The sequence below is a fragment of the Larus michahellis genome, chromosome Z, assembly GCF_964199755.1.
Source record: "Larus michahellis chromosome Z, bLarMic1.1, whole genome shotgun sequence".
Taxonomy (NCBI): Eukaryota; Metazoa; Chordata; class Aves; order Charadriiformes; family Laridae; genus Larus; species Larus michahellis.
In genome coordinates, this window is record NC_133930.1 from 65,541,232 (window position 1) to 65,613,320 (window position 72,089).

Here is a 72,089-nt window from a genome sequence, read left to right on the forward strand (position 1 = left end):
GCTCCTCCTCCAAGCTGGAAACCCCCCTCAGCACAGAGTGGTGTGCATCTCAGGCAAAGCAGAGAACATGTGCCTCGGCTGGTGCTTCGTATCTGCGTTTAATAAAAACTGGGATAAGCCTAGGGCGGCCGAGGGGAAGGGGACAGGATTTGCATGTGTCCAGGGAAGCTCACCTCATTAACACAGCTTACACCTTTTCTTCAGGTGCCCACCATCCCAGCCCTCGCCCTTACAAGCAGCTCCTCCGTCTGCAGAAGGAAGTTGCTTGAGGCTGGAGTCTATTTACGCTGAAGACAAACGTCAAGGCGGGGAGCCTTCAGACAAGTTTGATGGCAGTAGCAGTTTGCGTGGTCCATGTAGGAAGCTATCTATAGCAACTGGGAAGCCACAGAGAGCACATGCTATCACCACTCTGCAGGACGCACTCTGTCTGGCCTTATACAGGGAGTTATATATAGACCCATATACAAAAATATAGAAGAGCCCTGTGGTTGTGTTGGAAAGCCTCACCCAGACACAGCTCCAGCAGAATCCTGTCCTTGGCCCCAGCCAGGGAGCTGCATATTTCAGAAGGATGCTGGGCAGCCAGCACCGCCTGGGGACAGCTGATCTGTACGGCACAAGTGTACAGGCTGGAGTCCTTCTAAAACTTACGATGTCCTCTAAAGTATCTTTGTGCTATTTATAGAAACATCCCCCCTGCCCCCCATTCCCACCTATACACCTTGCAGATCAGCACTACGTTAAACGGTCCCACCAGAAAAATTCTAATCCTTAATTTCAGAGTTTGCAGTCTGGAGGGGGGAGAGGGTGGATTAAAAAAATTACAGTGTGGAAGTATAACGAAAGAACTGCAAAAAACAGTCCAGGAGGGTCTTTTGGGGTTGCTTTTGGGCTACCAAACTGCCCCAAGGCAGGGTCAGCTGTCCCTATGTTTTTTCCTGACAATTGTTAGTGTAACCTGGTGTGAAAGAGCACCCCTGGCGAAAGCTCCTGGGGGAGCGGGGGCAGCAGGTTCGCTCAGCGTGATGCTCCTCCACAACAGGTCTGAAGTTAAAGGAGGCTTTAATGGTACATACAATAAGCAGTACAAAGGCTGGGTTCGAGATTTAAATGTAATTTTGTGAAGTGAGCCTATTTTTGTAAGGCGTAGTCATAATTTAAAGAAGGTTGCTAAATGAAGACTCCTGGACAGCATACCAGCAAATAAATATAGCTCAGTGCTTAGGGAAACCTTTAAAATACCCTAAGGCAGCTTGTAATTTCAACAGCAGTCCTGCCTATTTAGCTTTCTAGGCAGGATAAGCACCACTCCTTTCCCAAAGCACTCAGGGTGGGTGATGAACAACAGAAAGCTGGGCCTTGGCTTCTATTCTGTCATTTTCACGTCAAATTGCCCTTTTGCGGATTCCCCATAAAAGGATAAGGCGGGATCCTCCCTCCCAGGGTGAGGAAGAGCCTCTGATAGACGTGCTGTAGGAGAAGGGACACGGGGAGAGGTCTGGATGGAAACCCCGGGGTGGCTCTTGCAGAAATAGCTTCATGAAGGCTTCCGTGCTCGCTCTGATGAGTGTTTCAACTCAGACTGCAAGCATACGAGGTGGTTGGTTTAACTGGTGTACAGAGGAGCTCCCGGTCCTCATACCAGAGCCTGGTTATCATCACTGTTGCACGTCAGCACAGAAGCCACCTTTACGCATCTACATGACTAAGTGCAAGTCTGTCAAAACACAGACTTCCACATGCCTATCTCCCTCCTTTCATTTGTGAGTTTAACATAAACAACCTAATCTGGCAAGCTGGAAGCTCTTTCCTTACCACAAACATTTCCCCTCCTGTGCACATTTTGAAATTCTCGAAGCAAGAGGTTGCAGATTGTTCTCACACGGAGTTTCTATTCCCTGATGAACCTCCCTTTTATTGAGAGGCAGGACTGCTTCCTTCCTTGGGATCCTGCTCATTCTCTAGTGATAATGGCCACTTCTGTCCAGTCCCAAACCCAAGTACAGACCTTGTACCTACAGATGGACATTTTAAAGGATATCCTCGCACTGCAAGTTACCAAACAAGGCACTGCTTCAGTGCCTCTAAACCAAACCAGTAGTGCGGGGTTTGCTGCCTTTAGTGGGTTCATCTCGAAAACCTTTGGAGGTTGTCATTTTCTGTGCCTTTGAGAAGATGCTGTGTGGGCAGTTCTTCACCCAGGAGATCTGACTGGCTTGCAAAAAAACCCACCCCACAACAGCTACAGCTCACAAAGAATAATAGAGTTTTCCTGCTTCCAAAAGCAACAGTTCATTGATTTTTATTAAATTCAGAAACTAATAAGGCAAATACAGACCAGGAAGACAAAAGCTTTAAGATGGTGGGCTGAAAGTAAATCTCTGACATACTGTAACCACTCAGTGGAGTAATTTATTAGTCATTTAGTGTAGAGATAATGAGACTTTCTTCTCTCTCACCCAGTGCTTGTCTAAAGCGAGGAAAACTTGCTTAATGTTCTCTACTTGCAACAGCAAAACAAGAGTTTGTTAGAATACGGATTCTGACACCAACCTAAACTCATTCAGCTGATGAACTTCAGACACAGTTCACATCTTAGTTGCAGCAATAGGATCTCCTTACGTGGGGGGTCTCTCTCCTTCTCATGTCCCGACAGCCAGTCTTCTACATCCACAGGGTCACCAATAGCAGGGTTCTTCCAAAATGCAGGGAGATGGGCTGTCCACAAAAGCTCTGACTTTGGAAATCACTGTTCCTTCCCTTCTTCACAAGGTGACCCCAAACTAAATGGCTGAGGACTCACTACAAAGGTGAAATGTGTTTTTCTGGGAACACTACTGTTTCTGAGGGATATTTAATTTTTCAGACTGGCTTCCGTGGTGAATGGCATAGTTGATGTAGCTTCTTCAGCTCTTCTTAGGTTGTCTTTTACTTTGTTACAGGGTATTAGAGCACGGAGCAATGTAGGCTTAGTATGTGCTTCAACATGTTTTTCTTCAATGCCCAATATACTTGTTAGTTTTTTGCACAGCTGATGATTGTTCCACCTAGAACAAAACTTCCCAAGATGAAAAAAAAGTTCATAAATACAAACATACTCAGCAACAGTCTTCCAAAATGGTGTTATCGAATCTGCCAGCAGCTATGTACAAATCAAGTTGCTGCGAAAGCCCGAGTGATGATGTTTTAAACCTCAGTCCTCTGATCCTATTGAAAGGATACATTTAACTTCCTTCGCTCAGCACAGCTGTTTTCCTGGAAGAGGAGGTAGAGCAACAGACATAGTTTGTGAGCCTTTCAGATAAGACAGGGGCACCCAGCTGGCGTACGTCTGTCAGACTAAGCCAAAATCCGCAAGTCTTGGGTGCTGCTGAGGATTATATAAAGCATCAATTTTATAAATACAGCTTTGATAAACAGGAAGAATTAGGGAGCTGGTCTGTTGTACAACACCATTGCCAGAACATCAAAAGGTTGTGGCAGGGTAGCTGTTCTGCACAGTGCAAGCCCCAGTAGCCAAGATGTTTTTTACACCTTCAAGCGTATGGTAGAACCATTAAATTTATTAATTTATTGTTTAGGTTCAGCCTCAGCTATGTAAAGCTGTGCTTAATACGGCATTATTACAGGTGGATAGCAATCGTGTGGTTTGCTTTTTCTATCTACATTTAAGCTTTGCAGTTCACCTTTAAGTTTTAGCTGCATTTGGACGCCTCCTTTTTAAATGAGATTTTAGGTTATGGATTGTTATTCTTATCTGTGAAATTGTTGCTCATCAATTTATCATTTGACATTTTTCTAGTCAGAACACATGATAACCACAAAAAGAGGAGAGGCAATGCAATCTAGCATTAACTGCACAAGTCAGTCAGAATCACAGGAACATTCGATGTTCACCATTTGCTTGCCCAACATCAATTAGGGACTTAAGAATGGCAAATCATGCATGCACAGTTGGTTATTATCACAGAATTTTGTCAACTTAAAATAGATTAAATATTTCAAACCAATTAAAGGAATTAGAGCCTCAGTGTGGGGTGACAGCATACACAGTTTGTTGGCTGCAGAACAAGCTATGGGAGTTAATGAGAAGCAAATATGCCTTCTGCAACCTTTGGAAAAGGAGAACTGCTGCCAACATTCAGCCTTTAAGATGCTGTTATTGAGCTGGGGCAGGGACTAGGGGGGGAAGTTGTAGAGTAACTGGGGCCTAAGATGTGAAATGTAAAATCCATATAAACAACTCAAGGTAGCTTACAGACACAGAGACCAACGCAAGAAACATGAGCTGCTTTTTGAAGCAGAATACTGCCATGATAAATTATCTAGTTGTTCACAGAATATGATTTTTCATTTTTGTCCGTATACCTGATGCCCCTCACAGATGAGAACCTGGTCGCAGATAGGGAAGCTCAGGATTTTGCAAGTCCAGATTTGTCTCAAGATAATCAAATACATCATTCCTCATGAAGCAAAGTAAGAAAGTATCAATATTTGTGCTGTTTCCCAGCAGAGACTTAGGGCACCTTATTCAACTCTTAAAATTCACAGCTACTTCCTCTAACAGGGGTGTACTAAATGCTAATAAACTGTTAGACAGTTCTCCAGCAAGGCAGAGGTGCACAGGTAGTGATGGGTAGCTACAATCGCATCTCATCTTCATTGTAACTTCACCACATTCCAAAAAAAACCCACCCCAATCTACCATGGGTCCATTTGTGGCCACCATTTGATGTCAAGGACAAGCAAATACTATTTTGAATGACTTTTAGCCCAAGGGTGGTTTTTTGTTTGTTTGTTTTCTAATGGATTCTCTTGCCCTCAAAACCTCAGTCTTCTGTTCAGGGAAGCTACCTCAGCTGGCTTGAGATCTTCAGCTACCTGTGTTTGAAAGTCCTTTAGAAAAAAGAATGTGCCTTAATGACTGGCAAGTAGAAAGACATCCTGGTGTCTACTGAATGCCTGAAATGCACAAACTGTCCTGCCAACAGCTGCAAAGTTACTACTTTGATTCTGAGCAGCACTTCAAGCAGAGGAAGTAAGGCACTACGACGACTAAATAAGCTGAGAATGCTCATCATATCCCCAACAGCCAGCCCCTGACACTTAAAGTCCAATGTTTCATTCTTTACACAGAGTGGTTAAGAAACTAGGAATTTTTTCAAACTAAAAGGGAAATACGTCTAAAAAAAATAACTAGAGCGGAGTTGTAAAATTTTAATGTATTGCAAAGACTTGGCTTCAGAAACAAGGTTCTAACACTACTGTCGAACACACCTACTCTTCCAAAAGACTGTGCTAAATATCTCTTACTGACATACATCAATACGCTACACTCTCATTGATTTCCACATGGAGAGCATTTCAGATAAAAACTCTTTGTCTGACTAACGATTCACTTCATCTATGTAGAAGCTACTCAGAAGAACTGTGATGTTCATTTATTAAGACCACACAACTTTAGAAGTCCAGTATATTGCACAAAATAATTTTATTTTTTTATTTATTTTTTTAACAAAGTTTATGGAATCTGAAAGTAGACCATAAAAGATAGTTTTTAACAGAGACTTAATATGGGAGATTCTCTACCCAAAAATATGTCAAACTTTATGATCATAAAGAACTCCAAGGTTCTGTGCTATACTGTATGATATGTAAACAGATTTTGAAAATACTTCCCCATTATATATTTTGACACAGTATGCACAAATTCAAAGAAATGAAGTTTAAACGCCTCAAGGGATTTCTTAGAAGTAAAGCCATTTGAAGAGCCATTTACAGTCTGTGGAGACAAAATTCTATATAATCAAAATATTTCCTTTTTTCACAATGCAGAATAACCTGCTGAAGGCAACTCCCTATCGAAGTGATGCCAGCAACACAGATCTGATTGTATGACTCCAGCACTTAAAAGAGCACATTGGTTATACATGGCTTTTAACCTTGGGCTACAATTATGCTACCGGAACTAATTCAAGTCTAAATCAGTCATGTAGAGAGGTGTGTGTCGTCTTTAGATTTCTTGTTTTCCAGATTTGATGAAGGTGATGAAGGCGCTCTGAGGTTCTTATGCTTACATTCAGGGCGGGATGAACTTCGCAAATACCAGATTCTCCAATTAATGACAAACCACAGATCCCAAAGTATGTATGTAAAGCATCTGAAAGAAGGACAGAAAATAAAAAGAAACTTATATCAGGCTGTCACAGCCAAGTGTTCCAACACCCCATAATTATCACAGCCAAGGGAAACAAACTGGTGCTACATTTTAAATTTGAGTTCTGACAGAAGAAATCAATTTCTGCCCAGAGCCATCAGCATGAACTGATCGTCTGCAATGTCTAAAACTAGAGTCTAGTTTTGTTTTATAACAATTGTTGCCCACTACTTTATTTCTTCTGAGTGCTCAGGCCAAACAGCAATGGAAATCTGAGGAGCTGAAATAACTTCTGTTCACAAAGCAATTATTTTTTTTCCCGAACATGAAAAATTTTTTGACTGATTACCTGGTCAACAGCTGACTACCGAAACACCAAAGTTAGTGCCAATAGCTGCCAAACAGCAAGATTTAGAAGTATGAAAGAAGCTATTACTTTACCTAAACTTCTCCCCTTCCTGAGAGAACACCCTAAGGATAGGAATTCATGAGGTGGCTTGATCAGCCATAACAGATGACTGCGAGAAGAAAGGGATGCTCTTACTCCTCTATCCCATGCTGCTCCTGCTGCCTACCTTATACCAGCACTACAGCTTGCTGAGCACCCTCCATGACCTAAAGCAATTGAAAAAAGATGGAAGAAAATTAACCCAAGCAGGAAAAAATGGACAGTTTGCTGACATTTTAGTGAATTAAAGTGGTTTGCAGAAGGTTTTGATATACACCAAAGCTAGTGCAAAAAAAAAGGGGAAAGGATACGCAGCTGTACTTGGGGAAGCTGGGAGGGAGAGAAGTGAGCATGCCTCCTCCAGGCAGCAGCAAGCCGTTAGATTGGATTATCTGCCCATGAAATCACAAGCTAAAGATGGAAAGAGGATGCGAACTTAATATGCCTTTACAATTGCCTAACTGCCCTTACAAATTCTCAACACTTAGTAATCTTTTCAGTAAATTCATATTGACTAAAATGGTATTACAAGAACGTATCTGGATAGACAGATTCTGGAAGAAGACTTCTGCTTCTCAGCATTAACAGACAAAACAGCAGACAAAAGCATGCTCAGCACATACAGTCTCTACTGACCTTGCAGAAAGTATGTCAGGCAAGGAGACCTCAACTTCAGAAAATACCACATATTAACCCTGGCGGACAGATGCGTTGATATGCACTAAAAACCATATACAAACCTAATTACCTGTATACGGCTATTTGTGGGTTTAACCACAAGGTTCAACAGTTGTACAAATCCATTCTAACTTAATACTCAAGTTAGTTCTAGCCAGAACACATATGCAGCCTGTGTACTCCTCTGTTTCAAGCCATGAAATACACTAAGCTTTTCAAGGTCTAAAAACATAGGTCCAAACATTTTGTTTCATAAGTAACTCAAAGGCAGAATGCAGCATGCAACCTCCCAACCTCTTGGCTGCTGTCTTAAAAACATAACAAAGCACACTGTATTTATAATTCTACCAGAGCACATCTCACTTCAGTGTTTTACACATAGTAACTGTGCACACTTATATTCATCCTCTCACTCTTACATTAACCTCTTGATTTCTCTCTTGCACAAGCTGTAATTTACACGCGCTCCCAATTCTTTTATACTGCGTATCATTTAAAGATAACAAGCAAGATCTATCAGAGTTGCAGTGCAACCTCCTGGGGCATGCAGCAGTACATCTAGTAATTTAAAATAAAAGTTTATTTAAATCTCGTCATGACCTATGCACTAGTCTGGAAAAAAAAAAAAACAAATCGCTTAGGTATGTGTTTGAGCAAAATGTTGTGGATTAATCCTGGCAGGCAGCTAAGCACTGCACAGCTGCTCGCTCACTTCCCCCACTTCGCCCCCACCGGGAGAAGAAGAAAGGAAGAGTAAATGTGAGAAAACTCATGGGTGGAGAGAACAACAGTTTATGGGGAAAGAAAAAGTCACGGGTGCAAGCGAAGCAAAATAAGAAACTCTTTCACTACCTCCCATTGGCAGGGAGGTGTCTGGCCACTTCCCAGAAAAAACACTGCAACTCCAAAAATCCCTCCCTTCCTCCTTCTTCCCCCAGCTTTTATTGCTAAGCCAATGCCATGTGCTACGAGGTACTCCTGTGCTCACTGGTGTCAGCAGTCCCGTCTGTGTCCCATCCCGACTTCTTGTGCACCCCCAGTCTGTTCGCTAGTAGGGCAGTGTAGGGAACAGACAAGGCCTTGACACTGTGTAAGCAGTGCTCCACGGCAGCTAAAACATCAGTGCCTTATCAACACTGCTTTGGTCATGAATCCAAAAGACAGGACCATATGGCTGCTAGGGAGAAAATTAACTCCATTAAATCCCATTAATGTGGTTTAATGTTTGTAACAAGTAGTATTAACACATGGTAGTGGATCTAAACGCTTAACATGAAATACGTATCAGTCACTTGTAAACAAAGAACACAACAAATACAGTACGTGTTCAGCTCTGGTTTGAGGTTTGAGTCTCCCTACTACCTTCAGTGCCTGCTTTATAAAACAGTAATACTACCACTACTACAGTGATATCCAGAAGCTCAAGTTTTCATGAGAATTACTAGCATTTAAGAGTCTTCTGACTTTTTAGATTCATTTTGAAAGGCAATAAAGTTTTCTGAGCTGAGTGCTCAGTAAGCACACTGGTCCAAACAGTATTTTAAAATCAAGACAAAGTGTTAAATAATGCTACTGGCCTCCAGAACCAACAATGTTGGATGTGTGTTAGCATGGGAACATCAGGACTACAAAATAATATTTCCCTGAAACATGAGTTGTGAAAAATTATTTGCAACTTTGGAAGACCATGTAATACATAGATTATCACAAGCCCTTAACAGTTTTCTGCAATTTCTTCTAGTCTTCTTACTAAGAACATTATTGCACAGCAAAGGCAGGTTGACTATCCAAATTTAAACAGAGCTTTTTATTAAGTAGGAGCTGCAGAAGTTAAAATTCTGAACCTACCTTAGAAAACACCTTTGGAAAAACCAGCACACTCCTATTTTGCCAACTTCACCTGGAATATTCTGTCACATCTGAGTTTTGCAAGAAAACCAAGTTGAGGCTACTGCTATCAGCTTTACAAATGCTAAATGCTTCAAGGAGAATTAATAATTTCTGTCCATATTGAGTCTCAACAGAACTATTAACTCCTTTGCAAGATGACCCATACCACTCTCGTTACCTTCACATTTTGCATTTATACTGAAGTCGACTCTGTACGCTTAATCAACAGTAGGCTTTTGAGAGCACTCGAGCTGGGCTGACACCTGATGAGATCTTTATTGTGGAGACATACAATGATCAAAAGGCAGTTTGCCCTTCAGATACTAGCTTGTAGGAAATTCAGCTTTGTATGTGTGACAAAGAAATCACAGTGCCATAGAAAACAATCTCTGCAATGCTGCATTTATAGTCATTCTTCACATTAGAACTGCATAAACTTTTTTACTCTCCTTCAAAACATGAACAGACTTATGTCACCGTCTGCCTGAGGAAAGAATGCGGCAATAAGCCCACCTACACAACAAACAAAAGAGACAGCAAAAGCTTGCTTTATAGGCAACAGCAGTGTTCAGGCTGAAGCACCACAAATCAAAGGAAAACAGCTTTATTAGTAGACTTGCCTTTCTCAAATCTTATCTCAAACAGTCACACCTATGTCAAAAGACAGGTTAAGGAACTTTGCACATTAATGGGCTTTTAAGCAGTTTTTTTTTTTAATTACTAGCTCACTAAGTAAATGGTTCATCAAAATAAACAGAAATATTTTCTCCAAGTGATACTGACTGAGCTATATAATGCAGAGTAAATTCAGTTAAGTCCTCAGCAATCCTAAACTGGCTTTCAGGGGAGTTGGTGCAGCACATTTATCACAAGCACTGTGTTTTCACTGTGGGTCCACCTTGAAAAATTCTCAACTGTTGTTCAAAATAAAATGATGAAAGGATGAAATATCAGAGCACAGATTCATCCTTTATTATGACTGCATTTTTATCTTCTTTGGTCAGTTTACAGACTGTTTATCTTCCCTGTACAAAATGCCACTGAGCAACACTAGAGGCAGAAGTTTTGTTTTCACAAGCTTGCAATGCCTTCATTGGTTTCTAGCATCTTTTAAAATTATTTCAAACTAAAAGCTTTTAGCATCTTCTCAAGTTCTTCACTACTTCAAATTATCCAATTCCAAAAGGATAATAATTAACTTTCAGATATACTCTCTATAATTGCTACGTGTAACTACTATCTGTAAATCATTAAGATCTAACTATGTAAACTTTGCCTGTTTCTACATACATCAATGACTTCCAAATAAGTGTTAAAGATTCCTTTATTAAGGAAACAAAATTTTTGAAATATTTTACTCAGGTGATTTACAGAGATACCCACTGCACAATATTGCCTTTAACTGCGACAGTTATACACATATGGAAAGGCTTGTTCAGCTCTAAACAGAAAGTGATACCCCTTTAGCAATAGTCTAAACAACAGCTCACTTGCTCTGTGGCTGCAAAGGGAAAAACTGTACCACTGTGTTCCTTCCACTTAAATCACAACAATCTCGTTACATTTTACTTTTTTTTTTGTTTTAATTTTTTTCGATTTTTGGAAGGAGACTGAGGTGAAAACTTCCTTTACACCTCTCGGATGTTTGACTGCTGGAATGTATTTCTAGCTTAGAACACACTCACCGTAACTGTGAAAGTTAACTTTACCTGGATGGCTATCTGGCCACTTGGCAAATCCACCAACAAGGCGATCTTGAGTTGACAGGATGTAATTTCGGTTTTTCTCAAAATTCGTGTATTGGAATATGTTCAAGAGCTGAAAAGAAATTAGACCATTACAGTAATACGCTAAATATTAATATATTTTTAATACTAAAATATAGGCCCTATTTATGAGATAAGTAGTGACAGCAGATATAACGCTAATCTGGTAAACCTCCATATCCTGCCTTTTTGCAGGATGAGAGACCTTTATAGTGGTCTGTGGATGTACATGCACTTGTGTCAAACATGTAACTCTTTCAAGCAAAGAAACGGTAAGACACTTAGAGAAATCAAAATAAGTCAGTAACTATCCTGTAGCTGTTCTGTACTCTACCTTCAATGTTGCTCCCACCCAAAAGGAATAGCAAGTGTCTACAGGTTTGTTGGGTCGTCCCTGGTAGCCACTCTGTTGTCTCATTATACACCACCTTCTTATCCTGTTCAGTTCTTTTTCTGAAAAAACTTCCTCCAGTTTACCCATCAAACACAGCGATGCAATACCACAAAACGTAGAGCCACCTGTGAAGAGAGAGTTGTTTTTGCAAGGGTTTGACACCCAGATTTTCACTGAAGCCTGTATGATCTCAGTCAGAACTTTAACCACGGTAGTAACAATTAAATCACTGGATTTTTAAAAGTATGAAAGTGTTAATTTTAAGTCTAAAATCCAAATAAATAAAAACACTTTAGTTCAGCACGTGTGTCAAAGAGGGGGAAAAAGCCTCAATCCAACTCTTGCACAAATAAACCTGAATTAATTTTCTTAAAGTTGGATTGCCTCTCAGTGCTGTGCAATTTACATTACACAGCAGTCTCGAAATAGGCAAACTGCAATGCAACAGAAAACATTTCTTCATATGTAACTTAAAAAAGAAAGCTGTTGGTATGCCAGCAATCAGACTGAAGCAGAGATGCCAAAGGCAGTCTCAGACGCTATCCCCCAGAGGATATAAACAGACAGGAGTGTCTGATGAGCAGAAAGCCAAAATAAAATTAAAAGCATGGTTAATACTGTGAAAAGAGTGCTAGACTGTCATGGTTGTAGTAAACAAAAATTATGCTTCTAAGGATTTTTTTGTTGTCAAGGAAACTGCACGGTAAAATTTGGAATTAGAAGAGAAACTCATGTTCTGTGTCTGTCTAATGTGGCCATCGGTTTTTAAAGCCCATCAAAACTCATCCTGAGTCTATTACCCAATATGATAAAATTACAGCCTAGGAAACATCATAAGGCTGTTGGTACATGACTTGGGCCCAAAGTTTCTTACACTATCCTGGTGCTAGAAGACCCCACGACCTCTAAAGTTATTTTCATTTTGAAGCTGACATGTAGCAGGAGAAGGATGCCGAAGTAATGCTATCTGTTACTACTAGTGTTCTGCAGTAACTTAGTTAACTATTTTTTTTAAATACATAGGGGTATAATTTAAGTTTCTCAACTTTACCCATCCTGCAGGAAGAAAAAAGATGAAATCCTATCAAAACTCAATACTAAGGATAAAGATAGCAAACATATGATAGATGTAGGATCAGTCACATAAAAGTCAATAGTTTCTGTCACAAGCAGACCACTACTTCATGTCATAGAAACACTTTGCTTAAAAATACCAGTCTCTTGGGAATTCCTGTCTTCACAACTATCAACTGTTTACCAAAATTAACTGCTGCTTCAAGATTTGAGCCCCCAATGGATGCTGTAATCTATCACAGGAAATATTTCTAGGTTTTACTAATAGCTGCTGAAACTGGAGATTATCAGGTGCATTGCACAAAGTCTCTTGTAGATAAATCCACAGCCAACACCTTTCAACAAAACATTAATGAGGTAAGATTAATGGAGTTGATATAAAAAGAGCCATCTGGTCTGATATTAAGTTGGAACTAAGGGAAGAAGACAGATGATACCCCGAGGCATGTTTTGGATTTGGTCTTCCTCATCCCACTTCCTTAAAATCAGAAAAGAAGGAAAGGCATGACATACCCTGCACCTCTCACAGCGTTTTCAATCCCAGTCTTAAAAATAGGTATAGAACATTTTATCATTCTTACCATGAGATTCCAGTCCAGCTCCCTGTGCCAGGCCATTATCGTAAGACTGAAGAAAAAAACCACAATCCAGTTACTTCAGAACAAAATCACTGTCACAGGCATTGCAATTTCTCAGTTTACTAGCAAAATTATCATCAGACCATTTAACCGAACTGCGTCTCAAAAAAGCTCTTGGCACAAAGCAGTTAACAAATCAGCCTTGTTTCAATGCAGGCAGCTCTTACAACTTCATGTCATGGAGTTCATTTTAGTTGTGACGTGTCTTAGAAGTCTGAAAATGGGTAAATAGGTCTATGCCAAGAAGGAAAAGCATGTTATGCAGGTAACCATTACAGAAAAAACCCAACTTTTTTTATAAAAAGAAAAAAATGGATATGTAATTTCAAACAAAATTAAATGGATAAATTAAATCTGTCTCTAACCCACAAGCTGGTTAACATACAAAATGGCAAAATACAAGGTACTACTGTGTGTACAATACTCAAGTATAAGAAATGCTTTAGTAAGGAACATCAGGCATTAACAAAATGAAGACTGGGGAGGGCAGGGAGTAGGAAACCAGAAGCAACAACATAATAAAGCATACTATTAGACTAAAATTAACTTGCCCTATAAAATATTACTGTTAAAAAACACCTTAACAATGCTGAAAAATCACTTTAAGTGAAAGAAAAAGGAGAAACTCGAGTCTGACGAACAAAGCACCAAGAATATAGTACAGGTATGTTACAAGCAGTCTAGGAGCAGATGATACTGTGTATGTAGGAATAACGATCTTTCTTCCCTAAAAATTAATTGAATGATTTTGCATGATAAGAAACAAGACATCAGAGTTATTCATAAAATGGAAAATGTTTATTTTACAAGAGTTCATAGAATAATTAATAAATTATCACTGGACAACTAACAAACTGTTTAGCAGGAACAGAAATGAAGTTTAACTTTTGAAACCGAATCACACAGGTCCTACATCTTCTATATTAACTGCTCAATTAATGATTGTTTCAATATCTGATCAGACAGTTAGAAAACAATTTTAACTCACACCCCACTCCCCACACCCAGTCATAGTGCTGACTATGAATTTCTCATGTTTTCTCTGAAACATTTAACAGTAGCTATTAGATACAGGACACCTTGATAGACCCCTAATGACTCCCATAGTCCTAACCAAAGAATGGCTACAGGACCTAGCATGTCTTTAGGAATAACCTAAGGATTATTTTGTAGATCTGTTTTTAAAGTTGACATTGGAAAGAAAAAAAGGAAACAGTAGCAGACAAAGAAGCTGCATTAAAACTATATTCCTCATTTTTTAAGTTGCTGCTGAAAGCTGAAGCAACTAAAAAGACTAACATCTGATGCATACGCTTCAAGCTGCAGCTTGACCTTCTAAAGTTTGAACCAGTCAATTTTAAGTAATCCCTATGAACATCTGAATGTTGAAACGCACAGTGTAAAGTTACTTTAAAGTCTTTGTACTGCCTTTTGAGAATGCAATCCAACTGTGCTGCCACACTCCGCAGGCCCAGTAATTGCTAAGCAAAGGCAAGCTGATTAGTAAAGCTATGCTGGCAAAGCTAATTAACTCTACAAACATTAATTGTAAGAGGAGGTGGTTTGCTTTATGTATGATGAAGTAATTAGCTCTGGAGAAAAGCTGTTAAGTGTGCATCCCAGACAGTGTACTATGTTGGGCTGTACAATTAGCTTGAAATTTTAATAGACAATAGTTGACCTTTGGCTGACTGGTGACTATTTACAGACAGCAGCTGCTCTTTGGGGACTTGCGTGCATTAAGGAACCTGGGAAATATTTTTGTTTCTTTGTCTTTTTGAAAAGACCCAGGAAATTATATGCAAAAGAGGCTCTAGATTACTGCAACATGGAAACTGCATAAATAAATACTATCCTGAGGAAATGCGTAAATCCAGTTGGGTACATTTGCTTCACAGTCTGAAAGTTTCACAACAGCTTAATTATATCAACAGACTCACATACCTGCGTTTCAAGAGGACTCTACTATACTAGAAGCAGATGCTATACTTAAAGCTTCTTGAAATATCTCTACTTAAAAAACAAACTTGTGATAAACCAAACAATGTTGCAAAAAGCAGTATTTTAGAACCTATGGAATTCATTTGAAATTTCAGCGTTGTATGTGTCTGTTGTTTTTTGATTAGTGATCTACCTGACTTGAATGTGAAAGCCAAAAATCAACCTATGCTCACAGAAATTGTGTGACTGGAACTTGACTATTTCACTGACAATAAAACTCATCCAGAATTATTTTTGTCATCAATATTGTACAAACACTTTTTAGTCAAGTGATAACAAGAGGGCTATCCATTCTGTATGAAGATTCAGGTCTTTTTAACAGAGTTACTTTTCTGAATAAAGCAACACCATTGTTTCATATTCCAATCTTGCGCTGTTCTTGACATGCCTTACTACACAAACCTGCTTCCTCCTTCAGCTGTATTGAACTCTGTCGTAATTCTTATGCTACTTCAGTAAAGAAAATAAATTCCAACGAATAGCTAAAGTATCCAGAAGCTTATTACGAAGATTAGTGTTTAACCAGTCACGTTACTCTCCCATCCAGATTAGTTCCACTTCACATGTATGCCAATTTAAGTAAGTGAGAAAAAGTTTGTGAACTATCACTTGCTTCATCTATGTGCAAATGATGGCATATGACAGTAAAACAAAACCACACCTTTCTGTCACAGCAGTTAACTACTGAGCAATGCGATCTATTTTGGTTTATAATTAATGGAAGTACCGGAACGAGGTAACATCATAGCAAAACAGGAATAAGCATTTGCCAGAGAGTCTATAGCGATATTCACTGTATAATTAGTTAAACAAGGAATAAAAATGAAAGAATCTCCAATAGAATTTACTTTGAATTGTAATATATATAGGTTATTTTTAGCACCATCTATGAAATCTTAACAGGAGAAATCAAGCTAACATTCTTGGGTACCACATTTCACATTCATTGTACTTAAGAAATACACCTTAAGAAATACTTGGTTCATGTGATAGGTACATGAATTGGAATACATCTCAAGAAAGGCTGTGGAAAGAGATGAATGAGAGGAAGGAACAGCCACCACTGTGAAATGATTTTTCAAAGGGCCACTCCCTGATCATTTAAGACTTCTTCAAACACATCTTCAACTCTACAACATGACCAAGCAGGATGCAAAGATTTTGTCTATTTGCCTAGAAGTGCCAGACACTTTGCAACTGAGTTAGTGCATTGAAATACTGGTCTGACCAAACAGTGCACACCCAGAAAACCCAGACAAAACTACTGTACGTGTGCATAACAGCTCTGCAGTGAATTAACTGTACATCAACGCTTTTAAAGAAGTCCTACTGAACACAGTGTATAGTCAATATACCAACTCACTGTAAACCTGGACAAAAATATAGCATCTCTTGTTACACATTAGCACATGCTAAGAAGGCTGCTGCCTACAGAACACTGCTTACAGGATCTCTTCAAGATACTTCCGAGCTAGACAGGAAAAGACCCAGTCTTTGTGATAAGCCACAGCATCTTCTGGACTTCAACCATGCCCAGATCCCAGTTTTACTTCACTGGTCAACTGAACTATTATTAAGAGCCCTTTCAAGAGGTCTTCTTCTGTGGCGACATCAATTATTTATTTTTTTTTTAAAGTGGTGTCAGTTTTCCCAGCAGGAACATAGCAATTTGAATTTGCAAATACAAGGATGAATGCTAAGGCTTAGAAGCAAACTATAAGTTTGGTTCAAGATCACTGTAGACAGTAAATCTCCAGTGCCATTTCAAAGGTCTAAACTTTCAGAAGATCTCTACTTGCCTGCTCTACTAATGGCCTCATATGATGCCCTCTAATTCTTTTCTTAGAAAGAAATAATTGTTCCCTGCTCACTTCATCTTTTCAGTTGCTACTTATTACTTTACATACCTCTGTCACACTCCACTTAATCATCCCATTTACAGAATGAAGAGTCCTAGTATACTAAATGGTCCTTTTACACAAGCTGGTTCATACCTCTGACAATTCAACTCAACTTTCTTTGTACCCTTCCTAGTTCTACCATCTCCTTTGGGACCAAAACTGCACTCACGTGTACAAAATGCTAATAGTTCATGTGATGTATAGAACACAATGAGGATTTTGCTCTTTGATTTTCTTCTCTATTCTTTCTTAGTATTTGATTTTCCTTTTGCATCTCTGCTAAACTATCTGATTAAAGGCCAATCTCAGTACTAACACAAAGGCCCATCAAGGATCAGAGAAGGAAGAACTTTCCTGACCTAATCAGTGAAAAGCGAACGCGCTGACTTGGCTGCTCCCTCAGACTGTGAAAGGAGGACAGATAAATCATCATCCCTGGATGAAACCCACAGAGAGGAGCCAGCATGGATCTCCTCACCGCGGAAACTCATACTAACTAAAGTGGGCTACTAACTACTGGGGTACAGAGGCTCTTATAGGATGCAGGGGAAGAAAATTCTGGGTTGTATAAAACCTGTTATGTGGTGTTTTCTGAGGAATGCAGGGGTGTGCATAGCTTATTATGGGATGGCTAGGGAAAGGACCAATGGTGAGAAAGGCAAAGATCAAAGCAGACTGGGGAGGAACAAGCAAGGGAAAACAGAGGGGAAAATGGGATAACGGGTGCTAGTAGAGCATGACCAGGCTGCTGGTCTGTGTGCTGTATCACTGAGTCCTGCCCTTGATCACCTCAGTCAGTACAAGACTTATTAAATCTTATTTTTAATAATCTTCAGTGGACGCGTGCTATCCATTCAGTGTCTGTGTATGTGAACACTAGCAAACTTCAGGCCCAAATAGCTGGTGGGTAAGACAGGTGGTCTGAATACCAGCAACTGTAGTGGGACCACAAATCTCAGGGGCTTGCAGTCTGACCTGCCAGAAGTGAGGGAGACATAGGTTGCAGGGGACAGCTGTTGGATGGACTATCAGCACCAAGCACAGCATCAAGGCTTTCTCTTTTTTCCCACTTAACCACTCCCCAGCGGGCAGGCTGGGACTGGAGAAGTTGGGAGGGGACACAGCCAGGACAGCTGAATCCAGCTGGCCAAGGGGATATTCCATATCTTGTAACCTCGTGCTCAGTAATAAAAGTGGGGTAGCAGAAGAATGGGTGAGCAGGAGGGAGGCGTCTTTCCAAGGCAGCTGATGCTTGGAGACTGGCTGGGTATTGGTCTGCTTGTGGGAGGTGATGAGTGACTGATTGCCTTTGCATCACTTATTTTCTTCCCCTTTTCTTCACTTAGATTAAACTGTCTTTACCTCGATCCACGAGTTTTCTTGCTTTTGCTCTTCCTATTCTCTCCCCTGTCCTGCTGAGGGGCATTGAGGGGAGTAAGCAGAGTAGAAACGTATTAAAAGGCATTGAAAGCAAGTAGGTGTGACAGTAAAAAGTTTTGCTTATACTCTCCATTCTAGTATGCAGGCTAATGTCCTGAATGCACAATGTATGAATTAGACTGATTTTACATTTTTAAAAAAAAATAACTTATAAAGAAAATTATGTTCCCAACTAGTCTATGGCAGTGTGCCAGAAAGCTTCTTGTGATGTACAGTAAGAAATGCTTATGCATCTACCCACCTCCTTTAAAAATAAACATAGAATAAAAACCAGTTTGGTCTGAGGTAGAATATTAAGTCTTTTTTAGACTTGTTTCTCACTTAAATTTTACAAATCTCACTGCTGACAGCAACTACTAAAACATACTCATTTACAACAGAAGTTGTATGTCATCATAAATTTGCCTCTTTTTTTTCCAGACTGGAAGAGTTTACTGTATGTGTTTACTCACATTCAGGGAACTGTAGTTTTCGAGCTTACTCAGCTTCTTTGAAAATAATTTGTTTTAATCTCGGAAAATGAAACTCAATTAAACTAATGAAAACATGAAAAAACAACATGAAAACACTTTTGCTCCAACCAAATATGAAGACAGTTTGCAAAGACACAGAAAAAAATGTATATACCAATATTTTCCTTCATTCCAAACACTTAATGAATAAATAATGAAGTGCATATCTGGAAACATTTATTAAGCTTGAACTGATGTCAGTTATTAGTTTTTCCTTTGATTCTGTATATCATTTAAAAAGCAGGACTACAGCTAATTGAAATATAAGGATTTTATTGATGCAGTGCTTTAGTTATGCACTTCAAGTTACAGGAACAGCAAGCAACAGTTTTCAAAACCTTGCTTTCAATTTTAGAGTTTGGAAGAAAAAAATATCAGATTTAATTTGCAGCGAACATACCAAATAAATGCATTGTGGTGTTACACACATTACAACGAAAATAAAAATGCAAAAACAATGTTCTTTTGCATTTTCAACTCAGTGAAGTAGGAACAGAAGAGAAAGAAATTACTAAAACATTTTGGTTTGGATGGAGAGATTTTTAATCATAGTAAAGAAATACGGCTAGTAACTTTAAAATGTAGTAAGAAATAACACTTTGTGAATACTCACCATACTTCTTCTAATGTAGTTCATCGCTTTTTTCATATCCATGCCTGACCAGTTATCGAGTATGTAGCAGATGCAGGAAGCACAGTACACAAACCTCATATCATTCTCACTTCCTTCCAGCACTGCACAGAAACTGAAAGAAACTTTTCTGTCATTATACACCTTACAGCCTGTTACATCAGAAAATACAAAAAGCAGTTCAAGGAATTGCGTAATTTTTTCCTTTCAAAATTAGTTATTTCTATTTACAGTATTCCTATAAATATAACCCTAAACTATGCTAGTTTTCTTTTTAGAAGGTATGATTCTAATTAAGCCAAGCAAGATGAATACAATTGCTAACATTTAGGGTCCTGGATGACTTTATTTTCACCAATACAATGACAGTGTCTTTATTCAAAGACATTAATGCTTACATTCTTTCACATATCACAGTACAGACCGATGTATAGCAGAATTCTTTGCCTTCCTAGAAAACTTCATAGCTTCTTTCCTGAATGCAACTTCAGGATCAGTTTTCCATGTATGTATAAGTGTAATTGTTATTACTAAAGTTTCTAATATAAATGGTGAAAATTACCTTCAATCCAGTTTTTGATTTCTTACGGCTACAATCTTTTCAAACTCTATGAACGTTTTAAAGTTGTTTTATCTGGGTTATCTAGGTACAATTCTGTGCTCTCTCACAGACCCTTAAAATGAATGCTGTGATTTGCTGTCTGACAAGCCTCCTTTTTGTTCAAAGAGCTAGTTAGAATATTCTTATGAATTAACCATTTGCAAGAAGCCAGCACAACAGAGTATCTTAATAAGTCCCCCTGTCAGATCTCTAAAAAATAAAGAAAAAAAAAAAAGGTACTTCTGACTTTGAAGACAGCCTTTTAAGCATGACCATCACCACTATGACACTCCCTCTTTGACCCTGCAATTCAAGTATGTACCCCTTTATCCTCTTGCATAGAAAAGCCTTTAGTGGGAGATACTTTCATCTCCCTTTAGTGGGAGATACTTTCATCTTTCCTAACTGCAACAGTGCCATGCCTTGCTCTTTGCAGCTGAGATGGGGATGACCTCTGTGGCTTTCTGGATATGGCACAGGACATTCTGGAAAACCAGGACACTTAAGATTTACCAGTACTGTGGTTTACAATCTCACTCCATCCTCAAGTGATAACTGCATTGTATGTTATCCAGATACTTCAAATCACATTCAGCTAAGGTAGGACAGAAATCAAAATACACACATTTATTCGTAATGTAAAAAGAGGCAATATAGCTACAATTTTTAATTTTTTGTTTGGTTGGTTTTGTTACTTCACACATGTCTTTCATTCAGACTAGCATACTTATGCTAGGGTAACAACAGAAAAATGTCTCTTTCCCTCATTCAGCTCACTTGCTGTTCCTATCCGGACAAGATGTTAGCTCAAGTTCTAGCCTTCACACATCCTTCCCCTTTGGGGCAGTAAAAGCAGTTTTCGTAAGTGGAAAATGTCTGTTACAGTGGAAATTGACTCCTGCCAAAGTAACAATTCTATGCCAGAGACCTGCAAAGTACTCTCCTTTCTCTCTAGGGTCTAGCTGGCACTCTTCAGCAGGGACTACAAAACACAGAACCATGTATAAGAGTTATCAGACTGCACATTACATGATACAAACACGTAGAAGAGGTTAACTGCATGTAGCTTATTACTGTAACCAGGCAAGATGACAAGTAATTACTCTAAGATGCCAGGGAGCAACTCCTTCCTTTCAGATATATTTTAACAACAAAAATGGTCCGACTTATAATAGGAATGCTTAAGAGCAATGGAACAGGCACCTCCACGTGCTTGAAGAAACTACAGCAGATCAACAAATACATGTATATACATCTGTATGTGTGCATTAGGACTTGGCCTATTAAGGTCAATCTGCTGTTATAAATAACAGAAAATTGTACACCATCTAGTTCATATTCACTGCTTACGTTCTGAACATTCTGGTGGCTTGTGTTTGTTTTTTCTTTTTAAAAAACACATGCAAAGACTGCAATTTAATACCTGTGTTTAAAAAAAGTTTTAATTATATAAAGTGTCTAGATGATACAAAGCCATTTGACCAAAACAAAAGCTTTCTTAACTCATAAATTGTGACAGCAATTTCACTGTGAGGTCAAACATAACTCCTTCAGGAAGAACATTGGTATAATTCTGCATTTTTAAAGTTCTCTTTCAAAAATAACATTCAGTAAAATTTAACACCACTGACAAATCATGTGTCCTAGCAGAAGTTTTCATTAGCTACCAGTCTCAACCTGCATTAAAAAAACCAAACAAAATAATCCACCAACTAAAGTAGATCAGGGGGTATATACCATCTATTAAAAGATGCATACAAAAAGAATGTCTCTCACGATGAAGTTTAATAATACTATATTCCTGTTAGAAATAATATATAGGCTAATTCATCTTGTATATTGATATCTTGAATCTCTCAGAATTAAACAAAGCTCAGCCTCCCGCAAAGCACAGCAAACATCATCATAATGCTGTTCCAGGGCCTTGCAAAAAACAGAGAATAACACAGAAAACCTCACTTATGTGAAGGACAGATCAGAAAAACTACTATCCCCAAGACATAAACCAATCCATTAACCTTCCAATTATAGGTATCTACAGTTGCAAGCAAACATTGTCATTCTAGAATACGAAAGCAAATCCATACACAAAATGCTGTTTGGTCCTGTAAACTCGCTTGTGTTCTATTAATGATAACCCATCAAAGTATTTTCTACTAGTAAGAAAATATTATACAGTTACTTTCATAAAAGACATGTTTCTTATGTTTCATTCCGCGCCTCAGTTTTCTATTAACCTTCTGGAGAGTTGCAGAATATAAAAATATCTTTTACCTTCCATCCTCCAGCTGGAGAGCTCTCAGTCCTGCCAGTATGGCATCTTTATTTACTCGACTTAAATCATCTCCAAGAATGACCAGAGATGACAGACCTGTATAAGTCATTGCTATGTGCCCACTATCATACGGATGAGGTATACCTGGACCCTAGAAAAAGGGGGGGGGAGGAAATAAATATTGAAACATCGTAAAACCTTATATTACAGTCAAGCATTCATTTTTAAAAAATAAGAGGTAAACAAAGTTATTTTCCCTGCAATCATTACGGTATAAAGGCATCCCACTCAACTTTTCTGAAACTTTTCTGCACAGCTCTGCTACCCTTGTAAACAGTTGGTCAGTAGGAAGCTTTGGAAAAAAGTTTTGCCAAGACTGGTATTTATGCAAGTTAAGCAAAAAGATGGGATGTGCTTAATTGTGCCTAAGTTTACCCTGACAAACCACTGGGCAGTAGCTTCCTGGCAGCTGGGTAAGCCCTGTTAATCAGCCAGACCTCTGGAGGTGCTTTCCACAAAGGCTTTACAATCTAATGATCTACAAGCAGAAAGCAGCGTGAGGGATTACTAGTAATCTCTCTGTCAATTGAAGCAATACCGAATTAGCCTCACATCTACTTTCATGTCTATTCCAAAACAATAATCAGAGCTTAAACAAAGTATTTATATAGCAAATAATGTCAACTGAGAAGCTAAAATGAGAGTTAAATGCTGACTAGTTACACAATACAAGTCACAATAATGGGTGGGTGGGGATTAATACAACTGTGCTAAAATTATTATTTTTTCCTTCTGATATTTTATAGGCACATCCCGGACTGTACTGCTTCATGACAACAGAAACCACATGTAACAAGAGGACTTTGGATACTTGGGATGGTTCAATTTGGAGCAGCTGGAAGACAAATTTTTAAAGAAGATAAAGTTATTTGTCTCTACTGAACAGTAGAAAAAAGCAAGTTTTTAAACCACATTTTACTAGGATTCTTACCAAGTTAGCTGCCATTTTTATTTTGCAATTCACCATAAAAACACAGGCAAAAAGCAGTATAAACCAAATTAAATAAGATTATATTATATGTACATGGTCTTTTTCAGGCAAGCCATGCTTATTTCCAAAGCCAAGAAGCTTTGTTTCTAATAAGAAGCTGGGAGAAAAATATTTATTACCCACTAGGCAGCAAGGGACTGTTCTCACACTAGGCAATCAAACACAATTGGGAAAGGGAGGCAGAAAACAAGGTGAAAGTGGCTGCAGCAGCACTGACAAAGCTCTAGCTACGCAACAGAGAAGGGGAACAAGGGAGTGAGTACTGAGAGCTCCACCTCCTCTCCCTCATTTCCAGCCCTGGACTTTTTGTTGAGAAGCGGGCACAAATCTCAACAGCTCTCACTCCTAGCCCTGAGCTGCCAGTGTCCCCATGACTGTCTCCTGCCCTGCACACCCCCCAGTCACACACACAGAGTCACAGAATGTCTGAGGTTGCAAGAGACTCTGGAGGTCATCTGGTCCAACCCCACCTGCTCAATCAAATTGGGTTACCCAGAGACAAGTGCCCAGGACCATGTCCAGACAGCTTTTGAGTATCTCCAACGATGGAGACTCCACCACCTCTCTGGACAACCTGTGCCAGTGCTCAGTCACTCACAGTGAAAAAGTGTTTCTTAATGTTCAGAGAGAACCTCCTGTGTTTCCGTCTGTGTCCATTGCCTGTCACTGGGCACCACTGAAAAGAGCCTGCCTCTGTCCTTTGCACCCTCCCTGCAGGCATTTATATACATTGATGAGATTGCCCCTGAGCCTTCTCTTCTCCAGGCTGAACAGTCCCAGCTCTCTCAGCCTTTCCTTGTGGGAGAGGTGCCCCAGTCCCAGATTTCCCAATGGGGCACCCCACAGATGGAGGACAGCTGTGCCCTTAAACAGGTTAGAAAAACCTGTTAGAAAAAACAGGTTACTGCAGTCATGAAACATGTTTTTCTAACTTGAGTGGCTCTAATCTCAGAAGGAGCAACCTGGCCTGTGATATCAATTTTAAACATTTTAAATCTAACAGAACCAGAAATCTTCCTTTCAGAATACCTTCCCCTTAAAAAAATTATTATAACCAGCTTGACCCTTGTGATGCATCAACTTATTTCAAATGTAAATTTCTGCTCCAAAAATCCAGACATATAGGGTGTCACAAATTTGCCCTGCACAGAGAACTATTCAGTTTAATGTAATTCATTAATGTACTTATAAGCAAAGCAAGTCTCTCTATTCTAAAAAGCCAAATTTGAACTAGTTCTTACCCTAAAAGGATTCTCAATGTCCCAGCTCTGAAGCTAAAGCTTCTCACATGTTTTGTCAAACAAAATACAAGACACACACACGCCAATGAAAAATACGTGGAAAGCTTCTCCAATATTAGGACCAACTCCTTACAAAGTGTCCCAGCAGTTCCCACCAGCAACTACAAAGAAAACTAAGTTTACAAACACTTAAGTCATTGGAGTTAAACTGGAATTAGAAGAACACTTAATTTCTCCCTACTTGGAATAACCTGGTACAGAAGATGCTTCTGCTCAGTTCATACAATACACTGAAAATGCCAGAGCCTGCAAATCAATGTTCACTGTGCACCACTGCTCTGTTTACACACTTTTATAGGTAGTTCAACTCCATATCAATACTGACATCAGGAATAACAGATCAGTAATAGATACAGTGAAACAGTTCACCTTTACTTTTGAATATATTTTCTCCAGAGGACGACTACATTCACCAAGCAAGGAAAGTTTATTGTAAGGATATTCAGACTTGCTTTTTAAAATCGTATTTACAAAAACTCTATCCAAATGTTCCAACTACTAAAACCGTGTTCAGGTATTCAGGATATTTTCTAAGATATCTATAGTTCTCAAACAACATTCTCCTTCAAGTGACAATCTTCCACACAGTGTCTACGTGAAGTAACTGAAAATTCCTTCTTCACAAGATTTATTTTTTTAATTGTACTTTTCTATACGCATGCTAATTCCATATTGCCTGTACAGCTTTGGTAGCCTACAAACATGGTTAAATGACTGGGCCCTTACTTTTTAAGAATAAAGGCATTTCTGTTCCACTATGACTCACTGCAGTAAAAACAGGCTGCAGACGAAGTATTATAAGCACATATACTGTATGGTCCTGAAACTAAATAATACCATCCTGCCCAAACAAATTGTATCAATCACTACAGTACCTGGACAACATAAAAATTCTATGTGTACTTCCTTTTCTGTGCAAACATTTCAACACGTACCAGTAGCACACTCCTTTTCCAAATAGAGCGTTTCAGCAACACCAGAGCTGTACAAAATTTTGCAAGCTGGTAGTTTTAATAAAGAGCACAAACTATACTTGTATGATGCATATAAAGCAAACAATAGTGTATGCTGCCTGTACACACAATCGTGAAGTTCACAGCTAAATTAGTACTGCCATGTGCTTCTGTCCTTGAACAAACATACATGTAGGTACAAGTAACACAGAAAAGACTGTTAAGATACATGATTTTCAAACATCATCACACAGAGAATCAGGCAGATGGTCTCAGCATTCAAGAACAGCTGTTTGTAGGTCACACAACTACCTTAACTACTAACAGTTTTCTCTTATCACAGGATTATCATGTGCCAAGTAACTAAATTTTTTATACGATAAGTTGGTGTACTGCTGGATACCTTAATATGCAATTACTAAAAAAGCCAGTGGAAGTGACAGAGGGTCCAATGCCTGGAGAACATTTGGTTTAGGGCCAAAAAGTCCCAACAAATACAGCCAATATTTCAATAAAATTAAATTAAACCAGAAGGATCAGTATCAAATATGAGATCATACAGGAATTACTACAAGGCATACTCGAAGGCCAACATGATGTTTCGTACGTGTAATTACTCTAGAATTCTGGAACCTTTTGGGAGCCTAACAGATGTTTGTTCACCACATGTGGTTTAAAAAAAAAAAAATATATTCACCAGAAGAACAAGAATAGAAGAATAATATATTCTGTACACTAATCATAATTGTTCAAATTTGAAGTGCACTTTTATTCACTTTATCTTCTAAATTCCATGTAATTATTTCAAGCTCATTGTGACAGTACTTATAAAATTTTATGTTGTACCTACACACACCAACGTATACTTCACACACTAATGCAGCGAAACACATGAGCCCAAGTAACAGGATGTCTTTGAGGGGGCAACAATCAGAATAATTGGACATTTCAGACAAAAAAGAAACCCCAAACAAAACAACACCACCCAAGAAAACAATAGTTTTTTGCATAACACTGAGAATCCATAAAATTTTTAGAAACTGGCCCTCTGGTAATTTGCTATGACAAAGCAGGGCTGGAATGGCTTTTACAAATGCAAAAGAGTACAGCAAGTCTCAAAGGTTTCACAAGATAATTACTAACACCTCTAAAGTTCGCATGGTTGAGAAGAAGCGTTACTAGACTGCCTCTGCTATGAAGGACAAAGTAACTCAGGCATTGTGGAGAAGCCTGTCCTAAATTCATTAAAGATACCGTAGTCAATGCAGCTGATTTTTATTTGGCATAAAGTCATGCTTTTAAGAGTAAATACAAATAAAGCCCAAATAGGCTGCTGTACTACCTTCATATTCATTAGTTCAACCATTTTTACACTCAACTACAGTTAATAGTGTATCAGATGTCCATCCTTGCTTTCAATTTCAGATCCCAAGATTAATTCATTTATATTTAAAATCTTGCTATCTGTCCACCACAAAAATCAAATACTTGGTGATAATTTAGTGCTTTTCCCAGATTTTTCATCCACTCTTTAGTGAGATTTGACTCTTTGCTCTCAAACACAGGATAGAACTACTGTACCTCTTTCACAGTCCTTCTTGCACGCTGGCCTCTATTTCCCTCTTTCAACCATATCAGACCTTCTGTACCATCCATTCTATGATTCTATAGTTCTGGATGCCCTTCCCTGGAAGTCTTCAAGGCCAGGCTGGATGGGGCTTTGAGCAACCTGGTCTAGTGGGAGGTGTCCCTGCCCAGGGCAGAGCTGTTGGAACTAGACGATCTTTATGGTCCCTTCCAACTCTAAGCATTCTATGATTCTATCTTTAGTAGCCTCTTCTAACCTCCCTTCTCTCTTGTATTAAGGGATTCTTGTATTCTTTTTGTATGTAGATTTAACTCTTTTGAACCTCAGTTCCACAGGCTTCAAAGCATCCTCTCTTATCATCATGATGAACTTGGATGGGCAGAGATTTGCCTATGTTTGAATGGATACCAGTTGCAATCAAAAATGCATGTTTCATCACAGGAAGAAGAATACAGAAGAGCATGTGCTGCACCACTTTATAGAGAGCAATTCTGCCCTTCTCTACCAGGTGATAGTTCTTGAGTTAGAGAAGTTTCCCTACTTCAGTAACAGATCAGAGAGGGAGCAGAGTGCACTGAGAGAAGCCACAATTTGTATTCCAGTTTCTTCACTGCCCTGGAAACTCAAGCAGTATCATTTTAGTATGTTTCTTACGCATGTTTCTTAACAGTTCTGCAAACATTTCAGTGTAATAACAGTGCAAAAATTCCTGCTTCCCAGATATTCTGTTATTATCGGTTAATGTTATGCAAAAGACACAAGATCATTTATTGCCTAACTGAAAATACTTCTCACACACACACTTAACTGACCTTAGAGGGATTGAATGGCATCCCTAAATATGAAGAGCCTCTGAAGCCACAGCGATTCAAGTTTGAACCTGGAAAGATAAAAAAAGAAAGACTCAACTAACTTGCTTTGCTGAAACACTCATTATAAACCATAATTTTCTAGGTCAGATCAAGACCTGTTAGTTCAACACTATTCACAGGGTTGCTAAATTTTGCATGTCCCTTTCAATATGTTCCCAACCTCAGTCTGATTAATAAAAAACAAACAAAACCAACAACCCACAAACCAAAGAAAACCACAAGCAAATTCAGTTCTGCTATAATGAAAAAGCAACAGATTTTTTTGATTTGGTGGAAATATAGTGTTCATATCAGTACAGAATTGTCTTCCATGCTCACAAGGAAAAAAAAAAAAAAAAAAAAAAAATCACTCCTCTGGGAAAGTGCCCAGAGTTAACAGATTTGGTTTTTTTCCCTCTCTGGATTCATGCCTGGTAATACTGTCTGTTCCCAAGCAGAATTGTTTGAAGATCCTTTGCAATATGTACAACATGCAACAGGACAAACAAACTGTTCGCAGTTTTAAGCTAGCACCGATCTAACTCAGTACTGTCAGAGTGAAATAGTTAAAATGATGTGAAAGGCAAATTTTTAATTGGAGTCATTCTTCTCTCCCCCAAAACACAGGTAGAAGAACACTGTAGTTATCAAACAGTTCTATTAGTGATTCAGTATAATTTGTTTTAAATGTGTCAGAGTACCTGAGCATGCAGTACACAGAAGCGTGCACTGTACACTGTCTAGAGCTGAGCTAAGTACAGGTTTGCAGGACTCAGATCTGCTTCTGCACAGCAAGAACTCAATTACTTCACTCCTCAGCCTCTGAAAGTAAAAGCCTAATGAGTGCCTTAGTTCAACTGCATTTGGGTGTTCTTAAAAATCTCTCACCTGCTTTTTTTTTTTTTTTAGCTCTTCAGCCTTTAATCTGAAAATCCTCATGGAGATTAGGGAAAATTGCGCCAGACTAACCAAACAAGAATAGCTATAAAGCTGAAAGTCCTAAAAAAGATCACTATGCAATGTGGTCTACCAGTTCTGCTATCATTTCTCATCACATTAGCTTCTAGCTTTAAATACACTCTGCATGTATGCAACACTTAAACTAGAAGCTGTTATCAGTCTAAGTACTTCAATGTGGTTAAAGTATGCAAGCTGCTGTATCAGACAAGACTTTGGATGTAATTTGCATGGAGTGAACTACTATTTAACAGAAAAAAACAACCCCACCTCTATTCTCCACTTCTTCTACCTTTCAATTAAGAGTACTTTTTAATGATTCTACAGGTGTAATGGAAGTAATTTCAGCCTGCATCAAAAACTGGTATCTGCTACAGTTTTACCCACTAAAAGAAAATAGAAAGAGTCACTGTATTTGTAGACATAAAAATGCATAACTGGTATATTTTGTTATAATCTACATGTTCTCAGCAGAGGACATTTGTCTGTTAACTCCTGGAGTCAAATACTTGTATTTCATGTTGTAACAGGTTCTGGAATGCACAATAAATGTAAGTCTTAAGGACTAATCTAAGGTCCTGAAGGACACTGCCCAAAAAGCACCACAATTTGAAAAATAAGGAAATGTGGATGAATCAGTAAGAGGAAAAACAGAATTCCTACTTCTTAAATACCAGGTTTCCCAGCTAACATTGTAGAAAAAAAAAATCATCATTCACTTGGCCCATCTTCAGTAAAAAAAAAAAAAAAAAAAAAAAAAAAAAAAATCAATCTGTGTCTTAAATGCTTAAGTAAACTACAAAATTCACTTTGAAATAGCACTAACATAGACACTCTTCATGCAGAAAACAGTTGCTAGCCCACTAGCACACAGCTGTTCTGGCCTGCTGCAAATGAAAGTGCTACAATTAGGACAGCTCTACAGTCAAACAGAACTCAGCTGCCAGTTGTTAGACGGATGGATTCATCCCAGAAAGACTGATGCCCACCACTGGCCTTTTAGACTGTAGCTTATAATTCATTATCAAGGTAGAAATGGAGGTATGAAACCCACATGCAGTGTGCTGTTAGTGGGTCACTTTGGCTTCTGACTTGACAGCTACTACGAAAAAGAGAGTAAAGTACATGAATGAAATCAGGATCTATTTTTCCCTTCAGGTGTTCAATTTTCATGTAATATTTTAAAACTTTTCTTGTACTACTAAATTGCTGTCAACTAAAACCCAGAATTGGTAATTTTAAAATATTGGATTTCTAACTTTATTGCTACCATCGATTTAAAATCTATTTTGAGTCTTTATGTCAGTGACTTCTGATCTACCATCCCAGACTTTATGCACTGGCTCCTAGGAGAAACTGAAGCTCTTCAATGTCCTTACTACTGCATAATCTTTAAAGGGAGTTTTATCCCCTCCTCCAAACAAAACCACATCATTAATGTGCATGCAATAGATGCTTCCTAGACCTTCAGCGTTACAAGTGAATTGCTAAATTTCCAGTTTCCAATTCTTGAATTAAAAAATAGAATGGTGAGCTGATAAAGGAAGTGATAAAACAGGAAGTGAAAACAGCTCATTTCTAACCAGATGACTATGGCACATTGGTGTCATGTCTCAATTTTTTTTTTTAGCTTCCTGTGAACATACGAGTTCAAAACCAAATGGGAACCAAAGAGGAATAAGGGAAAAAACACTGTCTTTCAGTTTATGAACATCACCTCACATTCTGTGAGGTTGGTTTTACTATTTTATTGCAAAGTACTTGTACTACCTATCTTATGTAGTAGCTTAGTAGTGCTAATCAGACTCTTGCCTACTTTCCTGAACCACAAACAGCCTGTCAGAAGCAGCAATAGAGTTAGAAATTAAACATACCCTAATTAAAAGGATATAAACATAGTTCATGTCCCTTGTAAAAAACTACTGGAGTGACCAGTTCAGCTCCAGCAGTCTCCTAAAGCATCAAGTGTAACTGCAGTTATGAAATGGTACCACCTAGTGTTCGCTTTCAGAGTTACGCATATTTAACCACTTTCTGAAAGAGCTTAAGACAGAGCAAAAAGTAATAAATGTTCCATCAATCACTGCATGACTACTGCAAGCTGAACAAAACACGCCTGGAAAAACTCTTCCCATTCAACAACAGAACTTAAGAAAATTGACCCTTTTGCCAAACCAAAAGACCCCACACTTCAACCAAGAGCTGAGACTTTCCTGTGAAGAAAACCACGTTACTTATGTGCGCATCAGCTAGAAAAGTCCTTAAGACATGTAACAGAGCTCCACGTGGTGACCACAGATGGCTTATCCTGAGAGCTCTTTTGTTACAGACAGAAAATTTTTGTTATTTATATTTTATGATTTGTCTTGCATGGGGAGATTGATAACTCTTACCACTACTTCTTCCCATTCAGGTTACTTAAGCATTACTCTGGTTCCAAGGCTTTTCTCATTTTGCCAAGTACAGAAGAAACCTTACATACATCATCAAAATCTTAATATAAAAAAAAAATAATCACAGCTTTAACATAGGCTGAAACAGTCAGTACATGCAGATAAAAGTAAGCATAAGCAATTCTTATTGAACTAGAGCTAAAAAAGAATTATTCTTATAAATCAAAACACTATGATATGTCATAAAATGCAAAGTTGCATTCTCTAAAATTAAAGTGCTTTATACATCCAGATAAATCCTTCAAATTTGGCCACTAAAGAAAGTTATGTTGGAGGCAAATCCATATTTCTGCTCAGGAAACTCATGATCAGAAAGCTCACATGTAACAATAACCTCAAAAACAGTCGATGACATTTTATCCATTTTTTTCAGTACTGAAAAATACTTCACACACAAGTGAAGAAAAAAGAAGCATTATTACAAATCTAAATTTAGACTTTGACAGAAGATCGTTTTAGGTCCCTGATGTAGTATAATGCTATGCCCTGGGGTCCTGGGGGTTCAGACTCACAAATGAAATATGTCTCAGCCCTCCTTTTGGTGCCATTTCTTAGTATAGCAAAGCATCCAGCTGTCAAAAAGTACAATCTTCTTCCCTTACTGGGCTGGCACTAGCACTCCCAGCCAACAAAGTTCACCAACAACACAAAGCTAACACTAGATAATAGATGCATTATTTAGATAATAAATGCATGCTTTTCTGCCACTTCAACAAGCCAAACCAGCTCCCAAGCTGGGTCAAACAAGTGACAGTGTCGCTATGAGGGAGGATGGTGGATGAATACGGCCAAGCAGTGTGACTCCACTGTCTCTGTGTAATTAGTTTACTTGAGTACAGAGCTCTGGATTCACTATCTTTCAGAAGTGCTGAACTGTGTTGTAATGTAACCTGCAAGAAAACCCACAGAAGAATACAGTCTTATCCTAACAGACCTTAATGCTGAGCTTCCTTTAGTGCATTTCCATTAGGCTCACAGAGAATATATTTGCTTTCAAAGGCTACAAACCTCTGAACTGAAGCTTTCATTATCCAGACATATCACATACCAATAAATGTAAGCATGTTACCTAAAACTATCACAGTATATTATTGTGAGACTCTAAGTAGTATTCTAAATCACCGAATTCTGAATTTTCTATCAGGTTCTGTAACACCCCGTTGTAGTGGGCTGATCCCAACCAGCAGGTAAGCGCCCACTCGCTTCCCCCTCCCATGGGAGGGCAAGAAAACAGAGAGAAGGAGAGAAGACTCACAGATTGAAACAGAAACAGTTTGATAGGTGAAGCAAAAGCTGTGGGCACAAGCAAAGCAAAGGAGGGATTCATTCACCACTTCCCATCAACCAGGCAGGTGCTTAGCCACTTCCCAGAAGCACATCTAAGGGTTACTCAAGAAGAAAAATGCCACAACCTCAACCATCACCCCCTTTTTCCTACTTTCTCCAAGCTTTTCCTGCTGAACATGGTGTGAGATGGTATGGTGTCCTGGCTGCATCCCTTGGCTGCATCTGCTGGGGCAGAAGGGGTGCAGACGAAAAAGAGACAGCCTTGACACTGTGCAGGCACTGCTCAGCAATAGCTGAAACACTGGTGTCTTATCAATGCTGTTTTAGTCACAAAAACAAAACACACCAGCATGTGGGCCACTATGGAAAAAATTAATTCTAGCACAGCCAGTATACTTACTAGAACAGTTATTGATAAAAATGAACAGATACTGAGTTTGCAGAGCATCAACTGTTCTGTCTCCTGTCCATTGGAAAAACAACAGTAAGGGAGCAGTAGGTCTCAAAATAATTTGAATTTGCCATCTTAAAAAACTGGTTTAAATAAAAATGAACTAAAATGCTATGGATATGGAAGCTTTGGAGAGACAAACATGATCAGCAGAGAAATTTATTTTTCTGATAAGAATGACAGGAATTTTCATTTTGCTCATTTTAGGAATAAGCCTAAAGCCAGTAATGCGATCAAAAAGAGAGAACCAAGATTCTGTAACAATATATTCCAATTTAAAATGTAAGTTTTAAATAGGCTTTCAGCCCCAGAGCCAAAAGTAATGAAGACTTATAGAGTACAATGCAGTTAATTAAGGCAAGATTACTGGAATTCACCATTCCAGACACTACATAATAAAACAGCATTATACTATAAACATCTGAAAATCAGTTTTCCAAGGAAAGAGGGATTTATCAGCATGCATGTCAAAGAAGTTGCAATAGAATTTTTCTTTAAAAGCAGAGTAAAGATGCTACTTCTTCCAAAAAGCCAAAAGAGGGAGTCAGAGCTATACTGCTGGGAGGCTGCCAGTTAACAAATACTGCACACCCAGGATTAAAAATTAGAAAAATCAATGCATTTTATTACAAGTAGACATCACGGGAAGGTATACATTCCTTTCTGAACATTTAGTAATGCAGTATCCAACTTGCTGCTATTGGTATCATTTACATTTTACATCATTTGTTGTCCATTAGATGAAGTAAAAGTGGAATATAAACAATGTTGAAGTTTTGGGGATTAAGTGACTAGATAGAGTAGTGTTATTGCCAAAAGCAAGAGAGCTTAAGAACAACAGAGTTCTCACAATGTGATATAAAAATGCAGGATTGGAGGGAAGTTTGTTCTTCCAGTAAAAAGCAGAGATTTATTACCTAAAAGCACAGGATACACTGTCAAAAGCATTCTCTGCAAAACTACTGTCCTGTAATCTTATGATGGGATGATAGCTAGAAAAAGGCAGAGTACATCTCAGCTGCGCCCTGGACTGTTAGCCTGCACACCTGCATGCTGAGATTTATACTGCCCTCTCTAGGAAGCTCTTGACAATGAGACTATTGCAAACATTGGCTAGGTAGAAAAAAGCCTTATTGAGAATTACTGCATGCTATCAAAGACAAATAGAAGATGCCTCTTTTAATCTCTCTTCTTGCAAACTCCACTGTTCTTTCAGACTACACTCATGAAAACTGGAATAAAAACCAGGAAGTGAGCAATTCCTAAAAACAAAGCATGTAAACCCTAGAAATATTTTAATGCTAAGGGACCGGAACCTTCCCATGATTAAAAACACTGTGGGAATAATTATGTGATCCAAACCCCTAATCTTCCATAATCAGTCGGGAGTACAACACAAGAAAAAACAAATCTATTAGAGCTAATGCCTGTGGTGGACCTGATGGTTTGTAAATTGCCAGAGTAAGAAAAGGGATCTTTTTACTACTGTAAAAATCAAGCATCAGCAATCTTGACTTTCATATGCTTACTTCATAATACTGGTTTTATTTTATAGAACCGCTTTTAGGAAAGAGACCTAATTTGCAGTCTAATAGTCTAATAATATCTAGTCTAATATAATTAGACTAGATATTATAAAGAAGTACCATTTTCTTTCTACAGCTATCCAACATACAAAGTATGTTCATGATTTTACAGATGGGCACTGGAATTATCTCTTCTCTAGAGACCAGCCTGGGGCTAATCCCACACCAGCACTCAACATGCCAGCACCTCCTGTCATACAACACCAGTGCCTCCTCGCCCACATCTCCCTCCCTCCCTTCCACCTCCTCTACTGCTATTAGCCATTTACCTGCACTGACACGGAAAAAATTGCCAATACCACCTGGCACACAGAAACAGAACCTCCATGACTTCTGCCAAGTCAGCAGGAAAGGGATGCTTCCCATGTGCACTCTCCCCAGCCTGGATCTGCTATGCACCTTCCAATCTGAGGACGGCTGGGATGCAGCAACAGCATTACTCCTAAAAACCTTAGGTAAATTTTATACTTGCAGATCTAAGGAACAGATTTTTCATTTTAAAGCAGGAACTGTGTTTATCCCTTTTGCTTCTTAACCTTGCACCTCCCATTTTCCAAAAGCTATACCAAATAACCACACCTGTGCTCAGAGCTCCTGGCATAGCTACAATTAATGGAAGTCAATAATAATCACTATTAGACTTGTAATACATATAACATATGAATTTCTTTTAGAACTAGGTGAAACATTCCTCCAAGATGCTTAAAGATGCAACTTCATTACTATTCTATACTGTCTTATCTTCAAATTAGTTTCACAGCTTCACCTTGTATACATAAAAGAGCCAAACTAATCACTTTTTCTACTTTTATTTCTTTAGAGGGACTATTTCTAGGATTTGCTGGATATTGCCATCTGAAATTATCAGGACAGCACTTCAGGAAGGTTAACTTTGTATTTTACAAAAACCAAGAGCCATCCACTATTCCCCAGGTGAAAAAAAGGCAAAAGTAAAGATGTTAATACCAATAAAAAAAACTAAAAAAAATCACTCACTGTCTTCTGTGGGAAGGACCTGCAGGGAATAAATCCATTCTATTATATCATCTTTGTTCACCACATCTAAGGAATCCAACATATCCAGACCAGAGAGCGCGAAAAATGCAATTGTCAACCTAAAAGAAAAAGATAAGACTTACACTTCCCACCAAAAATATCATGGGAAAATTAACAAACGGTTGCAGAAACAGAAATATCCATGAATTCTCAGCCTTTGACAGTGGTGCAACACATAGAGCTTAGCTCAGAAAACATGAAATTTATCTACGAGACAAAATTATATTCTTTGTGCTGTAAACATTTCTCTGTCTCAACAAGGCTTTTCAAATAAGCCACCCCTCCTTTTATATAGTAATGATACGCCAATTCAGACATTAACCTAAGGGCCTGATTACCTGAAAAAACACACTAGAAAGTAAACTAGGTTATTAACATATGGAACACTAGTTCTCTGTGATAAATTCTTACATGAACAATCCCCTAAATACGCAGTAAGCGCAAGGTAACCCAGAACTGCAGTAAGCTGTCTGTCATTGTGTCCCAAACCCAATTTCAGACGCTTAGAAGTTAGGAGTCAAACAGCAAGGCCTCCTTTGTAATCAATCAATGTATAAAGAGGCATACAGGAAGAATTACCATCTAGAGGTCTTCATTTCTTGTCCTTTGGTATAAAGGAGGTTTGATGACTAACTTAATTAAACATTTAAAATTAAGCACGTCAAATCTAAGTATAAAATAGAGGAGTGCAGTATCTAGCATGCCAAATGTCTTTCTTGCCCACAGTTTGTTTCCTTCCATAAATACCTGCTACCATACCCATTAACCAAAACCTTTTTTGAGGTTTTTTGGTTTTGCCTCAAATCATTGCAGTCACCTAGCTTACAGCATGGCTCCTCAGTTGCATTACTTGCTCTGACAAAGCACCAAAGCAACAGCACTGGGCTAGGAACTTGAGATAGCTTTCTATGAGAGAAAATGTATATGTAATGGTACCTTGGATGTTCTGACACTGATTAAAATTAGCTGGATGTATATTTTGCCACCCACACTTGCATCTGCCTGTCCTTCTAGAAATTCCTGCTCTCCTTTCACGAGATACAATGATGGATTGTGAAAGAGCTGCTACACAGGCAGAAGCTAGTTCAGCATACTAAGGAAAACCAAAAGTTAATGTCAGCTTTCCTTAGGAGACTAAGTTATAATTTGCAGTTACCTCACAAGCTGCTGAACCACCTTGGTCATCAGTAGTAGGCACCTCTGAAGATGAGGAGACAGATGTGGACAGAAGCCTCTACAGCCACTTAATGTCTGCCTGTGGTTCTGCATCAGAACCACAAACAGTAAAACCAAAGAAAAATGGTGATGTGAGTCAGCCCAAAACATGCCTCCAGAAGAAATCTTCTAATTAAAACACAGTAGCCAAATGATGCAGCAGACACTGATGTCAATAAAATGGCACGGCCTCAAAGGGTGACATTCCTACCAGTGGGCTGACCGGCTGCTACAATCATCGTGTTGCCATTCACAAGCCGAATTTAAGTCAACAACTTCTGCTTCAAAACTGTTATCATTTAAGATTACGTAGCACAAGCAGTGGTCACAGCTCAGTTGAATAATGGTGACTTAGGATGAAGTTACTTGATTTTACTTGGACCCTCAGCTTTTGCATTTCCTTTCATACCGCTCTTACAAAAAAGAGGGTTTAATCTATGATCTGCTTGAATATTGAACATGAACACTCCTTCAAAAATAATCCCTCCATGCAACTCTAAAGTCCTCACAAAAAAAAAAAATAATAAAAAAAAAAAAATCAAGCATGGAATAGTGTACAGCTCCATTACAGCAAGTATTCACGGCCAAAATAAAATTTAAACTTGCTCTAATCATTGGATTTTAATATGTCTCTCTACTATTATTATTACAAATAAAGTTTTTGAGTAGAGACAAAAAAAGTTTGTTGCACACAAAGGTATTTCTGTGTGGAACAAGAGTATCTTTTAAGCCATCTGATGACTAAAAAATTGTCTTTCAAAGTGTAAAATCAACACTTCAAGGCTTACATCAACTTTTGCCACTGATCAAATCTGTGTAACCCAAAATCTGACTCTGGATAATAGCACACTATTTCAAGCAAAACCACTACTTTTATAAAAAAAAACAAGGAATTTACTGTTCTGTTACACTAAACTATTTCTTTGAAACCGTGCATCTATTTTCTGATTTTCACAAAGTTTGACAATCTTTTACTGTAACTACTTCAAGACCTTTTGACACTATGTTACACAGCTAAGCTACCTCCAATGAGGCAGAAACAACATATGAACTCCAGCACTAGAAACTGTTGCAAACTAGGCCCAAAACCACAAGGCTGTACATACATGACGGACTATACTTAAAAATACATATTATCAGATAAATGAACGTAAAAAGTGTTCTTACATATAGTTAAGTTTCAATTTACTTATTTAGCGCAGATTGTCTGCGTTATTAGTACCAGCATGATTAAGGAACAGCCTGTGCAGTGTATTGGAATTCACATATGATGTGCAAGAACATGTGGCACCATGGGACATAGACAGGTCCTGATACAGCCATCTAAATACTGAATTGTTATTCCGTATGCCATCCTGCCTCACAGAAAATTAACAGATACATGTTCTGAGACTAACAAAGACAACTCTTAGCAGCACCTCAGCTGACACATAGCATAAAAACTTCATGTACAGCAATTTCCACGCAGGGTAGCCCTTTGAAAGACAAGCCCCCAAGTTTGGCATCACTTTCCCTGCATCTTTTCTTGATGCCTTCTACTACCTTACTGCATGTGTATTAATTTAGGAAGTAAAACATGAAAGTTTACAGCTGAAATTTATCTGTTAACTGACCTACTGAAAGCTTACAAAACACATATCATTTGTCTTAGTTCCCCCCGCCCCCAAGACAAGCAAGTAAACACATTTCTGATGACAGATTCATAACTCTTCATCTTCAGACATGGACAAAGACTCCAGTTTCTCAGCAGAATTCAGAAAACATTTCTAAAGTGACTGATTCGAAAAACTGAATGAGCATGCACCTGAATAGAGCCCCATGAAGAGCACCATTAACTGCCTAAAGAGCACCATGAAGTACCACAATCTGAAAGACTTCAGAGATGAGGAGAGTTACATTCTCCTGCAAAACCTCACAGTACTGACTGACCACGTATGAAACACTATCAACCAGATTGCTTAAAAACTACCTTTGCTGATGCTGCATACAGTAACTAAAGACAAAAATAACTACGAAGGCTCTGAGCCAGTAAGTTGAGCAAATAATGTGAAAACAGATTTATCATTGTACCTACTCCTTTAGTGTTTGACAAACCGCAGCTTCGGTTAAAAAGCACCAGTGCTGTGTGGAAAATGCAGTTGTTTCTGCTGCAGTGCCGTGAACCAAAACTAACTCACTGATGATTTTTTTTTTTTTTTTACAAGCCTGTTCTTCGTTTAGTTGAGTTTCCATATGTAATTAGCCATGGAACACCACAAATGTAGGAACAAGAACGGTTAAGAATAAAAGGGTAACAGCACTTCTTTCTGCAGAAGTACCAGCTCAGGAGGCTTGCTGAACTCAGTGACCTTGAAAATTGTCTAAGAGGCAAACTTAGTACCCTAAAGGTCAAACTAGGGAAGAAACATTTACGGTTCAATCCCATTTAGAATTTGTTAACAGACATGTAAGTACATCTGCAGAACACTGATCTAAAAAAACAGTGTAAGAGAAATGAAAAAACCTCTGTCTCAGTAAAAAAAGCATGACTTCAAAAAAATGCATGAATAGATGACCACAATTTTTATTCTAATTGAAGGTTTAGACTTTGCTCATCAGCCAAAAACTAAGGCATCCAGAAATAGTTCCAAACTGGCAGTTCCAATTTTCAGAAAACTGTATTTTCAGTGTTGCACAGCCATTATGTACAACACACCGCACTGGCTGTTTAATGTGTTGTGGCTACGACGACCACACATTAAATTTAAGTTCAGACAGCTCATTAATTTCTCAAGAGTTCTCAAAACAATTAGCGTTATTATTAGCATTACTCAGTAAAATTGGGGAAGACCCCATGTAAACTAGAGTGTCTGTTTCAGCTCAGTGGCAACCTGCGACAGCTTGGCAATGTAAATCACAGAACAAAAATGTTTAGGTCACTAAGGGTCTCTGGAGATCACTGGTCCCACCTTCTGCAGAATGCAAGGCCTTAGGCGAGATGACCCAGGACCTCGACAAGCCAAGTCTTCAAGGGTGACTCCAGTGCTTCATTGGGCAACCTATTTGTAGTTAACTGCTCCAATGGTGAAGAACATTTTTTCTACATCCAGACAACTTTCCCTGAAGCAACTCATTCCCATAGCCTCCTGCCCCGTCACCCTGCTCCCTTGTGAAGGGTGCACCTCCATCTTTCTTTGTAACTTGCTTCTCGGTATTGGAAGACTGATCTGATCTCCCCCTGTCGAGGCTGAACAAACCCCATTTCTTTAGCCTTCCTCCATGTCCGTGTGGCCGAGCTTAGCCCTTTGTGTTATGATTCTAATGCATCCACACACGTTATTGTAACTTTAATGCCTAGAAAGAGTTAAAAGTACGGCATGCCTAGGCTTCCTCTTGCTGTCATTTAAAATAACTGATGACGTACACCGAAATATTTGCTAATTCTTAATGAATAAATGATTTACATCTGAAATAAAATTTTTTAACTTTCCTTTTTAATATAAAGTTATGTGTTATTCCACACGGAGGTCAGCACTATCCATACTAGTCCTCACACATTTTTGCCAAGCATTTGTACTCTCAACTGAAAAAGAAACTTGATTTAGCAGGAAGACTTGATCAAACAAATTAAGCATTCCTCACAGCATGACCTGCAGGAGATTACAAAGTGAAAGCATCTAATGATTATATTGGTTGAGTACAAGATTGAACCCTCTACATGTCTCCAAGTTTTTCTCAAGTGCAGCTTGACGATCAAATTATTGATCCCCTTGTGCCCCAGATGCAACTGACTACCTTACATGAAGGCTCTAAGAATCTGAAGTAAATGCATTCTGAAGCCATTATGGGGACAAACGTCCCTCTAATTCAAAGTGAGGAATGTATTTCAGTAGTATTTTAACTTTTATACTAGCTAATGAAGATTTAAACTATTCCTGTTACACCACCAAGAGTCTTCGGCATGCTGCTACAAAAGGTTTAAGTCACTTATTTTAATACTCCCTGGCTCGCAGTGAGGATTAAGAGAGTGAAGCGCAAGACTGGAAATAGATTAAAAGCCTAAACAAGTCTTCCCTCGTGGATATGGGGGAGTTTACGCCAGCACAGAATAAACCCTTACGCCCAACTCGTATTTTTTGCCGTCCGCCTGCTGCCGGGCAGATCGCAGGGAGCGCTCTCCTTTCGGCCACTGCCGCCCGCCCGGTGCGGTCCCGCAGCCTGCCCACAGCCGGGGGAGGCCGGGCAGCCCTCCGGGAGGCATTTCACCGCAACGCCGCGGAGGGGAGAGCCGCCGCCTCCCCGAGACGGGCGCCGGGCGAAAGGCAACAGGGTCCGTCCGGCCTTCCCACCGCACGGCCCGAGGGCGAGCAGCGCCACGACCCCGGCCCCCATCCCAAGGGCGGGGACCCCCGGTCCGGCCCACCTACCGCCCCTCAGCGGTGGGAGGACCCCGGCCCCGCTACCTGCTGGTCTCCAGGGACGAGTAGCGCTCGGGCAGGATCTGGAGGCAGCGCTGGAAGAACCGCACATGCCGCTCCCGCAGGAAATCCAGCGGCTCCGACTGCGGCTCCGGCTGCGGCTCCGGCTGCGGCTCCGGCTGCGGCGCCGGCTCCGACTGCGGCTGCGGCTCCGGCGCCGGCTCCGGCTCCGGCGCCGGCTCCGGCTCCGGCTCCCCCAAACGCGGCAGCTGCGGCGCCGCTTCCGCCATGTTGCCGCCTCCCGGCCCCGGCGCGCACCGACTACATCACACGCGACGCCGGACACGCCCCGCGACGGGACGTGACGGCCGACCGGCCCCCGCCCCGGTCCCGGGGGAGGAGGAGGGTCGGTGGTCGCGACGTGTGTCGCTGCCGGCGCCGTGCGTGGCCGCCAGCGGGTGTCAGCCTGCCGGGAAGGGAGTTCTGAAGGCAAAGGGAAAGATGTGCCGTCACTCAGAGCCCGCCGGTCTGACGCAAGTGACGTTTTAAATCCGTCATTCACAAAATACAAGGGTAGTACACATCATTGTTTAATATCTTTATCAATGATCTGGACGAGGAGATTGAGTGCACCCTCAGTAAATCTGCAGACGACACCAAACTGGGTGGGAGTGTTGATCTGCTTGAGGGTAGGAAGGCTCTACAGAGGGACCTGGACAGGCTGGATCGATGGGCCAAGGCCAACTGTATGAGGTTTAATAAGGCCAAGTGCCAGGTCCTGCATTTCAGTCACAACAACCTCAAGCAACGCTACAGGCTTGGGGAAGAGTGGCTGGAAAGCTGCCCAGCAGAAAAGGACCTGGGGGTGCTGCTGGACGGCCAGCTTAACATGAGCCAGCAGTGTGCCCAGGTGGCCAAGAAGGCCAACAGCATTCTGGCTTGCATCAGGAATAGCGTGGCCAGCAGGAGCAGGGTAGTGATGGTGCCTCTGTACTCGGCACTGGTGAGGCCTCACCTCGAGTCCTGTGTTCAGTTCTGGGCCCCGCTGTACAAGAGGGACATTGAAGTGCTGGAGCGTGTCCAGAGGAGAGCTACCAGGCTGGTGAGGGGTCTGGAGACCAGGTCATATGAGGAGAGGCTGAGGGAGCTGGGCATGTTTAGCTTGGGGAAGAGGAGGCTGAGGGGAGACCTCATTGCCCTCTACAACTACCTGAAAGGAGATTGTGGAGAGGTGGGTGTTGGCCTCTTCTCCCAGGTGAATAATGACAGGAGCAGAGGAAATGGTCTGAAGCTGCGGCAGGGGGTGGTTAGATTAGATATTAGGAAGAATTACTTTACTGAAAGAGTGGTCAGGCCCTGGAACAGCCTGCCCAGGATGGCTGAGTCACCATACCTAGATGTATTTAAGAAACGTCTAGATTTGGCACTTCAGGGCATGCTCTAGTGGCAGAGATTGTAGGGGTTGTTTGCTTGGGGTTTTTTTTGTGTGTGTATGGTCGGACTTGATGATCTCAAAGGTGCTTTCCAATCATGAAGATTCTATGATTCTATGATCGTGTCAAGCGAATTTTGTGACAAGTCCCGAGGACGGCTGGCCATTGTGCAGGCGAGGCAGTCGTCATCCTGCGACAGGTGCTCATCTACGGCCCTTGTCTCCAGGCTGGGGCAGCTCTAAAAACAGGGCAAAAAAGCACAATGCGCTCATAGGTAACTATTTTTTGTCACGGCTGCGCATCCCATCACTCTCCCCTCACCTACTGGGAACAGGTAGAAATGTTTCGGAGGCTGCTGGTGCCATCCCTTTCGTGCATTCCTCCCAGCCCTTGGTACGTCTGCGGTCACTGGTGACACGAATCTCCACCTTGGAATCAAACAAAAAAACATAAAAAAATTGTTCTTTTTCACTGATGACAGAATGAATTGTGTCCATTCATTAGATCTTCATTGTATGAATAGCTGCAGAGCAAATGGAATGCGACTGGACAGCCAGAAAGAGACTTCTCCCTCCACACTATCACAGGCAACAGCAGAAACACAAAATCAAGTAATTTAAAAGGCTAAAGCCTCAAAACCCAGACAATGTTCCCAAAACTCTTCTGACAGACGTCCTCCTTATTTAACCAAGGGTAGAAAACCATTTAAAAATTAGGAAAAATCCCACCTACATTGCAGCGTATTTGTGCAAGTTACAGGCTTTGCCCAGAACAAGTATTGCCAGAAGATAAAATCTCTCTTGCGCTTTTTAAAAATTTATTTTAAACAAAAGAACAACTATACCTGCTGTATTTTTGTTTCCTGATAACAAGCATGGTAACTATTTAAATTTCTTTCTTCCTTTACAACCATCTAGGTACATAAAAATAATTGCTTTTTAGATCACTGAGGAAAAAGGTGGTTTAAACAACCAAGCTGCAAACACCTCTGATTACAAGGAAAAAAAAAATGGTAAATTACCTTCTCTCTTAACTTTGCCAATCTTTTTTCTTTTTCTCCTTTCTTTAATTCTTTAGCTTGTTTCTGTAGAATCCTTAGCTCCAGTTTATGTAGATCCTGAAACATATAACAAATGGAAAAGCAAACTTTTTGGAAGTGAAACAAATTGTATAAAAGTATATATGTAGCTTTTTCACAGTTAATTTTTTTTTGTTTAAAAATTATTTTGTCATAGTACAGAATAAAGTAACACCAGGTAGATAATTGCTATAGCTTGTCCTGCACACACAAATTATAGTTACGCAGTTTTGAAAAAAATGGACTGTAGTAGTTTAATCTCTGTTTATAAAAATGAACTTTAGTGTTGTCCTGGTTTAAGGTAGAACAGAAGCAACCTTCTGTGCAGTAATTTTACTTCTCAGCTAAGCCTCTTCTAACTCTGAAAACAATTATCAGTTCTCCAGTAATGAGATTTACATTGATGAGGGATCTGACTTAACCTTACAGCTACTGAAACCTGCAGGATCTTCAAACATCTCTTTTTATTTCATATCTGCATACAACGATCAACTCTCCTGATGTTTTCTATAGCACAGAGTGCAACAGAGCCCAGGCTGTTTTTCCCAAACATTTTCACATTGAAGTAAATAAAACTACTTCTATATGTAGAAAGAAATACGGGGTTGAATAATCCCATAGAATTTAGATACTGAGGAAAAGGAACATCTTTATCTAAAATAAAGTTTCATACTGTTTCTTGTATGTAACAGATCCTGTTATTTATAGTGAATCAAAATAGATTTAAATGAATGAAACATGGATTTTTAAAAGTGTTTAACATTATATTGTAGGAGAAACTAGGCGAATTTAAAACAACAACATGCATAACTGGAGATGTAATTACGCACACGCCCTTGAAACTTAGTAATTTCTTCTGCGGCAATTCTTTTCCTTTCCTCCTTTTCAGCTTCCTCTCTCTTCTTGTTTTCAAGCTTTTCAAGTTCATTCTTCTCTTTCTTCTGCAAGGTATAGCTTTCCAACAGTAACTTCATATGGAGTTGGCGCTGGCATTCTTTTCCTTGTTTTTTCTCCTTCTCTTCTTCTAGTTTTAATTGCGATGCTTGTTCCATTGCAAATGCTATTGCTTTCTGTTTCTTCCATGCTTCAATTACTGATTGTTGTTTTTTTCTTTCTTCTTCTGCTTTTTGCTTCTGTGCTTCTTCACGCTGTAGCCATTCTTCGTTGAGCATTTTTTCTGCTTTCTCTTTCTCCTTCAAGTTTCCTTCTTTTTCTTGCTGCTGCTTTTCTTTCCACTGCTTAATTGACTGCAAGAGAACATCAGGAAATAAAAAAAAAACCAAACAAGTTTTCATTACAATTTTACGCATTCCCATTGATTTGGTCTGATGAAAACATATGTTCTGAGGATACAAACTGCAGATAGGAATTAGAAGTCTACTAAAGGCAAAACTTAAGGCAAAGAAGCACCTATATCTGCTTTCTCGCAATTTTGTTTTTCTATTTTATGGGTCACACAGGCAGGTTTAATATGTGCCTGCTAAAATTATTTAAATTATGTCATTCATATTAACTTTGGGTAGTCATGAATGCTGGTGTAATATGCTTTTTTTAATGCAAACATATTTCAGGTCTTAATTTTTTTCTTCAAATTAACAATTTCACCTATGGTTTTATAATTTGGTTTTTATGTCAGCGTATCTTTTATTACTTGGATGGATAGTTCTTGAAGGAATTGTAATTTTCTATGTCAGTATGGCATAGGTATATTGCCTATATGGTGGGACAGACATTCTTAGGGACAGATGTAACAAGTACTGCAATTTCAGATAGGATCTTACTTACTGCTCTGGGATTGGCATCTAACTTGCTGGACCACTGCCATCAAAAGCATTTTTAATATACTTTGGCAATACGCAGCCTGTTGAGGAATGGCTACATGAGAACGGGCACGGCACCATGCAGGACTGTCAGAAGTAAGTTATGCCTGCCTGCATGGAGAATTCCGAGTCACGCTGATAAGAAAGATGCTGAAGGCCGTGCTGACCTTCCTTAAGTCAGATAAACAACTTTGAGAAAGTAGACTGTGAGAGAACAGGAACAAACCTGGACCCAAGAAACTGCATGTAGGAGGAGTATGAATAATGTAATCTTTAGCGCACAGCCCATAGTTGTAAGACAAATAGGCATATTTAAGTATAAGCGTATAAAAGTCTGATGAAGCTGCAATAAAGCTGAAGCTTGCTTTATCACTCATATTGAGTCGACTGCTTGTTTCCCTCGCTCGTCGCACCAGCCCACTTCAGTGTGTCGTTAGGTCTATTCTTATTGGTAATTCTTTAAGACAAGTATTTTTGGAAAGTTGAGGATGCTAAAGTTAGATACCATGAGCTGTAACAGAAATCCACCTAGCACTACCACCAGAGGCGCAAATACAAAAATAAGAAATGCATGCATTTTAAAAATAAGTACTTTTTCTTAAGCCTTAAAAGCCCTAGAGGGGTTATTTTACCTCTTTCTTTCGTTCGTTTAAAATTAGAAACTCTTGATACCATTTGCAATGCTGTTCGATATCTTCTTTTGTTCTACCACAGAGATACTCAAGGGCTTCATCCATGTAAGACAGCCTTCCTCTGTGTTTTGTCCATACTTTCAGAAAATTTTGATGATCATAATCATCCCAGCCTCCTTGCCTCCCTCCTGTTCGCTGAAGAAATCTTTCAAACTCTACTACTTCTTCAGGTAGATGATTTTCCAGTGTTTTATCAACTGAGATCCTGGCTGATGGTAATTTCAAAGCTTTTTCCATTGTTGAGCTGCCTAACGCCCACAGTTCCACTTTTCTCTCAAAGACACTGAGCTCATTAATGGCGGTTTTTTCCTCCTTCAAAAGCTGTTCGTATCTGAAAAGAGAACACTGAAATGTAAGAAAATAAGTCCAGTATTCATTGTTCATTCACTGAAAATGAATTTTGGAATTGTTCAATACCACAGAAAAGCTATTCTTCAAAGATTAAAACTGAAATGGTAACACAGATGACAGTACGGTTGTAATGATCCCATAATAAAGCACTACACAATCAGATTTGTTACCCTTTTACTGAAAGTGTTTATGGCACTCAACTAACAACTAACTCAATCCCCTCCTGACACCAGCAGAGAGAAAGGGAAGTAAAAAACCCACCCACTTAAAAAACAAAACAATAGCAAGAACAAAAAACCCACAATCTAATCTCTTCTGCAGCCTTTCTCTGAAAAGCCTTTTCATAGGGAAATGATTATTACATTGGATCACTGCAACAGCTATATAAACAGCCTCCCTAAAAGGCTGCTTATCAAGCTTCTAAGGTTGATAGCTTGAGTTTTGACTTACATACCACAGGAATCACTACCAAAGGAGTAAATCAAAAGAATCGTTTACTTGATTAATGCAAAGTTTTCACTGTGTCTTATGAAAGCACATTTTCTTGTAGCTGAAGCATGTATAAACATACATTTGTCTCTGTTCCTCTTTAAAAGCATTGATTGCATTTTCAACTTCTTCCATCATTTCCTTGAGCTTGTCAACAACTAAAAAGGAAAAGAAGAAAAGAGCATATCATTTAAGAAGTCTACAGTATTTACCAGTAATTCAGCACTACCCAGAAATGTAGCCACTTGCAGAGACCTCTGGGACGCTTTTATTTCCCTGTACAAAAAAGTATGCATTTCCATCTCAAACAGCCTTAAAAGAGAGACTCTCGTTTATTCAAAAGGTGTGATTTCACAGTGATTTGGCTAACTGGATCCAAATCCCAGCGTAAATGTTTATTTCCATTAAACAAGTCTCATTCTGAGTAACCTTCAAAGCCAGCCTTATCCTAAAAAGCTTCCACATTTGTTTTTTATAACAATGCAATTAATGACTTAAGAAGTACACTCAAATCTTTGATTTATACCAGGCTGTAGCAACCCTATTTAACCTACAGGTCACTACTTTCACAAAGCTGACAAAGAAACATCAAAGAAAGACTTTATTCTGTACAGTCACCATGCTATAGTCCTGATATGGAGAATGACAGCAAGACAGCTGTCTAGAGAAGATCTATTTTGCAATGGTAGAAAAAAGTTTTAGAATCTGTTTTAAATCAGCTCAACATCTCTGTGGACACATGTTGAACGCATAGTTTAACTAACCTGGCTTTAAAAAATAATAAACTAAATTGGTACAGTTATATCTGTATATATATATGTATATCTGTATGTACACTCTTAGTTCAGCTTTCATGCCTTGTTAGTTCTTGTTATCTTTGCAGACAGTTTAAGAAGATAATGCATTTTTTATAGAACAGACACTGAATAAATGAAGTGAGGTGCATCTGGCTCTCATCTAATAGGAAGGCTTCAGCCAGAGCTTCACACGAGGCAGCAGAGTATCACAGAAGAACGGTTCTTTCAGTGCCTATTTCCCAAAAGTTTCTAAATATCCAAATGAATGAGTTGTTTCAGCATTTTCCACAGAATATTCCAATTTACCCTTAAGGGCATGTGTACAACCAAAAATGAGTTACCTGGAGACCCTACCCTGTGACCTCTTACCAGATGAAAGGTACTAGAATACTAATTTTACTAAGGCAAAGAGTTACATACAGAAAAGAAACAAACCCACACCACTTCTAAGACAGAGACAGTTTCTCTGTTTCCATGCAGAACGGCACCATCTTTCACCATTTCTTACATTTTTATATTCTTCTCTTCCCAGATTCCTGCAAAAGCAAACAGACTGGAGAAAGAATATTCCAAGTCTGCAGAAGAATCACAAGCCCAACTGTGCAGGAAACCTGTCTATAGAGGAAAATGTTTTTAAATCTGTTATCACGACTTACATTCTGGTGTAGGCTTCACATCGTTTAATTGTCGCTGAAGTCTCTTCACATTATTTTGTATTTTTGATAGCTGCTGCAGGACTTTTGCTTCTGTTAAAATAAACTGCTGATAGTTCTAACAGTTTCTTTACACATTAAATTCAATACAAGAACAAAAGCAATAAAGTGTGCAAAATAAACTGGCAATTTCATCTAAGCAGGGACACAAATTCTGTTTTATCATAAGAAACTGCCATCATACTAAGCATTTTAACACGACTGTAACTGCATGGGCCATGTATTGCCCCACACAGTGTTAACAGATTTTAAATTAGTAGCTCCTATTTTTAAAGGGGTCAACAGGACAGTCCTACCTATCAGTTTGAGGCTGTTTGTTTGGTTTTTTTTTCCCCCAAACCTTTAATCAGGTGTCCAGAGTTTGGAGAATATTGCCTATGCAGATGAAACCTCCTCTAGAATTTTGAGGGAGACTTTGACCTAGGCGTCAAAACACTCAGCAATGAAGCGCAATGGAACTCAGCAATGAAACTTGGTAAGCACAGTACTACTTCAACAAGATTTACTTATTTGCTGTGTTAACTAAAGTAGAATCGGTGTTTTCACGTACTCCAAGCATGCATCCGCTTATTTGCTTTGTTACCACATGGCTCCTCATCAGTCCATAAATACAATTCTGAGGAGAATGAAGTTCTGGATACATCTTAGGCACTAAGGAGTTGTATCTTCTATCCTAAAAGATTTGGGTTAAGGAAGGGAAACAGAGTCCAAGAGTTAAATGTAACAAAATGTAGCTAAGACATGACCCTACTAGTTCCTGCTGAGACCACAGAAAGTGTAAAAGCACATAGGTCATACTGAAAGACCTGAACATAGAAAATGGCAAGTTTGGGGGTTCTAGTGCACACCCTAAAAGATCATACTGTAACACTCCTTCACAAGTAGCGCCTTACACCTCTCATCTTTGTCCTCTTTATTATCTCACAACCATATCTCCATCCATACTTCCATGCGCCCTTTTTATCCTGGAAAATTTTCTGAACGTTTTGGCTTAGTCATTCCTCAGAAATATTTAAATTTCTTAAGGATTGCAAGATGTAAAGGGTATGATATTTCCTTAATTAGAAGACAAACATTAAAACACATCCAAATTTGTAAGGTGAGCATATTTTTAGTTGTCTTTATGGGTCCTTTCCCTTCTTGAACTTATTTTGTTTTGATCTTCTATATCAGAAGCATAGCATGATTTATTTGATTACTTTTGAAAGAATCTAGGTACTGTGATCAGGGAGTCACTTTTTTTCCTGAAGTATTTCATTAATGCATAAGTGGAACAGATATTGTAGGACAGACTGTGTACCATCTCACAGCACTATTTAGACTAAGAATTCATTATCCAAGAATTTGAAAAATGCAGACGCAGAACTGTTTAGAAATATATTGAAAGGCAGCAATCAGTGTGTGAAAAACTTATGTTGTGGTAAATATGTATTTATTGTACCTTAGCTAGACTACATTAGATTTTGCAATACACACGCAAAATGGATTCCAGGTTTCTAAACCAGTAACTTTCCACCAAAGGTTTTCTGTCTGCTACATTCAAGATTAAAAGAAAACTGTTAATAACACAGAAGGTTTAAAATGTTTATGCTACTGAATTTTGCAAGTGAATTGTAGAAGTCTTCTTTATAATCAGTACACATGCTGAAATACCACACTTGTATCAGTGTCCACGTTCCATCTAAACTAATCTCTTTGTACTACTGATTATTGAACCACTTAGAATCATAGAATAGTTTGGGTTGGAAGGGACCTTTGAAGGTTATCTAGTCCAACCTCCCCTGCAATGAGCTGAGACATGCTCAGAGCTCCATCCAATCTGACCTTGAACGTTTCCACGGATGGGGCATCTACCACCTCTCTGGGCAACCTGTTCTAGTGTTTCACCAACCTCATTGTAAAAAGTTTCTTCCTTGTATCTAGTCCAAACCTTCCTTCTTTCACTTTAAAGCCATTACCCCTTGTTCTACTGCAACAGGCCCTGCTAAAAAGCCTGTCCCCATCTTTCTTATGAGCCTCCTTTAAGTACTGAAAGGTCACAATAAGGTCTCCCTGAAGCCTTCTCTTCTCCAGGCTGAACAATCCCAACTCTCAGCTTTTCTTTATAGCAGAGGCGCTCTAGCCTTCTCATCATTTTCATGGCCCTCCGCTGGACCCACTCCAACAGGTCCATGTCTTTCCTGTGCTTAGTGGTCCAGAGCTGAACGCAGTACTCCAGGTGGGGGTCTCACCAGAGTGGAGTAAAGGGGCAGAATCACCTCCCTCGAGCTGCTGGCCACCCTTCTTTTGATGCAGACCAGGATACAGTAGGCTTTCTGGGCTGCAAACATACATACAGTTGGCTCATGTCCAACTTTTCATCCACGAACACCCCTAAGTCCTTCTCAGCAGGGCTACTCTCAATCCCTTCATCCCCCGGTTTGTATTGATACAGGGGGTCGCCTGACCCAGGTGCAGGACCCTGCCCTTGGCCTTGTTGAACCTCATGAGGTTCACATGGACACACTTCTTGAGCCTGTCCGGGTCTCTCTGGTTGACATCCCATCCCTCACCACTGCACCACTCAGCTTGGTGTCATCAGCAAACTTGGTAAGGGTGCACTCGATCCCACTATGTCATTGATGAAGATATTGACTAGTACTGGTCCAAACACGGACCCCCAAGGGACACCACATGTCAGCAATCCTCAAGTGGTCCTGAACCTGATCTTCTCTTACAGTAGGAAGGATTTTTTTTCCCCCAGTCCCTGACTTGTGGGGGGATTTTTTTTCCCCCAGTCCCTGACCACTGGAATGGTGTGGGGAGAGAGGTTGCCAGGGAAGACTCGGGCAAAAAAGTTGTTGAGGACCTCAGCCTTCTCGTCTGTTGTTACCAGTTCGCCAGTCTTGCTCATCAGGGCGGTAAGCTTTCTTTGACCTTCCTTTTCTGGCTGACATACCTGTAGAATCCTTTTTTATTATTCTTTGTATCCCTTGCCAAGTTCAGCTCTAGCTGCGCCTTGGCCTTCCTGACCCCATCTCTACACAACCAGGCAGTGTCCCTATACTCTTCCCAGGATATCTGTCCCTGCTTCCACTGCCTCTGCATCTCTCTCTTGCCCTTTAGTTTGACCAACAGGTCTTGACTCAGCCATGATGGTCTCTTGCCCTCCTTTCCCGGTCTCTTACACCTAGGGATTGAGAGCTCTTGCACTCTGTGGGAAGCATCCTTCAAGATCTACCAGCTCTGTTCTGCTCCCTTGTCCCTGCAGCTTCATCACCACCCACGTGGAAGGGTAACAATGGGTAACAGTCCAAGGGCTGTACCAGGCTAGGAAGTTTCCTAGTGATGTCCTTAACCCAGGCCCCAGGGAGGCAGCACACTTCCCTAAGAGGAGGGTCAGACTGGCATATCAGACCCTCTGTTCCCCTCAGAAGGGAGTCACCTACAACTATAACCCATCTTTTCTTCCTTGTGGAGGTGGTTGTGATACAGGGAGTAGGCCTTGGCAGCACCTCTGGTGAAGATGGACTGTCATCCACATCATCATCCACTGTCTTTCTACGTCCAGAGCCTTGTACCTGTTCTACAGAGGCACTTGGGAAGGCAAGGTGGGCAAGGAGGGGGTTTGCTACTTGCCTCCATTCACTCCTCTCATTTAAGCCTTCAGCCTGTCGGGGTATGGGGGGCAGGATACAAGATCCCCTTGATCTTGGGTTTTTCCTGGTGAATATTCCGTTTCTGTCTCAGGGAAGGCAGAGTATGGCTTCACTACTCTATCTCTTTCTTGGACTCCCTGATGCTCCTTAACCTTTCTACTTTCTTTCTACTTGTAGCTCTGCCACCAGGCTGAGCAGATCGTCCACCTGGTCACACCTCACACAGCTGTTCTCACTACTGCCATCCTTTACCAGCAAAAAGCTCTGTCACTCCCTGCAGCCAAGACCTGGACTGCATGTTTTTGTGGGAACAAACAAACAACAGTAGTATTTCCTGTTTAAACAAACAACAGTAGAGTTAAAAAAAAAAGGACAAACAAAAAACCCAAATAAAATCCCACTTACTTTCAGTTTTCCTGCTGACAGTCATGGTACGTTCCAGTTCCTCTAGTATGCTGTATTCTACCCTGAAATCACTCTTCCTATTGTAAAGATGTCCATTTTTGTCTTTTTCTGTATTTGCAAGCCTGGAAAAAAAGGTTGCCACACTGAGTAAGACACAAATACTTAGCAAAGCCCCAAGACTTTCAAAGGTTAGAATCCAGCTGAGGATGCGTCAACAGGACTGTCTTAGATTTTATACAAATCACTGGTTTGTTCCTACAGCTGTTTTCAAGGAAAATCTTTCTGCAGTTATAAGACTACACACTGAAGTAATGCAAGAACTTGAACAAGAGAAATGCGTTAAGAAGGAAACTACCTTGCCGACAGGCAGTGGTCCACACACTGAAATAGCCTGAAATTTTATCTGTATGCTCACTATCAGAGAGCCTCATGAGAATTTTCATTGGAAAGCGCAGGGACAGAGTCAGGCTGTATTAATGCAGTTGCACACATAGATGGAGCCCCAGCACAAACAAAACAAGTACATGCTCTCAGCCTTAACACTAGCAATAGTGCTACTGTAACTGAAGATTCAAATTCAAGTTCATTAGCATTTAAATAACTTAAACTATGCATTATGTACAGTACAGAGAGTTTTATGACTTTTGCCTTCTTACTAAGGTACAGAAACATCTGGTAGGATTCTCAATACTAAGCAACACTACTGACAGCCCAAGAAAGCCTGTCTCTTGGCAGCAGCTTGGTTCTTCAGCAGACTATTGTTGCTACATGGTTCAAACTCCTATATAGTGCAGTTTATGGTTCACAGTTTAAATGCTTTGCTGTCCACTAGAATTCACAGACCAGACCCAAGTACCAAATCTCCCCACACAGTGCACTAGAAGCCTTTAGAGCACAACAACTACAGAAGGACAGTGTGCCAGAGTTAAATGGCATGCCTTATTTGGAGCTGCTTGGGAACATCTACATTACCCAGCAGTCAATTTTTGAGCCATAACTGAGGATCCAGAACAACCAAGGAAGAGCTGATTCAGTCAGACAGCATAAGCACTCCCGTGAGACTTAAGTGTCACTGTTCTTTCAGGATTCACAACTACAAACCTCTCTTTCATCCGTGTGGCTGCATCAGCTCTGTCTACTAAAGCTCATTCGTGCAAGAAGAAACCTTCCTGTTCTTTCAACTGCCAGTGTGGTTGTTACAGCATTTACTCAAGATGTGAGGAAACAGATTTAAATCACATCTGTGCCTGAGATGTTGTGAACCCCCATTTTCCACAGCAGTGGCCTGGATATTCTAGATAAAGTGCTTTCAATCTCCTCTGAGGAAGCTGTTGTAATGCTGCCGCAATTCCCCTTTTGTTGGTATGTCTTAAGGGCTTTAGGTTCTTAGAAGGCTAAGCACAGCTGAGTGGTAAAACTGAAAACTCAACTATGCCACGTGCACTTTCTTTTTCCTGCATCTAGTCATCCAAAGAAGAAGACTGACCAAAGTCCAAATAGTAATTACAGCAACAGTATATTTGGAGCTCACGAGCCTATCCTGAACTATTTTAACAGCCACAATAATCTGCCAGAGCTCCTGGAAAGGGAATCGTAGCCTAGAGGTTTCACTACCATAAATTCTTGCCTTGAACCTTCAGTTATATTACCTCCAGAACATCATGAAAATATATTTATGATGTGCTTAACTTACTGGGTTTTTAGCTTTTCTGCAGTTCTTATGAATTCAGCTTTCTTAGATTGTTCATCCTTCATCTTCCAGTTCTGAAATTGTCGACCAGCACCTGCAGTACTGGAACAGCTGTCATTCTGTATGTAATAAAATAAAATACTATTAAAAACCCAATATTTCTTTTTAAAATGTTCATTCATTATTTTAAAGCAGACAACACCACAGTGCAGAGTAACAGCATTACTTCAGTTTTATACTGGCACACTTTAAATATTTTTAAGTCACACAGGTATAAAACTGGAGCAATGAGTGACAGCAAGCTGATAACTGTACAAAAAAATGTATTCTTCAACAGAAAAATTGAAAGACTGCAACATCAGCTTGCTGTAATGGAGGCAGCTCACCACACTGCAATACTAAATCAAGGCAACTGCCTTGCTGCTGATGGCAATCAGTCTGATGAGTCAGAGTTACTCCCTACCTGACCATAAGCAGGTAATCTACACTAGGCAGATTACCCCCATTTCATCTCGTTCAAGAAAAGCACTGGCTTAACTTCTGAAATGCGCTTAATGTCCCTTGCAAAGTGCCAATGCTTAATGATAGCAACCCTGAACATCCTTAACATAACCACTGCTAGGAACGACGATGATGGAACCCCCTGTTCAGGTTATGAAGCTACCATTTTGCAGCCAGCCCGGCAAACCCGCACTGCTTCTTACACGTTTCTTTTTAACCTTTATCCCTACACCTCGTACGAGGTTGGAACTCCTCAGCGGCTGCCGCCCGGTGGGCCTGAAGAGAGGGGCTCCCCTCAGAGAGGGGCTGCCCCCAGAGATGGGGTCCCGTCAGAGAAGGGCTTCTCTCAGAGAGGAGGTCCCTGCAGAGAGGGTGTCCCCTCAGAGAGGGGCTGCCTGCTGAGATGGGATCCCCACAAAGAGGGGTTGCCTGCTGAGGTGGGCTCCCCGCAGAGAGGGGCTGCCCCCGCCGGCGGGTTGGGCAGCGGCTCCGCGCCGCGCTCCGGCCTTTACCTGTTGCTGCCCGGCGGCCGCCGCAGCGACGGCCGTTGCCAGGGCAGCCATGTTGGCGGCGGCGGCGCTGAGGGGCGGCCCGTGCGCCGGCGGTTTAAGCCTCCCGAATTCCTGGGATTTCGACAGAAAGAAGGAGGAGTTTTACGCAGAGGGTCTGCCCCGCGTATGCCTGAGACAAGCGGTGCCTTTGTGAGAGGTGCCGCCGTCTTGGAGGGGGAAGGTGCTGTCCAGACTGCCGGCAGCTGCGGAAGGTTCTCCCCAGAGTGCGCTTGAGGCGATGAGCGTTTGAAGAAGACAGCGGCCTCAAGAGGGCCCAGGCTATTCTCCGGCGTTGTTCTAAATCCTAAGAGGTGGCTTGAAGAGCCGGGGCCACAGTCTGGGTGTAACAAGCAGGTGTCCCGACAGAGTGACATGCTGAAGGCCCGGTGGGCAGCACTGGCCTGAGCTGTGGGCCGCCGGGGAGCCCTGCATATGGGGATCCATCACATGTATGGCAGCAAGTGGTGCTTGCTGTGGGGGAGCACTATGTCCTGCTCTTCCCCCAGTGGCTGGTGGTCATTGGGAAGAGCCATGCGTGGTTGTTGTCTGGCTATGGCTGATTAACTGTCTTGCATATATGATTTGACACTTTTTTTTTTCCTTTCTCAACTCGTGGAGCACGCTTGTTACTGTCTCCGGTTTCATTTATGTTGGAATTTAAGGTTTTGTATTGATGGCTTCCTTCAGGAAGACCAGACTATATTGTCATTATCCTGACAGAAAATCATGAAATCATAGAGTCTTCATGGTTGGAAAGGACCTTTGAGATCATCAAGTCCGACCATACACACACAAAAAAAACCCCAAGCAAACAACCCCTACAATCTCTGCCACTAGAGCATGCCCTGGAGTGCCAAATCTAGACGTTTCTTAAATACATCTAGGGATGGTGACTCAACCACCTCCCTGGGCAGGCTGTTCCAGGGCCTGACCACTCTTTCAGTAAAGTAATTCTTCCTAATATCTAATCTAACCACCCCCTGCCGCAGCTTCAGACCATTTCCTCTGCTCCTGTCATTATTCACCTGGGAGAAGAGGCCAACACCCACCTCTCCACAATCTCCTTTCAGGTAGTTGTAGAGGGCAATGAGGTCTCCCCTCAGCCTCCTCTTCCCCAAGCTAAACATGCCCAGCTCCCTCAGCCTCTCCTCATATGACCTGGTCTCCAGACCCCTCACCAGCCTGGTAGCTCTCCTCTGGACACGCTCCAGCACTTCAATGTCCCTCTTGTACAGCGGGGCCCAGAACTGAACACAGGACTCGAGGTGAGGCCTCACCAGTGCCGAGTACAGAGGCACCATCACTACCCTGCTCCTGCTGGCCACGCTATTCCTGATGCAAGCCAGAATGCTGTTGGCCTTCTTGGCCACCGGGGCACACTGCTGGCTCATGTTAAGCTGGCCGTCCAGCAGCACCCCCAGGTCCTTTTCTGCTGGGCAGCTTTCCAGCCACTCTTCCCCAAGCCTGTAGCGTTGCTTGGGGTTGTTGTGACCAAAATGCAGGACCTGGCACTTGGCCTTATTAAACCTCATACAGTTGGCCTTGGCCCATCGATCCAGCCTGTCCAGGTCCCTCTGTAGAGCCTTCCTACCCTCAAGCAGATCAACACTCCCACCCAGTTTGGTGTCGTCTGCAAATTTACTGAGGGTGCACTCAATCTCCTCGTCCAGATCACTGATAAAGATATTAAACAAAACCAGCCCCAAAACTGGCCCCCTGAGGGACACCACTGGTGACCGGCCGCCAAGAGTATTTCGCCCCATTAATCACAACTCTCTGGGCACGGCCATCCAGCCAGTTTTTAACCCAGCAAAGAGTACACTTGTCTATGTCATGATTCGCCAGCTTCTCCAGGAGAATGCTGTGGGGGACGGTGTCAAAGGCCTTATCAAAGTCCAGATAGACAACGCCCACAGCCTTCCCCGCATCCAGAAGCTGGGTCACATGGTCATAAAGAGTTTCACATTATTCAATAAATTTTTGGGACTCTCAGGATCTTGTTTTTCACTCATATATACCAATCAAACTTTTAAGGAGTTTCCAATTAACATTTCTGCAGAATAGAAATAATCTATTCATGCAGTGGCTTTGCTAGCTAAAGAGATTTTACGAACTGGTGTTTTCCCAGCTGCAGAACACAAAAGTGTTCACAGATGCTAACCAAATGGCCTAAGCTGAAGACATTTTATTGCCTAATTGATGTTTTTAGGAGCACTTTCCTGATATATTTTTCCTCTTTATGTTTTATGACTGTGCTTACGTTTGATTTCTTTGTATTTGCTGAATAGGAATTAACAAGTAAAGGAGAACATTTCAAAACCTGAAAATAGCCATCAGCATAAATTAAGGAGGATTGTTCTCACACATTGCTACCTGAAATGGCTTGTAAAAGCATTCGCTCCACAGCAGTGTTTCAAAGTCTTCTTTGTCTTGTCCTTCACTAGTGGATGTAAGAGAAAAAAAGTGTGTTTTCTAGAACATGTTTGTATTTGCTTTTCTTTGGTGACTGTCAGCCCTTCCATGGTTTCTGTTATTAGGATCAGCAAACTGGTAACTGGTCAGGGATTGCTCCGCAGCAAACACCTGTTTTCAGCAAGCATTTTAACAAGGTGGCTCTGGTCATAGTGTAATTCAGGTACTGTTTGCTATTTCACCAGTTTCTGGGTGGTCAATCTATGTTATTGTTTGCCACAAACTTCACTCATGTGTTACTCAGAATCCTGAGGACTTTACAAAGATGCCTTGGAAACCATGTGCAGAGGTATTTCAGGTATTGGAGCAGAGCTAGGCTTGGCTAGTTCTGGCTCTAAGCACCTGCAGCGTTCAGGCATCAAGTTGTGGTACTGTGGTACAGAGCGTTCAGCTTGGCTAGGACATTACTTAATTCCCTGTATGGAGCAGAACCCATCTAAGACAGGATATGCTGGTGATGGGAATATCCCTTTGGTCAGCTGTCCCATTTGTGTGCCATCCCAACCTCTGGCCCACACCAGCCCACTGGCCTTTAGGGGGGAGTATTGGAGAGACAGCCCTGATGCTGTGCGAGTACTGGTCAGCAGTAGTCCAAAAACTGGGGTGGCATCTGCACCCTTCTAGTTACAAACAGAAAGCCCAGATCAATGTGGATTGCAGTGGGGAATGTTAACTGCATCCCAGCCAGACCAAATACAACGCCACAGCTCTTGGGTAGCCTCTGCGTGCTTTTTGTAAGGAGCTAATCTAGATCCAGAAGAAACAAGCTAGATAATTATGTAGGGTAATTACATCCTGACCTCTCCCACACTCTCTCTTTCTCAGCTTAGTTCCGTGTTTGAAGTTAGCAAATCCCTGCCTTCCGTGTGTGTTTTGCTTCATAAAAGCATTCAAGATTTTGCACAAAAATAAAGCGTGGAAATACACCGCAAAAAACCAAAGCTGTTAAAATTTAAAGGAACTAGGGATACACAGAACAAAAAAGCCCAAATGTCAGGAGAAAAACCCGTTAACCTGGAAGATACAATGCCAGCAATCAAAGAATTGATCACAGCCACTTTTCTTTATGGAAGAGGCCTCATCTGTTACAGTGTTGGTTCAGCAGTATCTCCCATTTTCATGAAACACAGGAAAAGAGATACAAATAGAGAAAAAAGACCGCACAGTAGTTGTATTCATATCCATGAGATCCTTCAGGAAACCACCTATCTTATCAGGAAATGTAAGCATCCACTCACTGGATGTGGATCCCCAGAAGAAAGGCTTTCCTAAGTAGATGTTTTTCTCCAGGTGAACTCAGTAGGTTTTTTTTATTGGTACTTTATCTCTGGGTCATGAACAAGAACACATGAGGGCAGTTGTAAAGTGTCAAGCAGAAAAGACACCCAGTGTTAGAGAAGCAAACTGGAAGTAGTTTAAAAGAGAAAGATTAAATTAATGATCAGAAGAAATCAAAGCCTTTATACCTATGGGTTCAACTATCCACTTATGAGGGCATTTATAAAATTGCCTACATATCCTAGACTATAGAAGCACCCAGTTGCTTCTAACAACATGGGCTTTCCTTGTATTTTTATTTCTGAAAACAATGTCTTTGCTCTGGTCTAGCCTCAGACTCATGGGTTAGAATTAAACCAACACAGGGCATCAGCCAGAATATGGAAAAAAAAAAAAAAAAGGAAGCAGGTGAAAAAAAAAAGCACTATTGCACTATTACAGGTTGATGGATGATGGATGATATGTGCTTATTCTGAGACACTGTAATAATACAATCTTGGGGGGCAGGGGATAAGGAGAGTAGGGAGGGCACCTAATAGGTACAGCAAGAGTAAGTGCAGTAGTGCAGATGTGAGCAGGGATGGTACAGTTCTGCACTGCTTTCATCTCTTTAGTTTTTGTCCACCAGGTGTCATCTGAGAAGCACCTGATCGCTACTAAAGGCATAGCTTTTGTATTTTTTCTTTCTAGAAACCAACAGCAAGCTTTTACTGTCTATAGGTAACATAGCCTGCACTCAGACCTTTAGCTGGCTCTATCCCTCTTTACAGGATCTGGCCCCATACCGGAGCCATCCCTTCCCTTCCCTTCCCTTCCCTTCCCTTCCCTTCCCTTCCCTTCCCTTCCCTTCCCTTCCCTTCCCTTCCCTTCCCTTCCCTTCCCTTCCCTTCCCTTCCCTTCCCTTCCCTTCCCTTCCCTTCCCTTAAAACACAGCCTGTATCTTTCAAGAAAATAAACCTTTCTTTGAACCCTGATTGAAGTCTACATTTCTAGTCTAGATTTACACCAAGAGTAAAGTGGAAGACCAAAAGGAAAATGAAAAAAAACTGAACAAATCCATGTAACAAATCCAAGGGTCCCAAATGAATAGGAGCACGTCATTTTAGTGTTCTTTACTCTCTCCTGATTTATAGCTGTGCAAATGACAAATGAATCCAATCACTTAATAATTCATCCCAATCCTTCCTTTTTACCTCCAATTCTTTCCTTCTTTTTCTCATTCTCTAAAATTTCCTCACGTATTTTCACATAATCTCCCATTCTTGGCTTTTCTGTAATTCTCTCCTTGTTCATCTCCCTTTCCTGTTATAAAAGGAAAATGTTTCCCATTACTGTACTTGAAACAAACAAACAAAGAGATAGCAGGCTTGCCAGTAAAATACAAATATTTCCTAATGTGTTACTTAAGCCTCAAAGGTTTTCTTAAAATCATTCTGAATGTGATGAAGGTGATAGTCCTAAATTCAACTCCCAGTCTTCCAAAATACCTTTCTTCTTAGATCTGGCAAGCAGAGGACAGAAATGTGCTCTGGCAAAATCACAGAAAGTTCTAGGCTTGGCCAAACCTCAACACAGCAAAAAGTTGGATGCTCTCCCTGGTACACATTTGTATATTCAATCAACAACCTTAGCAGCTGCGTGAGTTTGAAACTGGCACACTGCATAGGTCACACTACTGACAGCATCAGTCGTGCTGGGGCTTCAAGACCTTACTCAGCAGCTGTCTCTGCCACTTCTTTTTCATCATGAGTTTTTAATTTATCAGCTCCTGTACTACTTTTCTGTAACGGGTTATTAATGCAGCCAAGTGTTGTTAACTTGTTTATGCGTTTCCTTTCATAGGCCTTTTCTGTGGCTTCAGTGAAAAACTGGCTGCCTCCTTCAGGCTGTCAGGAACTTTCCTTCCTCCTGTCACATAAAAGCCGAGAGTCTACTAACTCAAGCCACTCCCAGCAGTACTCCAAAAACCTCAAATAAGTCAGAGGCAGATAAATGAGTATTCATTACCAACATAATGAAGGTTCTCTAAGGAAGTGTGCCCTGCAGAAAAGAGCGGGGTTCCTAGGTGCATGAGGAAAATGGCTGGCTGTCAATGCTGACCTGTGCTAGGAGCAAGTGCAAGGATATTTGTGCATGAAAGCAAAGCTGCCATAGACAAAGAAAGAGAATCACTGGGCCTGTCACAAGTGTATGGCCTGGCATTGCTACAGTTGGAAGTGTTTAAAGGCCTTGGCACTGACTTCATAGTGGGCACATTCAAACTCTAAATTTTTGTGATGGCTTTTATTTTTCTCAATTCTAGTCCCTACAGCTCACTATGGTAGCTATGAGAGTTAAGTGATTAAATTAGTAGTCAGAATTAAATTTTTAATCATAATGAAAAAGCTACCATTTTGAATGTTGTACTTCTTTTTTTATTTGTAGTTACTGTAAGTCCTTATGCTTAAGCAGCTAACTGGGCATGTGTGTGACTTGGGAGTGTAACTACCCAAATGAGTACAGCAATACACATATGTCAATCAATCACAGTCATAATTTTTGCATCCATTATTCTGGATATATGGCTGAAACATGCAAGACCCTCACTGCTAGTTAACATGGAAACAAATCTTTGTAGTTTAAAAAGAGAAAATATAAACAAACAGTCAATTTACAGCAAATTCAGATTGAAAAGTAAACTTGAAATAGTGAGAACAATTGCTATTTTCATGGCCACCGTAAAGCCACCCCCAGTTTCACAGATTATTCCAGATTTCAGTAGCACTGAGGTAAACATTGTGGGTTTCACAGCTCTACTCTTGCAGTGAAAACTAGCAGTTGGCTAGCAGGTTTTATTCACATTCACTGAGCATTCTTTGACCAACAGCCATTTATCAAAGAGAAACACCTTCCATATTAAACGTTGCCTCTAATCTCACACCTGGTCTCAGAACAGTTTACTGTAAATCATGGCACTATGTGTGTGAGAATATAGCTGTCTGTGACAATATTAGGTCAAATAAGCGTTTCAGCAAAAATGCAGTAAATTTTTGTGGGTGTAAGATAGGATCTTGGTACTATTTTAGAGGAAAGGATATGGGGAAGACCCTCAACACGTTGTCTTGCTGGCTTGCATGATGTCTCTCATCTGGAGTGTACAGTCTCAAAGGTGTAGGATGCTGGGATAAGTACTTCTGGTTTCTGTCCAGTCCTGGCCAAGCGTTTGTCCCAGTGAAGTTAGTAGAAATGTTGCTGTCTGAACAAGTTGACACAAACAGCATTTGAGTCTAACTTGATGCTTTTTGCTAAAGTTTTGGACAGGTTTTTCAGGCTTGTAACACTGCCTTCAGGTTTTAGGACTTCTTGTGGTCAGGACTCAACCACAAATACTACAGAAGCAGCATTTACGAGCAGTGTGAGAGAAAACAGAGAGTTCACAAGGCTGCGAAGTCCTTCATTTACACTGTTGTCTTCATTTTTAATTTTCCTGGTTTTTAAAACAATACTTTGAGCCAGAAGAGCCCCAGTGTAAAAACTTTAGAAGCAGAATCAGATGAGACAACAGGGCAAGGACAGACTACCTGTTACACATGGAGGGACTGATCTGGTAGCCTGCATACCACCCCTACAGAACTGTGGCTGTGGCAATACCTTTTGGCCCTCCATGACACCAGTGTTGTGGTTGTCAGCATAGCTTCAGGAAGCTGAGGCAGTGATGGGAACCTGGAAAATACTCTGTGTAGATGATTTGCAGATGTGTTTGAAGACGCTGATTCTGTATATATTTGGCCAACAAGGAACATAAAGTGACAACAGGTTTTTTTTTTTCCTTGGATTACTATCACTGCGTAACTACCTTGGAAGGATCAGCATGGCCATTATTGATTTTTGTCTGCAGTAGACAGAAATTAGAAAAGGTTTGAAATGAGCCAAAAGTGAGAATGAGACCGAGGAACATTAGAAGTACTCTTCTGTGGAAAACCTTCAGTGTCAGACACGTGTTGTCCTAACAGGGGTTGAAAACACCATAATCAGTAAGTATCCCAGTGTAAAACTGTGATCAGTAATTAGCTTATGTTCTTGTATTTTTTATTCTTTCCTATTTGGGTTTTTTGCTTTTCTTAGGGTATCAGATTTTTGCCCCTTTCAAAGTAGAAATAAAAAGCAGAGCACTTTTGATTAGTCCCTGCCTGTTGTCAGAACAGCAAAATAACAAGCTGTTATTTTCAGTGGCAATGAATGGGCTATCAAGATGTATGAAACACAGTCACTTGCATGTAGGTGCAGAATATTTTACATGCATAATGTGATATCAAATATACAAGGCGCTGGAGACAGCTGGAGTGAAATAGCTCATGGTGGAGGCATGGTGATGCAGTGGGCCTGGAACGGTGACAGGGATGCAGAGGATGCCACTCCTGCCTTCAGCAGTCCAGCCTCCAGCTCGGGGGACCTGAGGCAGGTCACAAAGGTGTTGCCAGTCCCTAACGTGGACCAGGCACTCTGGGGTGTAGTGCCTGGGGACCTTGCATGGGTAGCGCTGCGGCATTGCTGCGTGCCATAGGAATGACAGTGTTGAGAATTGCACGTCGTCAGCATTTGGTTAACTGTTCACTTTGCAGCACACAAGATCAAATAAATAATCATCTCTGCATTTGTACTTGTCCTGCTGCTAGCCACACCTGTAAAATATATGATCTAGAAAAAAACCCATGCAAACATACGTAGAGTGTGTGTATTATATCCTGTCCTTGGTAGGTAACATGGACTGCAAGCCTGCAAGTCACAGCAGACCCTTAGATCATCCACAGAAATATGTTTGGCTGAAAAACCCAACATTGTGGGACAGAAATGAGAAGAGAAAATGAGGTACTCTTGCTTTCCCCTCACAAACAAGCACTTGTAGCAGACTGTGCCATGCTTCAGGCAATTGATAAGAAAATGCAGGAAGCCATAAAATGAGCTTTTTCCCCTACTGAAGTGTGCAAGTAAGGGTAATGCTGCTGATTACTCCTGTGAGAGGAAATAGCTTGCCATACATACTTTTGGAAGATGAGAGGCATGAGAGAGGTGAGAGGCCTGGCTATATGTTACAGAGCTCTCTGTCAGGTTGGGGAGAAATATGTAGCGCAGTATATTGCATAGTTCCAGAATAATACAAACAGGTAGTGCTGTTAGTAGGGGAATTTGCAAGGATAATTCATCAGCAGACAGCCCAGGATAATTAGGTGGTTTTAGCTGTGTATAAGCATGGTCCAAAAGCTAAAGGTCAAGGTGAGACTGCAGGTGGTTTAAATGCTGTTAAGAGTAGTATGCTTACAAAGCCAGGTGCCAAACAGGTGTGTGATGGTGTAGGCTGTTCTGTAGCACTGCTGATAATAACATCCACAGGTTTCCACATTTTCCTGTGCTTCCAGTGGGTAAGAGTCATAGGCAGCATCCACTCCCCACATAAATATTCACAGGACACTTCTGAACTCCACTCAGACAGGTAACCCCCAGAACTGAGGCAGCGTAAAAGATTGCTTAAAGACACTTTTGCCCCTGCCACTCTCCTTGCCTTCGAGCTGAGTGGTCACTTCAGTACCCCCAGGGCAGGGAACACACAATGAGCCATAGGACGTCAAGGCTTTTTTCTTGTCAAAAGGCACATGTCTCTAAAGTGATGAACATACAGTGTCAGTGCCCTATAAGTAAACAAATGGCAATTGCTACTTAAGCAAAATAAAATACAGATTGGCACCCTTTACAAATATTTAGCTGAATCTATGTTGAGAGAAGTATCAAACCCGTGAGCATACAATAGTGCATTTGGTAGCACATTCTAGATTGGTATGTGATAAAGCTGGAAAACATCCCTCAAGCTCAACATTCTCCTTGGAAACGATTTCGCTGCACAGCCACACCATTAAGCAAACTGTTATATGCTCTGATAGAACTTCTCAGGCAATTTTCTCCATTTCCAAGCTAAGTTAATATTTTTTTTTCAGAGTCATTTTTTTGTTTTATTGGAGAAGTCCAGTAGGACTGATATGCTCTCTCTCTTCCATCCATCCCCTTTTGACATTTGTCAAGAGCTATTCCCCTTAATTATGTCTTGTTTTAGGGAGAGCAAATCTCTATCCTGACCAGTCCTGCAAGTCAGATTTTGCTGTCAGGGCATGCCACCCTATTGAGAACCTTTAGTGTCTCAGTTGTATCCTCCAGCGCTGAGGATAGTGTTTATGGCAGGGTGCTATGAGTTGTCTGATCCCAGCTAAGCATAAGATGAGTTGTCTTTCTTTTTGACTAGACCTTTCCTGACCTTTTGGGGTTTTTGTTTGTTTCGTGATGTTTTTCTGTCACAGCAATACACTGAGCACTCAAATGAGCGCGCTGTTTGCTAGGACCCAGGGAAAACTCATATGGCAAAGGAGCTTGTGATTAGGCACACCAGCTCTCTGACGATGCTGATGTAAAGTGATGTGAAAAGTTCCCCCTCTTGGAGAAGTCAACGGCAGAGAGATGCGTAGCTTTAGCATGATCTTTGTGTTGGAAGCATCTAAACACATCAGCATATACATACTAGCATTTCAGTACCTCTTCAAAACAAAAGCAATCCTTCTAACACTCTGCTTTTGTGCCTGTGGCATTGGATCCTGCCATGCATTCAGGTCACTTTGTGTCTTTTCCCGAAGCTGGCTGAAATGACCCAAAAGGATTTTCTCAATGCACCCATATCCCTGGTGGCAAAGAGCTGACATCCTGTTAAGGAGAAGCCACTGCCTGAGCACTCCCACCCCACTCGAGGAGGGGCACACACACCACCGTAGTCTTTCCCATCTCGGACCAGGGTCCCTTTGCAGCGGGTGACCCCCAGGAGCTGACAGGTGCCCCTTCCCACTCCTCACACACACATACGCTCACTCTCGGGCAAGATCCCTCCTTCTTCAGGCTCCACTCTCGGTTTCCCACAGCAGAGTCTCAGTCATCAGATTTTATAAAATAAGTAATTTAATTGAGAGGTCCAGCAGCAGGGTCAGCCCGGGCTGGGTGCCTCCAGAGAGGGACCTCGAACAAAGAAGTCCCTGGGCAATGACACCCTTGTGATCTCTACACCCACCCCTCACCCATTCTTTGCGCATCTCTTAGTCCAATGGTGATTTTTGCTCTGGAATCTTCTGACATGTCTGGAATTCTTTTTCTGTGTCCAGGCAGACTGTTGACTGCTCTTATCCTGTTGATGTCTCTGCTGAGGGTTGTCGCCTCCTTATCTCCTGGTTTACGCTTCTTGTGCACTTGTGCTCGCTGGCAGAAAAGTCCCAGACTTAGGGAAAACACTACCAAAACATCAGTGTGTTATCAACATTTTTCTTACACTAAAAGACTAAGCGCAGCCCTGTACCAGCTGCTGTGAAAATTAACTCTATTGTGGCCTAAAGGCTTCAGCAAATCTGGCTACTCATGCTAAGTAAAGCTAGGCAAACAGCATAAATCGCACCATGTTATAACTCTTAAGTAATTTATTCTAGTTAAAACTTACTTATATAAGCTAAACGGCTAATATCTCTCAACAATTGTGTCTCTCCTCTTCCCCAGCTATGGGCTTAGGGCAAATAGCTCAGGGAGAAACTTGTTGGAAGTGTAGGAGGCCACATACCTGGAAACACCCGAGTTTGATGGGGATCTAGCTTTATGACTTAAGCCCATGGGGACCATGGTTTACCTACATACCAGCATCTGCGGTTCTCCTGTCCATCCTGCCCTCAGTCTCTGTTTGGGTACAATCGATGCAATGTGAGCATCTGTGTGACAGGTTATTTTTCACACCACAAGTGCTTCTATCATGTTTGCGCAAATAGAGATTCTTGCAAGGATAAAGGTACGGGCACAGAGGTGCATCCACGGCCATGAAGTCAAAAGGAAATGCTGGGCGTTCAAATCTGGCTCTAAGTGCCATATCACAACTTAGTCTCAGAAGTATCCAAATGAAAAGTGACCAAAATGTATTTTAACCCTTACATTTCATGCAGCTTTTACATAGCTTTGCTCTTATCAGATGAGATTTTACCTGGGTGGATGAAGCAGCAGGTGCTGACAGTGCCCTACCACTGCTGCTGGACCACCTGCAGGAAACAGGAGCTTCTTGATGGCCATGGAGACACCCAGTGAGCCTATGCCTGTCTGCTGTGTCATGTCACATGCAGTCTCCATCAAAATTAAATCCTAGTCCAAGTGCCAAATCCCATAACCAGGTACATGCATAGATAACTTGTCACGGTTGACAAATATTTGTGGGCTCAGATTCCAAGGTGCTGAGGAAAATGTTACACAATCCCTATCCCAGCACTGATTGCTAGCCTCAAGACACATTCTTGTGGGAACCTACTGATACATATATATGTTCTGGTTATAAACACTCTTCAAATAAGCTTAGCTGTCATTCCTTATCTAACAGCTGTATCTTATCTCTCTTTATTATACAATATCAAGGTGCTTCCCTTATAATGCTATGTCTGGTATACCAGAAAGACTGAAATCCTGTCTATAAAGAGGAGCAAGCGGAGAAAAAGAAAGATAACTGCTTGGGTCACAGTCAGCAATTGGAGGAAAGAAGAGCAGCAGGGGAATCTACAGCTGCTTGTGTAACCCTAGTGCAACTCCTGAGACTGAATGCACAGGAATTAATATTAATCCAAAACACAAACCTCAAGTTCTTCCAAATGCTTTTTATTCATAACACAAAAATGTTGAAGGTTTCAATCATAGCGTGCTTTAAGTGTGCTTGTTAGTGAATCAGGCTACACTCTCAATATGCACTTCTTCTGACTTAACCTCCAGCTGACCAAAAAGATGTTGCATAAAAGACAGTGTCTGCAAGTAAATGTGATACAAAATTGTACTAAATGGGCAAACCCCAGACCTACGTTGTAGCTGCCTTATGTGACACTTGCAGCACAGAGTGCTTTAAGCGTTCCTCTTCGCGTATGCAAAGCTCTCTGAGGGAAGAACCAGAGATGGCAGCTGCCATCAGAGCTCACCAAAAAGCATCAAACCTACCTGTTTTGTGTCAGTAACTGCCATTTTCTCTCCTGCTGTGGTCCTGAGGACATTTTCATTCTGACCATCTGCACACCAGTATGCCATCCGCTGAGTATTGACCGGGAGGCACGAGCACTGTCTGTGCAGTTCCCCCATGCTGTCCTGGCTTGGGGCAACCCTGCACACAGCTGGTGCGGCGGCGTGGCAGCTGAGCGCCCAGAGATGGATGCCCTGAGTATTCAGACGTATTTTCCAGTACCAGATTGTAAAACTACGCACAAACCACTCAAAAATGGACAGGCTGTTAAACTGCCCTTTTTGTCAAGTGTTTGCACCAAACTCTCAGTATTTCTGTAGCATTTTAGAACGTGCCCTTCCCCACAATATCTGTGCATGCACCTGTATAATGGAAGTAACATCTGTCTTTACAAACCTGTGTCTGCATTAAGCTCATATACATTTCAGTGTGTTACATTATTTTATAGAACTGGCCTGCTACTGAAAGTGAGACATAATTAAATTCAAATATCTTTTATTATAGTGATTAAGAGCTATTGGGAGGTAAAATTTTGGGCTTTATTTGTAAAAGAAGTATTCACACTTTACTTGCAAAACGGCCACCGAGTCTCAGATATGCCATGACGTGCTAAGACCGTCTGAGGATCGAAAGTCTTTTTCTTAAACAACTAATATCCTTACCAAGTACAGAAATATAGTTTTTAAGTGGGTTTGGGCATATTGTCATGTGCAAGTCTTTTGAAAGCCTATGTTAATCAGGGGCTGAATCATGGATGTCATTTCTACCTAAACCCACACCGTAGAGGGTACAACTAACTTAGGCTCTTTTGTTCCAAAGCCAGATGCTCCCCATTTAAACTAAAGTAGATGTTCCCCTAATTATAAAGACTAGTAATAGCACTACTGATGAATTTCCCTACATTTGCAGCAGTACTCATAGTGGGTATAATTGAAAAGCCGGTTTAAAGTGGTTAATGTTACATTTTCATTTGAAATGACTGAGCAAAAGCCAGTTGTCTAAAAGCCAGAGATGGATCAGTATTAGAGGTTTTATGCATTGCTTGCAGAACTGCTCCAGAACACTGTGCATTCCAAAAATATTAATGACATAGCCATAAACCAGACAGTAAACACTTTTGGTGCATATGGAATTAGGGGGCTTAGCTGCTGTTATCTTCATAATTTCTTAAATTATTAGCAAACCAGAGCATAACGGTGTTTATGTTTTGAATAAAATACAATCCAACATAAAGATTAACATAAAAAATTAAAGCTGAAAAAAAATCCTAGCTCCCTTTTGGAAAATAAAAATAAGAAGTAATCTGATATTGATACAGAAAGTAATCAAATCATCTAATGTCGAATTGGACCAGTAGATTGTATTTTCACCTTATGAAAGTTTTGGTCACAATCCAGAAATGTACAGGCCTCTCACTCTTGCTGATAGCAGCAAAAGTTGCATTTCTAAATACATTTTAAAGTTCTTTCTGTCTAAAAGAATATAACACCTGGACTAGTACAATGTGAATCAGGAAGAGGAACATTAAATTCTGCTGTCCAAGGCATCCGTTTCAGTAGTCTTGAGGGCATTATAATTTTCTTGGCTTTTGTCACTGTATTAAATGTCTTCCAGAAACTTTTCTTAAAGAATAATATTAGTGCAGTTAATTGTTTTTCCACAGCATCTAGACAAAATCGATGTGGCGCTATAATGTCTGCTCTAAAATACATCAAATATCACAATGCTTGAGCAGCAGCTCAAATTATCTATATAAATACACGGACCTCTGTTTTCTAGTTTTTATTTGGTTTTTTTTATTGTTGGAGTTTAAAAATATACTAAAATAAATTTAAATACACACAATTTAAATATATGAAATGTTAAATGCATTAAATGTGTCAACAACAGAAGTTACTGTCCCAGAAAGATGATGGTATTAGGGTCATGTGAGGTAGTTCATAGGAAAAGACAAGACTTGTTCTCTGCTCTTGCATGTGGCGAATTCCTTAGTGGTCATGAACAAGCTTCTGAGGGGCTAGCTGAGAGCGAAATAAGAAAGGGAAAGGCTGCTGGTAAAACACAGACAAAGCTCATGGGGAAATGACCACCGTGCAGCAGAGTGCCCACTGTCACCTGGAAGCTTACACCAGGACAAACACAGAAGTTGCCCCTGAGGCTGCTGAAGGGCTGCAGTGTGGTGGGAATCTGTGCTTGGGATGGTGACCACCTGTAGACACAGGGATGCCCCCCTGCAAAGCCAAAAATAGCTGACAAAGCTGATGAATGGACTGCAGACATGATAAGTACACATGCTTGACAGGTATCCCCTTGCAGCCCAATGCATCTAACAGATGTTTGCAGAAAAGGACTCCATTGTTGTCCTCTGCATCATGTAACTTCTGCTATGAGTGACATCTTTGTAATTTAGCTTATTGATGTCTTTAACAGGAAAAGATTTAGCTTTTATTTTACCATCTGGAGCCCTGTAAGCTTTGTTCTTCTGGGAGATAACGTTCTCCAAATGCGTAAACTTGTCAGTGCCCTCATATACTTCCAATACTCCGTTTTGTGGGCAGAAAATAATAAAAATAGTCAACTGTGAAGTTAGAGTAGGAATTCTTTAAATTAGAACCTATTCAAATTATCCTTGATTGTTCAGAGCATTTTTTCTCATGAGGTGTGAAATCTTTTCAGCTGGGCGCACAAGGAGGAACACAAATACCATTAGTTCTAGCTCCGTGCTGTTCTTCTTGCTTTTATCTGCAATGCAGCAACGAGCAGAGGCTCTAACAAACATGAGGGGCCCTGTTTGTTAGAGCTGGTCTATGCTGCAAGTCTTGCCAGGGAAGGTATGCTTTTTTCTGCTTGGGCTTGTGGACCAGCCAATGTTTGGATGGTAGAATTTCCTGAGAGAGACAAGGCACAGGTATTGGTCAAGTGAAAGCGCATTTTCAGCCCTCAGAACTTACATCAAACATGAAATAACCTGAAAATTAGGACTGAGAAGGGCATGAGGGCCTGTCCAAGGGCTGTCCATGGGAAACCCAGGGAAGCATTCAGGCTGCTCTCATCCTACTGCAGCCCAGGCACCTGGATCCTGCATGTCTTCTAATGTTAGTAGTAAACCCCTTAACTTAAATGATGGTTGGACTGACTTTGCAGATAAAGTATGCAGGTCCTTTACCAAAGGGTTAATTAATCTGCAAAAATGACAATTTTCCCAAGGGAAACTGGAGCTCTGAAATTTTGAAAAGAGAACAAGCCCTTTGCACTTTGATGCGTGTTTCTTTCACTGGGGCTTCTGTGGGAAAAGATTTTCAAAAAAAAAAATTCTCTTTTTGACTCCCTTCCAAACAGCAAATAATTTTTTGCTATTACTTTCTGTGAGGGCTTGGCTAACCGGCTGACAAGTGACTTCTGCACCACCACAGTAACGCAAGTTCTGATGCATTTCTAACAGTTGTAATGGAAGCAATGAGAATTATTGTATCTCTTGTTCCTATGCTATTTTCAGCATTTCCAAAGGAACTATGAAAGCCTGAATTTGTAAAAATTACTAAGCGTTTTTGAACATCTGGAAGAAAAGGAAAAGAGGAAGCAGGCTTCC

At 40.6% G+C, this 72,089-nt stretch overlaps 2 protein-coding genes across 2 annotated transcripts; both read right to left on the reverse strand.

Annotated features, from left to right (window-relative positions):
* Positions 1–5,429: 5,429 nt before the first annotated feature.
* Positions 5,430–41,868, reverse strand: PGGT1B (protein geranylgeranyltransferase type I subunit beta). Its single transcript, XM_074570439.1, has 9 exons — positions 41,601–41,868; positions 35,884–36,002; positions 28,115–28,182; positions 22,409–22,560; positions 19,516–19,648; positions 12,992–13,037; positions 11,277–11,461; positions 10,886–10,994; positions 5,430–6,163 (listed from the first exon to the last, which is right to left on the reverse strand). The coding sequence occupies exons 1-9, from the start codon at positions 41,843–41,845 to the stop codon at positions 5,988–5,990; spliced, it is 1,233 nt and encodes a 410-aa protein (XP_074426540.1). The 5' UTR covers positions 41,846–41,868; the 3' UTR covers positions 5,430–5,987.
* A 389-nt stretch (positions 41,869–42,257) lies between these two features.
* CCDC112 (coiled-coil domain containing 112) lies at positions 42,258–55,987 on the reverse strand. The gene is made up of 10 exons (XM_074569783.1): positions 55,675–55,987; positions 54,665–54,780; positions 52,972–53,093; positions 48,872–48,961; positions 47,501–47,576; positions 46,519–46,909; positions 44,897–45,313; positions 44,010–44,105; positions 43,314–43,416; positions 42,258–43,226 (listed from the first exon to the last, which is right to left on the reverse strand). Exons 1-10 carry the CDS (start codon positions 55,723–55,725, stop codon positions 43,192–43,194), a joined length of 1,497 nt encoding a protein of 498 aa, XP_074425884.1. The 5' UTR covers positions 55,726–55,987; the 3' UTR covers positions 42,258–43,191.
* Between the last annotated feature and the right edge of the window lie 16,102 nt (positions 55,988–72,089).

Excerpts from the sequence above, each read along its gene's own strand:
- CCDC112 (XM_074569783.1), bottom strand. The coding sequence starts at position 55,725 with ATGGCTGCCCTGGCAACGGCCGTCGCTGCGGCGGCCGCCGGGCAGCAA. Across the intron at positions 47,577-48,871 it reads TGTGAAGCCTACACCAGAAT|TTGTTGACAAGCTCAAGGAA; the intron begins GTAAGTCGTGAT and ends TTTCCTTTTTAG. Across the intron at positions 43,227-43,313 it reads AACATTTCTACCTGTTCCCA|AGCTGCCCCAGCCTGGAGAC; the intron begins GTAGGTGAGGGG and ends CCCTGTTTTTAG.
- PGGT1B (XM_074570439.1), bottom strand. The coding sequence starts at position 41,845 with ATGGCGGAAGCGGCGCCGCAGCTGCCGCGTTTGGGGGAGCCGGAGCCG. Across the intron at positions 22,561-28,114 it reads TGCCATTCAATCCCTCTAAG|GGTCCAGGTATACCTCATCC; the intron begins GTCAGTTAAGTG and ends CCCTTTTTCTAG. Across the intron at positions 13,038-19,515 it reads ACTACATTAGAAGAAGTATG|TCTTACGATAATGGCCTGGC; the intron begins GTGAGTATTCAC and ends TTTTTTCTTCAG.